General features: G+C 45.2%; 1 pseudogene; it reads left to right on the top strand.

Annotated features, from left to right (window-relative positions):
* Positions 1–5184: 5184 nt before the first annotated feature.
* LOC133763362 (large ribosomal subunit protein eL6-like) lies at positions 5185–29245 on the top strand (annotated as a pseudogene).
* Positions 29246–65857: the final 36612 nt, after the last annotated feature.

The following is a 65857-nucleotide window of genomic DNA, read 5'->3' as shown; positions in this document are numbered from 1 at the left end:
ACTGGGCACCGTCGTTAAGTTGCTGTTTGCAATGTCTGCATCCCGCATTGTAGAATCTGGTTCAGAGTCCTGGCTTCTATTCTTCTGAATCATCTCCCTGCAAAAGCACATCCTGGAGGCTCAAGCGTTTGGCTCCTTACCACGCACACGGGAGACCTAGATAGAGTTGCGGGCTCCTGGCTTCAGTCTGGCCCCAGCCCTTGGCAGTTGCTGGTATTTCAGGAGTGATTAAGTTGACAGATCTCAATCTCTCTGCCTTTCAAACAAAATGAAAAAAAAAAAAAATTGAGGATTCTACTTTAAGAAGGAGGGACTGATCATCTTACAGTTGAGGGCTGTGCCTGTCTGCTCCCCTCCGCTAGTCCCTTACAGATCAGAGACAGATAAGAAGCGCAGCTTCAAGGAGCGAAAACCCTGAAGCAAACCAAACAAGGAAGAAAAGGTGGTCCAACGGGTGACTTGGAGACCAAATTAGAATTTATATTTACAAAACAAAAGCATGCTAAATGGCAATTCCGAGTCACAGTCCTCCAAATAGTAGGTCTTGAACACTTTAAATTACTTCTATTCCCATACTGTTTTCCAGTCGAATTGTTCCCTAAAGAAAACCACTCCTTGATCTTGGCTCTCTCTGTCAGAACTGTATACACGCCGGAATAGTTTTGGTCACGGTAGTCCAGTTTCCCTAATAACTTTACGTGCTGTGAAAGATTGAACATTTGAACATGTAGTGTGTAAAATATTAAATTGCGAATTAATAGCATTTCAATATTTGAGGAGGCTGCTGTTTGATATCCTCTTAAGAAAAAAATTCTCTCCAAATTTTAAGCTAGAAAATCACAGAAATGACTGTTTAGAAAACAATCCCGGGGCTGTCGTGGTGGTGCTGCAAGTTAAGCTGCCACTTTCGATGACGGCATCCCATACCCGGCATCCCATACCCGGCATCCCATACCCGAGGGCCTCCGATTCAGCTCCCCACTAACAAAACTGGGAAAGCGGCCAGGAGATGGCCGAAGTGCTTGGGTCCCGATAGCGAGCCCTGACGGAGTTCCTGGCTCCTGGTTTCAGCCTGCCCCAGACAAGGAAAGAAGGAAGAAGGGAGGGAGGTGGAGAGGAGGGTAGAGGAAGGGACGGGGAAAAAGGAGAAAGGAAAAAAAAAAAAAAAGAAAAAACAGTCACAGGTGTGGGAGTTGCAGCACCGGAGTAGGGGGTTAAACCACTACTTGGGACACCTGCAATCTATATCAGAATGCTGGTTCAAGTCTGATTGTGATCCAGCTCCCTGCTAATTCATTTCAGGATGCAACGTAAGATGGCTCAAGTGGTGGGGTCCTGGCCACCAACGTGGCAGATCTGGATTTAGTTCTGGGCTCTTGGCTTCTACTTGGTCCAGCCCTTGGAATATGGGGAATGAACCAGCAGATGGAATATATTCTCTCTCAGATGTTCAGAACAGTGTGTTAAGAATTGTGGGCCGGCGCTGCGGCTCACTAGGCTAATCCTCTGCCTTGCGGCGCCGGCACACCGGGTTCTAGTCCCGGTCGGGGTGCCGGATTCTGTCCCGGTTGCCCTTCTTCCAGGCCAGCTCTCTGCTGTGGCCAGGGAGTGCAGTGGAGGATGGCCCAAGTGCTTGGGCCCTGCACCCCATGGGAGACCAGGATAAGCACCTGGCTCCTGGCTTCGGATCAGCGTGGTGCGCCGGCCGCAGCGCGCGGCCGCGGCGGCCATTGGAGGGTGAACCAATGGCAAAGGAAGACCTTTCTCTCTGTCTCTCTCTCACTGTCCACTCTGCCTGTCAAAAAAATAAAATAAAATAATTGTGGACATGAGGCCAGCACTGTGGTGTAGTGGGTAAAGCCGCAGCATGCAGTGCCGGCATCTCATATAGGCGCCAGTTCGAGTCCCGGCTGCTTCTCTTCCGATCCAGCTCTGCTATGGCCTGGGAAAGCAGTAGAAGATGGCCCAAATCCTTGGGCCCCTGAACCTACATGGGAGACCCAGAGGAGGCTCCTGGCTCCTGGCTTTGGATCAGCCCAGCCCCAGCTGTTGCAGTCTCTCTCTCTCTCTTTCTCTCTCTCTCTCTTATTTCCTCTGTCTCTGCCTCTCTGTAACTCTGCTTTTCAAATAAATCTTTTTTTATATATTTTTATTTTTTTGACAGGCAGCACAGTGAGAGAGAGAGAGAGACAGAGAGAAAGGTCTTCCTTTTGCCATTGGTTCACCCTCCAATGGCCGCCGCGGCCACGCGCTGCGGCTGGCGCATCTCGCTGATCCGAAGGCAGGAGCCAGGTGCTTCTCCTGGTCTCCCATGGGGTGCAGGGCCCAAGCACTTGGCCCATCCTCCACTGCACTCCCTGGCCACAGCAGAGAGCTGGCCTGGAAGAGGGGCAACCGGGACAGAATCCGGCACCCCGACCGGGACTAGAACCTGGTGTGCCGGCGCCACAGGCGGAGGATTAGCCTAGTGAGCCGCGGCGCCGGCCCTCAAATAAGTAAATCTTTAAAAAAGAAAAAAGGAATTGTGGGCAGGGGTAGGTATTGGGCTTAGTAGTTAAGACACCAGTTGTGTGCAGCCTGTATCTCAGTGCCTGCATCCAAATCCTGGCCTCTGCTTGATTCCAGCTGAGAGGCAGCAGGTGAAGAGTCCCTGCAACCCTAGGAGGGTGGCGGTGCGCAACCTGGGTTGCCTATCGGCTCCTGGCTTTGCTCCTTCTTCCCTCCTCACTGCGGACACCTGGAAGTAAACCAACAGGTGAGAGCACTCTCTTTCTCTCTGTGTATCAAATAAATAAATAAAACATCTGCTAAAAATTGTGGACAAATGGAAGTGTGTTTATTGATCCTTAGCACAACCAATAAAATCTCAGCCATCAAAGAAGACAACAGGCACTGGTGAGAACATGGAGAGGTTGGATTCGGGTACTCCTAGTGAACATGCACAGTGGTGCAGCCTTTGTGGGAAACAGTTTGAAAGCACCTCAAAAAGAGAAAAGAAAAAGAAAAGCAAGAAAGCAAGCACAAAACTGCCTGCTCTTACTCCTATTAAGGACCTGAAGTATTCCAAATCTTAGAAACAGCAGACAATGGGTTTACCAAAGGCTATAAGAAGCGCGAGAAACCGTTACTGTTTACTAGTTATACAAAGACACTTCAAAAATTGTGTGGACAAAAGGAAGTCAAAGATGCCTTTAGTTTGGTGCCGATATTTCTGAAATCATACATGTTCCGAGAGCTTCATATCTGAAGGATAAAAATGTTTAATGGATAAGTTGTACAGCAATGCGAATGATTACACTTCGCATTATTTAAAATGGTTACGTTTTTTACAGAAAAAATTCTGGAAAAAAAAAAAGGTGGGGAGCAATCCTAGATTTGTACCGCTTCTTTACGTTATTTTATTCAGAACCACCATAAGGCTCCCGACCGCAAGTCTGCTCTCTGGTTGCTCAAGGCACTGGGCACTTCCCTGCTGTGGCCCTGTGTGGCGCTGTGCCTCCGGTGTCTAATCCAAAAAAGCTTCCTTCTTGGCGGTCACGCTCGTGTCTGCATCTTACTGCACTTGCTCAAAACAAGTCTGGGGTACGTTGTTAGAACAACCGGCACAGTTTAGATACCCACCGACAGACAACGACCCCAGCCGAAGAGCGCTCCGCCCTGTGGGCGCGCTTGCTGCTCAATCGCTACCGTCCGCGTGCGTTGTTTCTTTGTCGAGGATTGCCATAACTTCCCAGCCTAAAACCAGGGAGCTGGAAGAGCTGAGTCCTTGGTGAGTGGCAGTGCTTTCCGCAGAGCTCGCGGCATGGTGCTGGAATACATGTGGTGCACAGGTCTCAGTAGGAGCAGCAGAGCTGGTGGCACCGCACAGGACAGGGTGGTGGCCATTCGGGGCGCAAGCAATCCTGGGAGGTTCCAAGATGAGCCGCCTGGAGCCCACAGTACCCTAAAGTTTCAAGGTAAGAAAACTGGGCATTTTGGCACTCCAAAGAGTCCCAAAATGAGTTTACTTGGGCAGAGGGAACCACAAAAATTCCAAGAGGAGCAGACTGGTGCATTTGGTACTGCAAATGGTTCCCGCACGAGAACTCTGCGGCCCAGGCTGCCCCAAGGTACATCCTACTGCAAACAGTTCTAAGATGAGAGACTGGGACATAGGATACCGCAAAAATTCTAAAACAAAAAGACGGGCGGGTACAGCACCGGTGTTGAAGTGAGTAAAGCCGCACCTGTGACTTGGACATCGTATCTGAGTGCAGATTGTGGTCCCAGTTGCTCCACTTCCGACCCCGCTCCCAGTTAATGGCTTGTGAAAGCAGAAGCGTTTGGGTCCCTGCCATCCCGTGTCCTGGAAAACCCAGATGAAGCTCCTGGCTCCTGGCTTTGGCTTGACCCAGCTCTGGCCATTACAGGTAGATGCAAGCGCGCGCGCTCTCTCTCTCCCCCTCTCTCTCTCTGTGTGTCTGTAACTTTGATTTTCAACTAAAACAAAGGCAGGTCCAGCCTTTTGTTTGTCTGTCTCCCAAAGTCCTAAAGTGTCCTTGCCTGTCTTTTATCGAAAGGAATTCACTGAACTGAGGGAATGACACAGCTGGCCCAACAAGATTCTAATCATCAAACAAAAAAAATCATTTGTTTCTCCAATAGATAAAACCTTGACAGCCAATGCTGTCCAGAGGGATTTGTTTAGGGGAACTCCAGGTCTGAGTTTAGAAGGTAACTACCACTTTCATTTGATCCCAATCATCCAGACCAACTGAAGCCCACCTATCATAAATTCCCTGTACAGCAAGGGCGCAGACCAAGGAAAAGAAGGTCCCGGGCACTGGGAAGCTGAACATGAGCTGATCACACACCTCTCAGCCCCAAATAAATCTGTAAGAACCTTCACTCCTAACCTCTTGGCGAGCTCCAGAAATTGGGCAATAGCTACAGGGCTGCTTGCTCCATCCAGGGCTTTGCGATTAAATACCTGCTTTCTCTCACCCGGGTTATCAGTGGTGGCCTTTCTGCACATAGGGTGGGTGGACCCGGGTTTGGGAATTCTATAGTAACATCTCCAACTAGTTTGGGGTGTTGTTCTGCTACAGCATGAAGATGCTGGGGAAGAGAACCAAGCCCTGTAGGTGGCCCAAGGAGTGCTTCCTAGACTGTGCCTGAGAGGGCGTACAGAGTATGACACCGAGTATGGATCAAACCACAGCCCTCTTCGTGCACTGCGAAGTCCACAACCGCATATGCACCAAACCTCGCGGTGCCTTCTTGTACCGCTGCTTCTGGGACTACGCGTGGGACCCAAGCCGGCGGGAACACATTGACTGCTCTTGGGGGGCGCGGCGCACCCAAGCAGCACGCAGTGCCGCCTGCGTTACAGCGTCAAGTGGCTCGCGCAATCCAGCACCCAGTCCCAAGAGGAAGACGAGATTGCGCGGTACCTCCAAGGGCTCCAAGACAGAGCGCGTGGTACGTAGAGTCCAAGCCGCCTCTAGTTCAGTCTTCTACAGGTCTGCAACAGAGTGCCAAATAAGGGATTACAAGGTTCCAAGATGTGTAGAGCGCCCTCTACCAAATCGCATGCAGACCCACAGCGCGCCTACAGACCATAGAAGCCCTAGCCTGAGTGTTGTCCTTTAAGGAGTAATCTAGTAGCAGAACTGTTTTCCTGAGTTCTCCGAATGTGAGGGGCGGGTGTGGGAACCTCTGCTTTATACACAGTAGGTCAGAAGTACAGGTCACCTGGGGCTGCGATTGCCTCTGAAGTTGGGGCACTAAGGGAGGGTCTAGTCCAGCTGCTCACCAGTGGGGTTCTGTGCAGTTTCCAGTAGACAGGGTTGGATGCAGAAGTCCATACAGATTGTACAATTCCTGAAGTGAGGAAAAAACTTCCCAATATGGAGGCAGAATTAAGTATCAGAGAAAGGAAACCATTTGCTTTCTCCCATCATCCACTTGGTGTCTGACACATCCATTATACGTTACATTTTCTTCCCTATCTCCAGGCTTCTATATTCTGTTTTCCTTCTATGTGGGTACTTCCAAAATTTCATGGAAAATGGAAATGAAAGAAAACTTTGGAGAGGATATGGTGGCTACTATGACCTTTAATTTTAGGATGTAGGGTGTAGTATGAAATAATACACAAAAATCAAATAATTCACGACTAACATATGACTTCATTAAAAAGCAGAAAACCCTTGGGCTTCCAGATAATTTAAGGATGAATCAGAGAGCTTATTTGATAACATTATTTGTACTTAGTTTTGCTAACATTTTACATCAATATTTAAGCGCAAGGGAAAACATCAGCTGAAAGGTACCACTTTGAGCAAAAAGAAAATGGCTTCCTGCAGTTACAGCAAAGCTAAATGACACTCATCCTTTCCCTGTCCAAGCAGGACTCTCTGATATTGTGACAATGTTCTGCTAAAGGAGTTTATTTGTTTTTGCATCTAACGGTTCCATAGATGAGTTCATTTCTGGTGATGATTATCAGGACAACACAGCCAAGCTTCTTGCTAAGATCTCAATGACTAACGTGCTCAAGTCCAACTAGTGAGGGAACGGATCAATTGTCTGCCTCCGCAAGGGAGAAATTCTGTGCGGGCACTCTCTTATATTTGATGAATACATTACTTACTGATGATTGCGGGAGGAAAATGTAAAAAGGAAGAAATGATCACACTGTGGGAAATCACTGAAGAGCACCCAATCAATTTGAGTAGATTTCATATGCAATAGCTAGAACAGTCTTTTTTTTAATATCAACCTTTTATTTACTTAAGGCTGAAACAAATGAGAGTGAATGCACTAATAAAAAGATTAAATGGCTAGATAACCTCTAAAATCATGCTTTTCCTCCTCATGCTTGAAATACAATAAATAAATATAATAATACATTTCAGAGGAAATCTGAAAATAAGATTTTACACAGTATTGCAGAGATTGTAAGTCTGTCTACCAGATAAGCACTTTTAAATGTGTGCTGAAATTCACCCTTCCCCAGTCAGCCTCCACAAAATAAAAGGCAGACCACAGAGAAATGCCTTATTTATACATGAAATATGGTTTGACAGCAAAGCAGTCCTCCCAGGCAAGGAACAAAGAACTTATCTAGGGTCACGCTAGCATCTTATAAATTTTTCCTAACTTCTGGGCAGTGCTTATAAATAACTGTATGTGTGTGTATGTGTGTGTGTTATTAAGGATAAAATAAATCTGGAGGTGAAGGAGTTTATTTTGATAGTCAATGAAATGAAAGTCTTGGTAAGCATTGTGGTGCAGCAGGTTAAGCCACTACTTGTTATGCCAACATCGTGTATCAGAGTGCTAGTTCCAATCCCAACTACTGTTACCAATTCAGCTCCCTGCTAATGTTTCTGAGAAGTAGCAGATAATGGCTCAAGTATTTGAGTCCCTGCACCATTTGGGAGATCCGGATGGAATTCCTGGCTCCTGACTTCAACCTCAACTTTGGAGAGTGAACCAGTGATGGAAGACCTCAATCTCTCTCTCTCAAATACATAAATAAATAATTTTTTTAAAAAAGTATTTGTGAGACAACATGAATAATGTCGTGTTTAATGTTATGTGTACAATTCAGTGATAGAATAATTCATATCAACTTAGATTTTTTGTAACGTAATCAAACAATTGATTTGACTAAACTTGGATTTCCTGAGCTGTGGGCGGTTTGGGAGCAGTCAGAAAATTACCAGCTCCTCTGCAGGGTGAAAGGTGTTTTCAGCGGTACCTCCCTAAGAGACTCTTCCCTGACCCCCACAAACCTGTGCTCCAGTCTGTATCGGGGTCCCTGCTCTCTGCTCTTGACTCAGAGAACTCTTAGGCGTAACCGAGCATCTGCGTGCTTATCTGAGGAGTCTCTGCCCCCACCAGGCTGTTGCTGTATGGACCTTCACATCCCCAGAGCCTAGCACAGCACCTGGCAGAGGGCGGAGCTCAGGAAGATCCGCTGACTCAGTGGGTTTTGACAAAAGGCATTCCCGCCCATGGCCTTCTTGACAGTAGCAAGCATTAGTTTTTGTCTGAGAAGGCAAAGATGAATCTGAGAAGGGAACTGGAGTCCTTAGTTAGCAGCAAACCCATTAGCCCCTGTTTTCAGTTCTTCTTCCTTACCAGATCTGTTAGAAGAACGTTGAGTACCCAGGAAAGCTGGCCCCAGGCCTGGGGGATCTGGCTAAGGTGCTCAGCCATTTCATGAGATTGGGACCCTTAACTGACACCAAGTCCCAACTCCAGGGTAAAAAGATGAGATTTTCCTCCAAACTTATCAAGAGCAAACACGGTCACCATAAACTGTTAGGGTTGACCAGTCATGGGTTGCTTATCATGAAAACATTGCAAAGGAAGCAAATACCAGCCACATCTGCCACAGAGCATATGCACACACGGTGATGCCTACCGTGTCCCGAGTGCTTGCTAAAGGCAGGCAGTGCTCAGCCACGTCACAGGCATTTTCACGTCTGACTCCCCCAACACGCCAGCGACGTGCTGCTTGATGGCTTCTGCAAGACTGAGAGAAGTTGGGCAATTCGCATAGGTGGTAAAGCCCAGACTAGGCTCCTGGTCCATCTGCCTTCAGGGCCTTCCATCTTAACCCTGCACACACCGTCTCTGTAGTAATGACCTGTAAGGTCTTCTTCCCCACCAAACTGTCAGTGAGACCTCACAGACAGGACTAGTTTTACTCATCCCTGTACCTCCAGCTGGGGAAGATGCTGACACTAATAGGTGAAGTTCAATAAATGTTTAGTGAAGGAAGTAGGAAATGCTTTCTCAATCATCAAAATAATGTTTAGTACGGTTTTAATGTGCTAAACTACACAATGTGTAGAAATAAGGTACACAAATAGAAGAGAAATTTATGTAAGAAAATAACTGCATATATAAATAAATCTAATTTTTAAGATTAAGGTATTAATATTTTTTATGTTGATATATCAGAAATTGCAATTTTCTTAAGTTAGAAACATCAAAGTCTATTAACAGTACTTTGATATGATTCAAACTAATAAGTAAAAAGCTGTCAACTGTTAAATAATTAAGCAGAAGTCTCCAGTACCAGAGTTTTACTTCTCCAACAGAGGTTCACCACTCTAAATTGATTAACAGGAAGTTTTATGAAAAATGAGACATAGGAGTAGGTATTTAGCCTATTGATTAAAATGCCTGCACATCCAACATCAGAACGCCTGGGTTCAATATTCAGCTCGAGCTCTTGACTTGCAGCTTCCTACCCATGCAGACCCAGGGAGGCAGCGTGACGGCCCAAGGAATTTCATTCCTGCCAGATTGAGTTCCTGGCTCCTGGCCTCAGCTCCCCAGCTGTCGTGGGCATTTTGGGAGTCGAACAGTGGATGGGCGCGCTCTTTCCTTGTCTGTCTTTCTGCCGATCAAATGATAGCAACTTTTAAAATGAAAGATGTCTTATTTAAAAATATTTTCTTCTAGGGTCAATGATTAACTGATTTAATTTTGAATTTTATTATTTTGCATGCCATTAGAGACTATTGGGTCCTAATGAAAATTCAACCAGGCACAAGTATATTAGACTTGGCTTGGAGTCTACCTTCCAAGCTGTCAGACTGTATAGCTCCTTTGAAAGTCCTTCTCCATGAAGTCCTGCCTGTTTAGTATTAATTCTGTGTTAATCCTAAAGCCTGACCCATCCCCAAGTGTTCCTCAAGCACTTTTGTAATGATTATATTATATGTGTTTAAAGTGAACACTTTTGTTGGACAATTGTCTCTACTGTACTCGATTATGGAAAGCATTTGGAATGGAGGAATTATACACAGCCCATTCAGTTATTATACTAGGTGACTGGTTGAGTAGTTAAAAACTTTTCTGTCTGTGTATAAAAGGAATGCAAAATTAGCACTTCAGATAGTAACCTTGGATGCCATTTTAAACATGTGCGAGAATCCCCTTGGTTCTGCATGATGCCTGAGAGAAGACTATCACTTCTCCTTCTTGAATTATTTTTGTACTAAACTTTATGAAATACATGGCTTTGTTTTGCTTTGTTTGGAACTTTGTCATCTAGGGATTGCCTTTAAAAAATTTTTTCTAAGATTTATTTATTTGAAAGGCAGAGTAACAGGAATAGAGGGAGGGAGGGAAGGAGAGAGAGGCAGAAAGAGATCTTCCATCTGCTCATTCACTCCCTGAAAGGATTCAAAAGCCAGGTCTCAGCCAGGCTGAAACAAAGAGGCAAGAACTCCATCTGAGTCTCCCACATGAGTGGTAGGGGTTCAGCCACTTGGACCATCAATCTGTTGCCTTTCCAGATACATTAGCAGGAAACTGGATACGAAGTAGTGCAGCTGAGACTTGAACCAGAATTCTGATATGAGATGCCAGTATTGAAAATAGCAATTTAACCCACTGCAGCACAATGGCAGCTAAGAGTTGCCTTTTTGCCAGTGATACCAACAAGGCCCCCAGTTCTGGATGTTCCAAGGATATCTACACAGCCCACTGTGGGTTGAATGGAATGTTAAAACTCCAAAAAAAGAAAATCCACTTGGGAATTTCCTCATCCTGGTTGGGTGGGCCTGGCTTTGATCACTGCTGTATTATCTGGCTTGTTAAATTTCAAAATGCGGCACTGTGTAGATCAGTAACCCTGGGATTATATAGATTTTGAAAATGTAAGCAAAAGCCTCTATCGCAGATCTGAGTTAGAAGTGGATTCCCAGGAGCAGAGTAATCAGCAGTGTTGCTGAGAAAAGCACAGTGAAAAATGTAAGGTCTTTTGTTGCAATCTGAAAATGTCTCGATAGTGGGTACAAATGGGGTAGTATTTAGAATTTTAACTCAGATTCGTTGGGGTGGCCCCATTGACTGGTTTATTGCCCACTGTGTTTGTTCAATGAAAGTATTACACCTTATTTATAAACCGAGACCAGAGGTGCCTTCTGTGATTCTGAAACAGCCGTCTACAAATATGCTATTGACTACTCCAAGGTTCATTCACTGGAAACATTTCATTCAATAGCTATGGTCAAATTACTATTTTTGAAAATCAAAAGTACACTGAAGTCATCTTCGTCATCTTTATTTCCATCCTGCACTGTTCTGCCTTGTTTCAGGCAGAAATTATTCTAAAATAGGCCCAACATATTTTTGTTGGCCTGCTGACTTTGTGAACTCATGTTCCCAACAATTTGCCAGGTGTATTGTGTAAGAAGGATGACAAGGAAATGATTATGAGATGATTGGCCATGTCCCCAACTGGAAAGTCATCTATTTCCTGCCTGTGGCTGGGGGTACTTACACTATCTCCAGAGTCCTGCCTTTTAAGATAAGTTAGGAAAAGGTCATTCAGTTAACATCACATCAGCAGTTTATGTGAGTTCATTTTCCCAGCACCACCTAAAATTGTTGAATTGCATTTGGGTAGTGGATTAATTTTTAAAAGAGAAAAAAAGTTACAGGATTTGTAACTTTCTTTAGAGAAATAAGTGCTTGCTGTCGGTTTCTGCTATGTAACATAAAATGTGAAAATTTTTTTGTTTAAGATTTGGGTAATTTTTAACATAAAAAATTTTAAATAATGTTTGAACAATATTTAATTTATATATTCATATACATATATAATTAGAAAAAGAGAAAGAGAGAGAGGTCTTCCTTCTGCTGGGTCACCCTCCAAATGGCTGCAAAGGTGGGAGCTGGGCTGATCTGAAGCCAGGAGCCAGGAGCTTCCTCCAGGTCTCCCATGTGGGCACAGGGCCCAAGCACAATGGGCCATCCTCCACTGCTTTCCCAAGTGCATTAGCAGAGAGCTGGATTGGAAGTAGAGCAGCTGTGGCTTTAACTCACTGCACCACAGCCTGGCCCAAAATGTTTAATTTCTTAAGAAACTTAAAAAGTTACTTGTACAGCAAGCCTAAAACATTATTTCCACTAAAAAGCTTATCAGTGTTCTCAGGATAGAATCCCATTCTCAGGATATTTGTCTACTGTTTTAAAAAGATAGGACAGAAAGATAGGAAAGAAGAAGAAAAAGACACAGAAAAAGACAACATGGAAGGAAGAATGATAGAAATATAATGAAATAGGCCGGCACCGCGGCTCAATAGGCTAATCCTCCGCTTAGCGGCGCCAGCACACCGGGTTCTAGTCCCGGTCGGGGAGCCGGATTCTATCCCGGTTGCCCCTCTTCCAGGCCAGCTCTCTTCTGTGGCCAGGGAGTGCAGTGGAGGATGGCCCAAGTCCTTGGGCCCTGCACCCGCATGGGAGACCAGGAGAAGCACCTGGCTCCTGGCTTCAGATCAGCGCAGTGTGCCGGCCGCAGCGCGCCAGCCACGGGGGCCATTGGAGGGTGAACCAACGGCAAAAGGAAGACCTTTCTCTCTGTCTCTCTCTCTCACTGTCCACTCTGCCTGTCCAAAAAAAAAAGAAATATAATGAAATAATCCCCAGACTTAATAAGTCACAAGAGATTAACAAAAGAAACAAAAGCAAACCTAGTATTTGTGGGACAATTTTCGTATATTATTTAGTAATCCTCACCACAAATCATGAAGGGGCAGTTGTTAGTACTATTTTAATTGAAGTAAATTGAGTCAGTTGGAGCTTAGGAAGTTAAGGAAGTTGCCCAGGGTCACAGAGAAGAAAGAGAATGAGTAGCAGTCCAGCGCCACACATAAATGACTCCAAGACTGCCTTTCTTGGTGCACCTCTTCCATTAGAGATGAGTGGCTTCAAACTCAGAGCTAGGGGTAGCTACCAAATGTGAAACTGGATGCTTTACTTACAGACTAGAACCCTCCATTTTAGCCTCCTCTGTTTCTGCTCAGATTCCTCCATGTCTATGCACGTCTGGAAAACCATGCAGCGATTCTTTCAAGAAGTCTGTTTGTTTAGTTAAGTTCAACAAGCAGCCTCCTGGGAGAAAACTGATCCTAAGGGAAAAAGGAGTAGGGATAAGATTAGTCCAATTACAGTCTTGAGTTTTCTGAGTTAAAGGAACCAGAGGCAGTTGGTTCCAAGCAGTAGAGTGTAAGGCTTTCTAGAAATGCTGTCAGATTTGGCACTTGCCCATCGTACCTCTAACAGGCATGTGAGAGACAGCCTATCATTACCCACCCCCAAACACCACCAAGTCACCACAGACCAGAGCGCTTCTCTGACCTTATGAGGAGCTGTTTGTGGCTTGCTGGAAGGTTCTGGCCCTGGTGGAGAACAGCAGCGGTGCTGGAGCACAGCCTATGTATGTCTCAGAACATGAAGAAAGACGAGGAAGTCATTGCTGGAGGGAGGTCAGAGGTGCACAGAAGATAGCCCAGAGCGGGAGAAGGAGAAAATGGCTCAGGTCACACTTGAGTCTATTCGGTGACTGAGTGTAAGCATCCCTGGTGACACGATGAAATGGATCTGGGCTTTGGCTCCACTGGGAACAGGGGCCAGGAAGACACACAGGAAATACATATGTTGTCTCATTTAAAACTTGCCGCTACAACCTAATGAGGTCTCAATAGCCCACCTCAGCTTTACACATTTATTTTTTAAAAAGGAAGGAGGCTGGAAAAGAATTAAGAACTTGTTTAAAAAGACCTGTTCCTGAACACGTGGCTCTCTCTTTTTCTCTCCATCTCCTGAATGCTCTGTCCCTGTCTCTCTCTTACGCTCTCCTTCTCTGTCTTTTCTTCTTCGCCCCTTCCCTCCAGTCTGTCGGGTTCCCCCCAATAAACTCTTTAACTTAAAAAAAAAAGAATTAAGGACTTGGGGCTGGTGCTGTGGTGTAGTAGGTTAAGACATTGGCATCCCTTATGGGCACTGGTTTGAGTTCCTGCCGATCCATTTCTGATCCAGCTCCCTGCCGTTGACCTGGGAAAGCAGCAAAAGATGGCCCAAGTGCTTAGGCCCCTCCACTCACATGAGACACCTGAAGGAAGCTCCTGGCTCTTGGCTTTGGATTGACCCAGCTCCAGCCTGCTTGCAGTCACTTGGGGAGTGAACCAGAAGATGGAAGATCTCTCTCTTTGTCTCTTTCCTCTTTCTGTCTGTAACTCTGCCTCGCAAATAAATAAATAAATCTTTTTAAAAAAAGAATTAAGAACTTCCCATACTCATAACAAAACTGTGTAACTGAGAGCATAAGTCAGCAACAAGGCAGGCCAGAACCCCTTTTCTCTCCCTCCCATCCCCAACACACCGATGTGGCAAAATTCATGGATAAATTCAATGAGTTAGAAAGTAATTAAAGGGCTCCTGTATCCCACCCTGAGACTCACCAAAGCCAGTGGAGAAGACTGGGGCATCTCTCACCAGAGAACATGTTCCTTCCCACCACCACACAACCAGGAAGAGGCCCCCTCTCTCCCAGCTTCTCCCAGAATAGGAAAACCACTGGTTCACATGTCCAGCACCCCAGCTTTAATGATGGTGCCCTCCAGAGGACTAGCTTCTGTCTTAGCCATCCTGGAGCTCTGACTGTTGGGCACAGTTTAGCTACCGCCACCCAAGGGAGAAGGGGTTGATAGATGAGATCAATTCTTTCTCCTCTGCAGCACAGAGCTAGTGGATGAAAAATCCAAGTTCCAGGACACTCCTAGGGGAGAGAAAGTTGATTTATGTGCCCAATCACCTTACTTCTCCAGGGCTGTCCAGAAAAGTGTCACCTGTCTCGCTCATCTTTAAGTTCTCACAGATGCACCATAGTTTAGCCACTTCAGAGGATGGAGACCATCCTTGGGCTGATAAACATGTTGGTCCTCACCCCAATGCAGTAGAAAGAGTGGATGAAAAATCAAATAAAAATCAAATAATCTGGTGGGCTTTAGGCCTTGTAAGTTAAGAGGCCCAGACCTATCTATCTCCTCACATGGGGTATATCCTAAGGGAGGTGTGAACCTCCTAGGGGAAGGCACTCTGTTGACTTTCATTACTTGGCTGGCCTGGGAGGAGAGCTGGCCAGGTAAAGGCAGGTGGCATCTCTAACAAGAAATTTACAGTTCTGCCTGCAATGTTGCTGACCCTACTTGGCCATCCCCTCAGCTGCAGTGGTCACTTTGAATGTATTTTTAAAGTCAGAGTTACAGAGAGAAATGGAGAGACAGAGAAAGAGATCTTCCATCCACTGGCTAACTCCCCAAATGGCCACAACAGCTGGGGATGGGCCAGGCCAAAGCCAGGAGCCTAGACTCCATCAGGGACTCCCGTGTGGGTGGCAGGAGGACTTGGACAACCTTCTGCTGCTTTCTCAAGCACAGTAGCAGAGAGCTGGAGCAGAAGTGGAAGAGTCAAGACTCAAACCAGCACTCTTACGGGATGCAGGCATCACAGGAAGCAGCTTAGCCCACTGCACCACAATGCTGAATTTTTTTTTTAAAGGCAAGTCTGTCTGGAAGGGTGTGATGCAAGGCCTCCAGAACCAAAGGGCACACAAGGCTCTTCCTAAACTGAAGGTGTTTATTCCCGAGATGAAACTGAATTCTCATTGGGCAAGAGATATCCTCACATCCACAAAGCAAAGAACAACACAGTGACTCCTGAAGGCAACCCAACAAAACCAGAATAACCTGGGGATAGATTCTCATACTCCTGGCAACAGTGGCATGGTTCATGCCAAATTCCAAGGCAACCTTCTTGTGAAAAGCACTGGACATGGACTCCATGTAACGGTGTCCCCTTCATGGATTTGAATGATTGAAAAGTAAATAAATACAAGTGGACTCATTCTCTTGTAAAATACATAAATAAGTAACAAGGTAGGTCAAATGGACCTAAAGACATAAGCAGGACACTTCACTCACGATATTCATGGAATAATTTCCAGAACAGTTTACATCCTAGGTCACAAATTGTATTAACACATTTAAGAGTTAAGTATCTTTCAGGAATATACCAATATGTATGAGATACAGCAAAAGCAGCATGAGAGGAGAGTTTATAGCGATAAAGATCTGCACTAAAAAAAAAAAAAAGATCCTAAATAAATTATCTTTATATCTCAAGGAACTATAGGAAGCCCCAAGTTAGCAAAAAGAAGAAAATAATAAAGATCAAAGCAAAAATAAATGAGGGGCTGGCACTGTAGCACTGGCATCCCATATGGGTGCTGGTTCAAGTCCCAGCTACTCCTCTTCTGATCCAGCTCTCTGCTATGGCCTGGGAAAGTAGTAGAAGATGGCCCCAGCACTTGTGCCCCTGTACTCGAGTGAGAGACCTGGAAGAGGCTCCTTGCTCCTGGCTTCGGATGATCAGCCCAACTTCAGCTGTTGTGGCCATTTAGGGAGTGAATAACCAGATGGAAGACCTCTCTCTCTGCCTTTCCCTCTCACTGTTTGTAACTCTCTCTCTCAAATAAATAAATAAAATATTTTTTAAAAAAATAAAGAAAGAAATAAAAGAGAACAGGAAAAAAGTTGACAAAATTATTTTTTAAAGATAAAAAAAATTGACAAACCCTGAATTTGACTAAGAAAAAAGAGAGAATTCAAGTAAATTAAATAAACAACAAAAGAACACATACTACATCTGATGCACAGGAATAAAGGATTGTAAGGGACTACTGTGAACAATTATACACTAATAAATTGGACAGCCTAGGGGAAATTGTTAAATTCCTGGAAACACACACCTACCACAGCTGAATCACGAAGAAGCAGAAACACTGAACATACCAGTAACAAGTAGGTAGATTAATTCAGATACCAGAAGAGCTCCTGAAAAACAAACACCCAGGACAGATTACTTCAAAACTGGTTTTTACCACTTATTTAAAAATTTAACACCAAACCTTCACAAACCATTCCCAACCACCCACCACCCACCCCCCCTTAAAAAAAAAAAAAAAGGAACAGAAACGAACAGTGTGAACTTGTTATATGAGGCCAGCATCATCTTGCTACCAAAGTCAGGGAAAGACACTGCAGGGCCGGCACTGTGGCATAGCTGGTAAAGCTGCCTCCTGCAGTACAGGCATCCCATATAGGTGTCGGTTCAAGTTCTGGCTGCTCCACTCCCAATCCAGCTCTCTGGTATGGCCTGGTAAAGCAGTATAAGATGGCCTAAGTCCTTGGGCCCCTGCACCCGTGTGGGAGACATGGAAGAAGCTCCTGGCTGCTGCCTTCAGATCAGTGAAGCTCCAACCGCTGCAGCCACTTGGGGAGTGAACCACAGATGGAAGACCGCCCTCCCCCTTTCCTCTGCTTCTGCCTCTCTGTAACCCTGCCTTTCAAATAAAATAAATAAATCTTAAAAATAAAGATGCTGTGGTGCTGGCACTGTGACACAGTGGGTTAAGGCCCCAACCTGCAGCGCTGGCATCCCATATGGGTGTCAGTTTGAGTCCCAGCTGCTCCACTTCAGATCCAGCTCTTTGTTGTGGCCTGGGAAGGCAGTGGAAGATGGCCCAACTCCTTGGACCCCTGCACCCATGTGGGAGACTTGGAAGAAGCTCCTGGTTCCTGGCTTTGGATCAGCTCAGCTCTGGCTGTTGTGGTCATTTGGAGAGTGAACCAGTGGAATGGAAGATCTCTCTCTCTCTGGCTCTAACTCTCTCTGTAACTCTGTCTTTCAAATAAATAAAATAATTCTAAATAAATAAATAAAGACACTGCAAGAAAAGAAAACTGCAGGTCAATATCCCTGATGAACACAGATGTACAAATCCTCAACAAAACACCAGCACACACATTTCAATAACACACTGAAAGGATCATGACCAGGTGGGAAGCCAGGATGGTTCAATATCCCAAATCAGTGATTGTGACACACCACATTAACAAAATGAAGGCAAAAAAAAAAAAAGCACCCACATGAGTGTCTCAATAGATGCAGAAAAAGCATCTGAGGGGCTGGCATTGTGGAACAGCAGAATAAGCTTCCTCTTGCCATGCCAGTTTGAGTCGTGCTGCTCCAATCCAACTTTGTGCTAATGTGCCTGGGAAGGCAGTAGATGGTGACCCAAGTGCTTAGGCCCCTGCACCCACATGAGAGACCTGGATGGACCCTGGCCCCAGCCCTGGCTATTGCAGCCATTTGGGGAACTGCAGGGAAAAATCTCTCTTTCTCTCTCTTTCACTCTGCCTTTCAAATAAATTAATTAATTAAAAAAGAAAAAGTATTCAACAGAATTCAACACCATTTCATGATTAAAAAAAAAAAACTCAACAAACTAGGCACATATGTAATTCATTTCAATGTAATAAGGGCCATATCTGACAAGCCAACAGCTAAAACCATCCTCAGTGGAGAAAGATGGGATGCTTTTCCTTTGAGATCAGTAACAGAGTAAGGATGCCCATGTCACTACTTCTATTCAACATAGTACTGCTAGAGTCCCAGATGAAACAACTGGGGGAAAAAAAGGATTAAAAAGCATAAAAAAGTATACAGATTAGAAAAGAAGTAGGGGGCTGGCACTGTGGCTTAGCGGGTTAAGCTGCCGCCTGCAACACCAGCTTCTCAAATGGGTGCTGGTTCAAGTCCAGGATGTTCCATTTCAAATCCAGCTCCCTGTTAATGCTGCTGGGAAAACAGTAGAAGATGGCCCAAGTCCTTGGGTCCCTATACCCACATGAGAGACCCAGAAGAAGCTCCTGGCTCCTGGCTTTGGATCTGTCCAGCCTTGGCTATTCCAGCCATCTGGGAAGTGAACTAGCAGATGGAAACTCTCTTTCTCTCCCTCTCTCTCTAAATCTGCCTTTCAAATAAATAAAAATAAATCTTTTAAAAAAAGAAGTAATAAAAAAGAAAAATAAATAAAAAAGAAGTAATATTATACAGTAAGGAACGGCAACTGTAACAGAAAACAAGTATTCTCATGTATTATTGGTGTCAGGGGAATCAGAAAAAGCTGTCTTTGAGGGGAAACAGACAGTGTGAAACTGCAGTTTGAATGTACTTTTTGAGCAAGGAATGATACTTCCTGTGTGTGCAAAAAATTTCACACACAGGCACTGAGAAATATATGATAGTCATTTTTTCTAAAACATTGTGATTTTTGCTAAAGAAAAAAAGTAAAGAATCTAAATGAGTACAGGAACAAAAATGGCAAAATAAAGTGGTGATACATCTACACCATGGAACACTACCCAGACACTGGAAAGAATGAGGTTAGCTCTGAGGTCAGCAATCTATGGCCCACAGACCCATTCTGAAAGGCCTACAATTAAGAGTACTGTTACATTTTAAAATAGTTGTACAAAATAAAATAGCAAAACATAATATGTCACAGAGACTACATGTGGCCTGGAGATCCTAAAATATTTACTATGGGACCGCTTACAGAAAGTTTCCTGATTCCTGTTAGATCTTCATGTCCCGACCTAGGACTATTTCCAAGGAAAGCAACTGATGACATTGTCACATTTTTAAGCATTAGGTATGTGTGTGTATGTATACATTCATATACATGCGCAGACAAAAGATTAGACAAATATGCAATAAATCGCTCTTGGTGATTTTCTCTGGAGAGCACTGTGGGCTCTGATGGTATAGGGAAGATGTATACTCTATTCTACAGCTTTGTTTGTTCTTCTACAAAGAGAACATATTAGTTTTATAATTTAAAATAATAAAAATAATACATAGCTTTAAAAAAGATTTATGTATCTGTTTGAAAGGCAGCATAAAGAGAGAGACAGAGAGATATCTTCCATCTGCTGGTTCACTCCCCAAATGCCCACAATAACCAGGGATAGGCTAGGCTGCAGCCAGGGGATAGGAACCTCATCCAGACCCTCCAAGTAGATGCAGGAACACAAGCATTTGGGCCATCCCTTGCTGCATCCAAGGAGCATCAGCAAGAAAGCTGGATCAAAAGTGTGGAGTAGTCAGGCCTCAAACCAGGCAGCAAATATGGGTCATGGGTGCCTAATGTGGCAGCTTAATCCACTGAAGCACAATTGCCTCCCCAGTAATAATTTTTGACAAAAGGCTAGCAGTGCAAATGGAAGTATAATACTCAATACCCAACCGAATCTCTTCCAAGTACATGCTTTTATAATGGAGAGGACGGAAGATTCATAAGGGATGCGTATTTGGCCTACTGGTTAAGAAGAAGTATTGGACACCCTCATCCCATATCCAAGTGCCTCAGTTTGAGTCTTGGCTCTGCTCCTGATTTCAGCTTCCTGCTAATTTGCCCCCCGGGAGAAAGTAGATAATGGCTCAAGTACTTGGGTCTCTGCCATCCTCCTGGGAGACCTGGATTGTATTTCCCACTCCCAGCAACATTTGGCTTCGCTCCAGTCACTACAGGCATTGGGGGAGGGGGGGGCAAATTAGTGGATGGGAAAAAAATCTGTCCCTCTGCTTCTCAAATAAATGAAATTAATTAATTAATAAGAAAGGCTAAAGTTAAGAGAAAAAAACCCCTACATTTTCCAGACTCCCTTGCAGCTAGGGCTCTGGATGTGATTTAGGTTCCTCAAATCAGATTATGAGGTAGGAGCCCTGCTTTTTTTTTGTTTCTACGTGTCTGCTTTAAAAAATGGTCACTGAAGAATATGGTTTCTCTGCAGGAGCATTAGCAGTGCTCAGGCACCAGCTCTGCTGTTAGGAGGCAAGGCAAATGACAGCAGGTGTTCAGACTGGTAGTTGTGGAGACAGTTCTCTCCTCACCATAGCTTCCCCAGTGATCAGTGGAGGAATGACTTCATGGCCAACAACTGTTGTGGCAGCTTCCCAATTCAGCAAATGGTTTCCTGATAATAGAATATGCAGCTGCTTCTTCGGTGTCCTGATTCTGAAGTGTGGCTTTGAGATTCATTTCTGAACACTCAGCCTTGAATATGCTTCCTCAGCCCTCCAAATTATGACTACAACGTGAGTAGATTCTGTTCTCTGTAAATGACGCCCAGTCAACACAGTAATCTATTTAAGTCCTGACGCAAAGGGAATGGAAGCAAAGAGGGAACTCCAGGGAGATCACATATATTCTTCTAATCCTCACAGCAACATAGGAGTCAGAGAAGAGAAAATAGGCTACACAAGATGAAGTTCGTGGGTCAATATCATATAATTATTAAATAACAGAACTTGTACTTGAAATCATACCCACCTGAGTACAAAAACCCATGTTTTCCATACATACAACTATATTCACATAAGCTTGGCAATCATGATGCACAGGCTAATTATAGAGATGGTGATGATTTTTGTTATCATCACTATTTTATTTACTTAGTTTGAAAGGCAGAGAAACAGACAGAGAATTCTTATCTGCTGGCTGACTCCCCAACTGCCTGCTATACCTGGGGCTGGGTCAGGCCAAATCCAGGAGCCAGGAACTCAATATGGGTTTCCCACTTGGGTGACAGGGACCCAACCACTTGAATCATCACATGCTGTTTCCCAGGGTGCACATAGGCAGGAAGCTGAAATTGCAAGCAGATCCAGAACTCAAACCCTGACACTCTGATATGGGACATGGCTCCTAAGCTGTACCTCACTCACTATGCCAAATTCCTGGCATGCCAAATAACCCACACCACATTACTGTTTTAAAAATATAAATCTACACATGAATAGTAATAGGAGAGAGGTCACACATCCACAGCTTTGTGACCTAGGATATTTCTCTTAAAAGTAAATCATGGGTTTTCCCTTTTTTTTGGCGGGGGGGAGCGGAAGTTACAAACCCCATGGAGAATCTGATGAACTGCCAAATCTTTTCTCTACAAAAGGTTCCCACGTGGTTTTAGGGAGTTTATCCATCCAAGTTGAAAATACATTCAACAGGGGTCGCTGTTGTGGCACAATGGCTTAAGCCACAGCTTGCAACCCCAATATCCCATATGGGAGCACTGGTTAGAGTCCCAGCTATTCTGCTTCTGATCCAGCTCCCCGTGAAAGCAGAAGATAGCCCAGACATTTAGGCTCCTGCCAACCATGTCCGAGACCATGATGGAGTTCCAGTTTACTGCAGCCATTTGTGAAGTGATCCAGCCAATGGAAGATCTCTCTCTTTCTGTGTCTCCCCCTTCCTCCCTGTCATTCTTTCAAATAAATAAAATAAATCTTAAAAAGCAAGCACACATTCAATAAATGAGATTCCTTTGAGCTTCACTGAATCCTAGGATTATAAGTGTTTCTATGATTTGAAAATTGCTCTCTACCAATTTCATTCTTCCAAAGAATTGAGTCACACAATCTCTGTAGTACACTTGTCTTCACTGATTCATATGTCTTATTATTCGCAATTCTAGATTTTCATCAAGGCATTAAGCCCTTACACCTCTGTGTCATTCTCACAGTTAAATTGGACAGAACCTCCAGTCTCACATAGCATCTGCCATCACACTTTGGTTTTATGGGAAGACGTTCCTTTGTGACTGGTTTGTCTACACACATTTTAGTGCACATCCACCCAGCTGAATTAGCAACTCACAGACTGGGCAGAAATCACACACACCTGAATGGAAGGCATTCTCCAGGCCACCCAAGCCTGGAGGTTAACAATGCTCAGACAACTACGGGGTTAGCTTCATTCGCATCTTCACTATAGCAAAACCTAACCCTCCCTCAAACTCTTCCTGGTGCTGCCTGTCTCCAGTGGGGACCTCCGACCTTCCATTTATCTCACAAGCAGTGATATTTGGAGGCACACAATGTTGCCAGGCCAGAGAGTCGTCCTACTCCTACTCCATGAGCCACTGCATCCACAGCTTGCTCCAACAGCACCCAATGGAGAAAACATCTGTTAGATGGAAGAAAAGGCACTGGAAAGCATCTGGAGCAGTGGCTGAGCCACTTGCAGTACCCAGGTTCCAGTCAAAGCTCTGTTTCCAATTCCAGCTTCCTGCTGGGAGGCAGCACATAAGGGCCCACGTACCTGGGTCCCTGCCAGCCACGTAGGAGACCAAGAGTGAATTCCAAGCTCCAGGATTCGGCTAGCCCAGCCCTAGCTATTGTGAGCATTTAGGAAAGCAGCAGACAGAAGGTCTGTCTTCTCCTTCTGTCTCTGTCTCTCTGCCTTTCAAATAAATAAAAAATAAATATAATAGAATTTTTAAAAATAGTAAAAGCAAGGCTGGCGCCGTGGCATAGCAGCATCCCATATGGACACCAGTTCATATCCCGGCCACTTGTCTTCCTATCAAGCTGCCTGTTAATGTGCCTTGGAAAGCAGTGGAGGATGACCCAAGTACTTGCGCCCTTGCACCCATGTGGGAGACCCAGAAGAAGCTCCTGGCTCCTGGTCTCAGCTTGGCCCAGCCATAGCTATTGTGGCCATGTGGGGAGTAAACCAATGAAGATCTTCCTCACTTTGTCTCCCTCTTTCTGTCTCTGTAACTGACTTTCAAAGAAATAAATTTTAAAAAATGGTAAAGCAACCTTACTTCAGTTACATCTGCCTTCCAAGGGGCCATATTAGATTCACAATTCCTATCAAGGGGCAAAGAAATCGCTCCACTGCTTCCAGACACTGATGACGAACATAGGAGACGTTCCAAGTTCCAAGACAGTGAACCCGAGTGACGTGGAGTCGATGGTTTATCGTTTTCACAGATAGCGGTGAGATTTCAGCTACAGGAGGAAAGCCTCGAAGAAGTAAGAGAGGGTAGAGAATTAAAAGTGCTGTCCACCCAAGAAATACAGGGGCTAGATGGCTTGGTTCAGCTTTCCCTAAAAAAGCAGTCCTTGTGAGGGACTTAGGCCAAGGCGGTTTGTTTGGGAGGTGTTGCCAGGAAACAGAAGTGGGGGGGTGGTGGGTAAAATGCAAGAAAGGGAAAAGACAAAAGCCCCATAGGTTATGTTAATGAAGGGATTAGTGCTGTGGGCCGCTAAGGCTCAGTCCTGCTGGGGACCCTCCCTGGAGTTGCACTGAAAGAAAGCGCACCGAAACCGCGCCGTCGTGGGACTGGGAGGCTAGGGAATTATCTACCTCTCTGTGACCCTCCTGTGCTGAGGGTCTGCACTGGGACACCGACCTCTCTGTCCTGGGCCGGTATCCGAGAAAGCCCTTAGGAAGTGAAGCACCTGGGGTCGTGTATAAGGAATGATCGCTGGAGTGGCAGGTAACCTCGGAGTGGGCAGGTTGGTCTGTGGAGAGGCAGAAAGACTCTTCAGGGGACGCTGAGCAACACTGATAATGAAATATAATTTGTATGTTCTAAACATTCAGCCAAATTGGCCACACGTACAAACACCTTAGGCGAGGGCGTTTTTGAAAGAAGGCAGCAAAATAGTCTTGAAAAAGTGCCAGAGTCCTAAATCTGAGTCACTGAAGGAGAAAGGACTCCAAGAGGGCTGAGGAGGTGGTGGAGAGGGCGGAGGGAACAAAAGTTAGAGGCGACCAGGAGCGGCACGTGGGACACTGAAAGATCGAAGTGTGGGGCAGGCATGTGGAGCAGTGGTTAAGATGGCGCTGAGACTCCTGCATCCCTTATGGGAGTGCCTGCTTTGAGTCCAGCTTTGCTTTTGACTGAGCTTCCTGCTAACATACACCCTGGAAAGCAGCAGGTAATGGCTCAAGGACTGGAGTCCTGTCAGCCACAGAGGAGACGAAGAGTGAGTTCCAGGCTCCTGGCTTCATCCTGGCCCAGTCTTGGCTGTTGCCGGCATTTGAGGAGTGAACGAGTAGATGGAAGCTCTCTAAGTATTTCTTTATCTCTCTATCCCTTTGCCTTTCAAATAAAATAAAATAAGTTGTTTTTTTTTTAAATAAAAAAGTGTTCTCACTAGATTTAAAAAAAAAAAAATCAGGGTGTTCCCAGATGAAATTTCAAAGTGCTGTCTTATAGCCCATGTCTCTCTCTCTCTCTCTCTCTCTCTCTCTCTCTCTATTTAAAAGATTTATTTATTTGAAAAGCAGAGTTACAGAGAGAGACAGAAAGAGAGATCTTCCATCTGCTGGTTCACTCCCCAAATAGCCACAACAGGTAGAGCTGGGCCAGTCTGAAACCAGAAGCCAGGAACTTGTTCTGGGTCTCACACATGGATGCAGGGCCCAAGGACTTGGGCCATATTCTGACACTTTCCTAGGTGCCCTAGCAGGGAGCTGGACTGGAGTGAAGTGAAGCAGCCATGACTTGAACCGGCCCCCATATGGGGTGCTGGGGCTGCAGGCGGCGGTTTTAGCCTCTACATCACAGTGCTGCCCGCCGCCCCCCGCCACCCCCCGCCCGACTGTTATCTTACAGAGGTTAAGGGTGAAACAAGCCTTGCCATTTTCATTGATATTTCTTGCAGCTCCTTCTCCTCCTTCTCCCAGGACTCAGGAATGCATCCCTGAGCAGCCTGCCTAGCAGACCTTGACCACACTGTCTTCAGTTTTGCCCTCTTGCTGCCCTCGAACCAAACCTGTGACCTTTTAACTCTGTGTACTTTAGGACGATTTCATTTCTATGAGGCTCCCAATGCAGAAATCCCTTTACCCCTGCCACACACACACACACACACACACACCAGTCTTCCAGATCATGCCCAAGCAAGTCTGAATCCTGGGTTGAACCAGTCTCGGTCCTCGAAGCCCGGATCCCCATTCTCACCCTGCTGGAAGGGTGGCTGGATCAGCCCCCGGGGCAGGTGGCTAATTGCTGCCTCTCTGAAGTACATCAACGTGTCAGCAGTGCCATCAGCACTCCTGGAGACCAACCCTGCCATGAGCCAGAAAAAGCTGCTTTTCTGCCTGCTGGAAGATCTTTCTGAGGCAAAGTCTGGTCCTCTTGAAGCGCTAGCTAGGATTTTAGGCCATGGGAAAATTAATCATACTCCTGCACTGTGGGGCTCCGCGAAGGGAAAGGAGGAGAGCCGCTAAGTGGGTAACTGCAGGGTCTGAATGAACCACCAATTCCAGATCCCGCCTGAAGATGGGGAAGGAGTTCTTAATATTCCACCACTCGCTTCTCAGAGATGCCGGCCCGGACTCGGTCAAAGTTTCCAACCATCTTAATTTCTTAATGACGTCTCTTGAGTGCTTACCAAGAGACTTCCTAGAATTTGGAGTATCTCATCCTGAAACGGCCACAGCCCCAGTCCTTCCTGCTCTGATTCCAGTGCTCACATACGGGGTCACCTACTACCACTAAAATCCATTGTGACCAGGAATGCAGGGGCAGGTAAAACACAATACAGTGGTCCAACCACAGAGAACAGATGCAGCTGCCCACTGATGGCTTTAACTTGTCCCTGGACCACACTGGTAAAGTGTTATCCCTAAGGTCTTATGACAGAAAGCTACTATCAGGATCTATGAACATCTTGTACACTTCATTACATTGAAAAGTATCCCTAAATCAGATGGGCTAACTTATGCTGCAACCACAAACAATCCCAACATGGGAGCTGCTTAAAACAACCAAGACTTATTCTCACTCTCATTCCGCGTCCATCAGACCTTGGCTGGATACTCTCACTCCAGGACCCAGGGGAAAAGGAGCAGTCACTCTTTGGAATATTGCCTGTCTCCGGGGCAGAGGAAAAGACAGAACATGTGTCAGACACTGAATTTTGAAAATTCAGAAAAAGGAAAAAGCATCTTCCTTCTTTGCCTACAGAATACCTTTCCATTTCAAAAAAAAAAAAAAAATTAAAAAGTCAGCAAACCAACCTTTCTCCACATGCTACTACTACTAGTATCTTTCTATCAGCACCCGGTAGAAGTAAGTTAGCACTGTGCTTCTCACTGCCCTCCAATTAATGCTCAAATCATTCGATCTGGCTGCCCTTATTAAGGACACCAGTGACTTCCTTTCCCATTCTACCCCCTACTGGTCATCTCTGAAACACATCGCTGTAATGGCTCTACTCCCCTTTGAATCTTTCGGGTTAGCATTTGGACACTGGAATATTTTAAACCCAGATATCATATGATTGACTCTGTTATACTTCAGCATCACTGCTACCTAACAAGAACTTTTTTGGAAAACGAGACTATCTTCCCATGACCACATCAGACAACAGCAACAGAATCCTTTATTTATCTAACAGCCGGTACTTACTGAAATCTCCCCAACTGCCTCAAAGGCAGTCAGGAGTCAAACAAGATCTACACATTTTAATCTGGTTATGACCTGTTAAATCTCTGCTCCCTTATATTTCTTTTATTTTATAATAGTCGCTCCTCTCCCCTCTCATCCTTGTATCATTGATTTGTTGGAGAACCAACAAATCTCCACAATGTTCCACATTTTGAACGTGGCTCATTGCTGTCTCCTAATGTCATTTAACTTCTCCTCTACCTCTGCATTTCCTGTAAATTGGTAGTTACATCTGGAGACTTGATTAGATTTGGTTCATTTTATTTTCTGCAGGAATATGCCACAGGTGATGCTGTGCCCTTTCTATTGTATCACATTAAGGGGCACAGAATGTCTGTTCATCCCACTTACAGTGAGGCTAAGATTGATCCATGGGTTCAGGCAATAAGACGATTTTCTCAATTGTAAACTTCCCCCACCAACCTTTAATCTAATTGCTTTAGCACCCACTGAAGATTATTGCCTAGCTCCATTATGTCTTCAGGGGTCACAAAATAGTGATTTTCTAATGCTATCATTTTTTCTACAATTATTAGCTGGACTTTTAGTGTTAAGAACAACACTTCTTTATTAACTCTTTGAGAATCTTGTAAGGCAGTGTATGCAGAAAATACAGGAAAAAATGCTTAATTCCTTATTTTTGGAGTAATGAGACTAAATAAATAATGATGCCCTAGTAGTGTCCAACTGGTGACCAATGTGTTTTTTCCCTTGAGTTCCTTATAAACTCATAGATTTTTAATCTATTTGATGGGTTGCAGTCATTATTTATCTTGACTCCTGCCAAAAATTCCTCTTTTCATACCAGAGAGAGGCCCTTTAAGATGGCTTTAAAAAAAAAGGTTTATTTTATTTATTTGAAAGGCAGAGTTGCAGAGAAAGGAAGAAGCAAAGAAAGAGAGAGAGAGAGAGAAAGAGAGACCTTCTATCCTCTGGTTTATTCCCCAAATGGCTGTAACAGCCACGGATGGGCCAGGCTGAAGTCAGGAGCCAGGAGCTTCTTCCAGGTCTCCTATGTGGGTGCAGGGGCCCAAGCCCTTGGATGATTGGTGCTTTCCCAGGCACATTAGCACATTAGCACAGACCTGGACCAGAAGTGGAACAGCCAAGACTCAAACCAGGACATATATGGGATGCCAACGTAGCAGGCAGCAGCTGTACCCACTATGCCACAATGCAGGCCCCAAGATGGGGCCTTATACTTTTGACTTGACCCATAACTTCTTTTTTTTAAGATTTATCTTTATTTATTTGAAAGACAGAGTTACAGAGATAAGCAGAGACAGAGAGAGAAGTCTTCCATCCGCTGGTTCACTCTCCAAATGGCTACAACGGCTGGAGCTGTGACGACTTAAAGCCAGGAGCCAGGAGCTTCCTCCAGGTCTCCCACATGGGTGCAGGGGTCCAAGGACTTGGGCCATCTTCCACTGCTTTGCCAGGCAATAGCAGAGAGCTGGATCAGAAGTGGAGCAGCCGGGACTAGAACGGCGCTCATATGGGATGCCAGCACTTCAGGCCGGGGCTTTAACCCGCTGCGCCACAGTGCTGGCCCATTGACCCATAACTTCTTTGTTTCCCAATCCAAGAAGGGGAAGCCTCACTGTAGCCGAAACCCTATGGGAGGAAGCAGCAGATATTCCCCATCTGATGTGCATTCCAGGAAGACCATGTACAAGGGGAAGCCCTCAGCTCCTCAATCCACAGTTAAAAAGAAGGAAGAGTAAGTTCTTGGTACTGTCGCAAAACCAGCTGGTGATGGCAAAATGCCTCGCTAGTACCCCACTGAAGATGCTCCTTAAAAGCTGCTGAGGCTCGGCAAAACACCCTTCCATGAACACGTGAGGAACCTGCAGGCCAGCACACCCCCAGGACCGTTCTGAACATCCTCCCCGGGCACCACAGAGGCAAGAGGGGGGTCTTCCTGCAGCAGCTGAGCAGCAGCTTGCTACTTGTGACGGACCTCTTTCCCTCAATGGGGTTCCTCCACGTAGAACACTCCAGAAATTTGTCATCACCACCTCCATGAAAATTGTCATCAGTAGTGTGAAATTCCCAAAACACCTCACTGATTCTTATTTCAGGACACAGCTGCAGAAGCCCAGACACCAGGAAGGTGAGATCTTTGACACAGAAAAAGAGAAAAATGAGATGACAGAGCAGCACAAGGTTGATCAGAAAACTGTGGACTCGTAAATTGGACAAAAATCCAAGCTGTCCCTCAGCTCCAGGGATACCTGCAATCTGTTTTTGCTCTAACAAGTGGAATTTATCCTCACAGATTGGTGTTCTAAATTTCTTAGGAAGAATCTAATTAAGTAAGTAGTAACAAAAGCAAAAAAAAAAGGTTATGAAGGAGTGAGTGTTCGGTAAAGAAGTTAAGATGTCCCTTGGGAGCCTGCAGACCATATAAGAGTGCCTGGGTTTAAGACTTGGTTCCATTTCCGGTTCTAGATTCCTACAAATGTGCACCCTGGGAGGCAGGAGATGCCTCAAGTAGTTTGATCCCTGCCACGCAGGTGAAAGGGCTGCACTGTGTTCCTAGATCCCAGATACTTGGAAGCACTCTCTATCTCTATCTGTATCTGCATCTCTATCTAAAATAAATTTTAAAAATTGGGTGGGGGGGCCGGTGTTGTGGTGTAGCTACTAAAGCCACCACCTGCAATGCCAGTATCCCCTTTGGATGGTTCGTGTCGTGACCGCTCCACTTCCAATCCAGCTCTCTGCTATGGCCTGGGAGAGCAGCAGAAGACGGTGCAAGTACTTGGGCCCCTGCACCCACATGGGAAACCCAGACAAAGCTCCTGGCTCCTGGCTTTGAATTGGCCCAGCTCTGGTCGTTGTAGCCATTTGGAGAGTGAACCAGTGGATAAAAGACCTTTCTCTCTCTGCTTCTGCCTCTGCCTCTCTGTAACTCTTCCTTTCAAATAAATAAATCTTTTTTTAAAGATTTATTTTAAGTTTTTTTTTAAAGATTTATTTATTTATTTGAAAGTCAGAGTTACACAGAGAGAGAAGGAGAGGCAGAGAGAGAGAGAGAGAGAGAGGTGTCTTCCATCCACTCGTTCACTCCCCATTGGGCCGCAATGGCCGGAGCTGAGCCAATCTGAAGCCAGGAGCTTCTTCCTGGTCTCCTAAGTGGGTGCCAGGGCAGAAGGACTTGGGCCATTTTCTACTGCTTTCCCAGGCCATAGCAGAGAGCTGGATCGGAAGTGGAGCAGCCAGGACTCGAACCAGCGCCCATATGGGATGCTGGCAGTACAGGCAGCAGCTGTACCTGCTATGCCACAGTGCCAATCCCTCAAATAAATAAATCTTTAAAAAAAATTGGGGTGGGAGGCCAGCGTTGTGCTGCAGCAAGCTAGGCCACTGCTTGCAACATTGGCACCCTGTATTAGAGAACTGGTTGAGTCCTGACTGCTCTGCTTCCAATTCAGATCCATAGTAACGTTCTTGGAAAGGCTACAGAAAGGTACTTGGGCCCTTGCCACACACGTGGGAGACCAGGATGGAGTTCTGGGCTCCTGGCTTCAGCCTGGCCAAGACCTAGCTGTTGCAGCCATTTGGGGAGTAAACTAGCAGATGAGGATCTCTCTCTCTTTCTCACTGTTTCTCCCTTTCTCTGACATTCTGCCTTTTGAATAAACAATTTTTTTAAATATGGATGGATGTTTGATGCAGCAGTTAAAATGCTGCTTGAGATACCCACACCAGGAAATGGATTGCCTGGGTTCTAGTCCCAGTGCCACTCCCGATTCCAGTTTCCTGCTAATGAACATCCCGGTAGACAGCAGGTGATGGGCCGAGTACTTGGATCCCTGTCACCTATGAGGGAGACCTGGATTGAATTCTGGGCTCCTAGCTTCTCCAGCTGTTGCAGGCATTTGGAGATTGAATTAGATGATGCTGGATCTTTCTCTTATCTCTGTCTCTCAATCCCTATGTCACTTTGTCTTTCAAGTAAAATGAAAATAAATAATAAATAAAAATAACACACATTAAAGTATTTTTTAAATTTAAAAAGGGTGTGCATTGTGGCATATTAGCTTAAGCAACCACTTAGGGTGCCTGCATCCAATATCCACTTCTGATCCAGCTTCCTGCTAATGCTTACCTGGGAGGCAGCAGATAATGATTTGGCCCTTTGGCCCTTGGGTCCCTACCACCTACACGGGAGACCCAGGCGGAATTCCTGGTTCCTTACTTGGGCCTAACCCAACCCAGGAAATTGTGGGTATTTGGGAAGTGGATCAGCAGACAGAAAATCATCTCTCTGTATCTCTCTTTCAAATAAATATAAATAAACTTTTAAAATAATTTGAAAAGTCAAAGCTTCACACAGAATCACTGAGTTCATTCCGACTCCATGATACAGGGGTTGTATCACCTGCAGGTAGACACAGAGAATCAGGAAATGCCATGTCAGGTCTCAGCACCAGGTACAGCTCCAGAATTGGCATTCTACTCAAACATCAAAAAAGGACAGGACTGGGTCAGAAGTTGGGTTCAGGGCCCAGTGATTTTCTCTTATTCCAGAAACACAACATCAAGCGATTAAAAATTGTTATCGACAGCCCAGGAGAAGGCTGCTCCTCTCGAGCTGCCAGCTCCATGACACTCAGTGACTTTCCTTTGGGCCTTCCTCTCAATCCCTCTGCAGTGGAAATCCTCCTGGAAAATGAATGTATTAAACAAGGAATTTAGAAAGGTAACAACACAGAATGCCAGCTGATGAACTAGAAACCTGATTTCCCTGGCTTTCTAGTCCAAGGACAAATGGGATGTTCTCCGGAGTGGCAGCCCTGTAATGCCAGGCACTTTGAACCCAGTAATCACTGTGCACCAGGGATGGATAAAGCAAATGCACTTAGTGCATTTTTTCATTCCATCCTTCTAACACTCTGGAAGGTGGAGATTTTCAGTAAGTTTGTATTTATTTGTTTAAAAAAAAAAACCAAACTCACCAAGTTGTCACACAATGAGACTTTAATGATACCTAGCATGATCAACTTGTCATCATTTTTAAAGGAACTGAACATGGTATGGTATACAGGAACTGCCGTTTGGTTTGTCAACATGGAATAACAAGTTCAAAGTAATTAATGAGTGATAATGACCTAAACACATAAAGGCTTCTATCTCTCAAGCAACAGGAAGCCAAGAGCATGGAATTTGGTGCAGTGAGTGGTTGAGATACCACCAACCTGTATCAGAGGGCCTAGATTCAAGTCTCAGCTCTGCTTCCAATTCCAGCTTCCTGCTAATGCACACCTTGCAGGCAGGAGGTCCCTGCCACACATGTGGGACATCTGGATTGAGTTCTAGGCTCCTGGCTTTGGCATGGCCCAGTTCTGGCTGCTGCAAATATTTGGGGGGTGGGAGGGTTAGACCAGTGGATAGAGGATATCTCTGTCTCTCTCTGTCTTTCAAATAAATAAAAAATAAATTAATTTAAAGCAAAAAACAAGATATAAGGTGGACGATATCTGGCATTACTTCCATACCTCAAAAATCTCCAGGTTAAGATCTCTAGAATTCTAGACTTCCTGTCTTTCCTTGTAGTTCCAAAAGGACTGCTGAAACAAAAGCCACTTTGCTGACAAAGCTGAGGCAGCCTTTCTTGAAGCTCAACCAATGTTTTCTACTTAAATTTTAGTGGTCATTCTCAGCTTCAGTAGAAGCTAGGAAATTTATTTTTTTTTTCTGGGTACATTGCTGTCCAAACTAAAACTGGTTCTGACAGTAAAAAAGAAAGGAACTGATTTTGAGCAGGCAGCTGCAGTTCTGCCACAAGGTGAAGAGCTGATAATCACACTTTATCAATGGAAAACATAACCAAAGGGAGCAGTATTTGGTGCAGCTAGTCACCAGTTGGTACACATATCAGAGCAGCCATGTTCAAGTCCTGGCTCCACTCTGATCCAAGCTTCCTGCCAATGCATACTCTGGGAGGCAGCAGATGATGGTCAAGGAGCTGGGTCCCTGCTAGCCGCAGAGGAGACTCAGATTGGGGCCTGGGCTCCAAACTTCGGCCTGGCCAAACCCCAGCTGTTGTGGAGATCTAGGCAGTAAATCAGCAGGTGGAGATCTCTTTTCAAATAAAATGAAAACAGATATTTTAACAGGAAAAAAAGTATATAACCAGAAAGCACTTTGAGCAATTCATGACATCATAATAATAACCCCACGAACATTTCCTGAGACTGTACTCTTTACATGCCTTACTCTACACTGTCTCATTGAAACCTCACAACACTATGATGCAGGTACTATCACTATCCCCCCTCTCCAGGGGATAAAACAATTACCCTGCGAATCTCCGAAACATGTTCAAGGCCACTCAACCAGCCAGTGCCAGAGCAACTGAGATTAAACCCAGGTCCTTCCAGAGCCCAAGATTTTGCTGTCAGTAGGCAACACTTTCCCCTTTCCCTCTGAAACAAGGGAGTGATCACAACATTGCCAACTGTGAGAGCTCCTGGGAAAATGTGTGTTCGGCGCCTTTCTCAGGATGGTGTCCTTGATCCCAAAGTGCTCTGCTCTTGCTGCTAGGGAGTGATTTCCTCAGTGCCATTTCCATTTTCTGTTTGGCCAGGAGTGCCCTGCTCTTTGCATTTGTCATTCTAATATGCATTGGGAGTGCAACAATTTGGGGACCTTTTCCAGGTAAACGTCTAAAGGTGACATTTATTACAAGTTTTTGATAGCTGAAATGACAGGAAAGGAAATAAGATCTCAAGTATGCTCTTTGTTATTATGTTTCAGAGTGCCATCAATTTGTGTCCATCACAGGGCTGGTGGACTATAACTGAAGCCATAAACTTGCAACAATGTTGCTAAATGTCTCCAGAGGATGCAAAAAAGGTTTCATTTTTACATTTCAATATGCTTTATAGTTCAACAAAAATTTCCCTCCACTTTGCTTCCTGGATCCCACACAAGTTAAATAGAAAGTATTAAGCAGCTTAAGAGCAGGGCAACACCAAGTAGCATGTTCGGCATGACAACATTTTTAAAATATAGAGCTCATTATATTAAACATGTCTCATTATGGTAATTATGCTGTTACAACTGCAGTGAATAACACATCACATCATTATTTAATTTTATGGAAAAAGCCTTTTAAAATTGTTTGTTGACAGATAGTATCAGATTTCGTTTCTATTTTGCCTGAATTACAGCCTGTGCTAGGGTTCTGTACTTCACTTTAATATTTCTTAAAACGTGCTTATGCATTAGGCTCCAACTTGATAATACTTTATTTCAGCATGAGATGGACCAGTAATTGCTTGGAAGGCAGGTTTGATAGTACAGCAACTTTTGTGTTCTAGTGCAGCAATGAAGATGCCAGTTTCTAAACTGCCTTGAAGAATATCTGTGGAGTGTGATATTACAGAGTCTTTCAAAGTGTATTTTTGAGTAATATGTAATGGCCTGGGAAACTGGGTATTAAGTAAAATGGGTAGGTTACACAGCTTCACAAACAGCCTAATCTCAACTAGATGTTTTTAAGCATAGATTTGCTAGAGCAGTTAAGACACTGGTTGGGATGGCTGTTATCTCTAATTAGAGTGCCTGGATTTCAATTCTGGCCCTACTTCTGATTCCAGCTTCCTTCTAATGCACACCCTGGGAGACAGCAAATGATGGCTCCAGTACCTTGGCCCCTGTCATGTACATGGGAGATAGGAATTGAGGTCCAGGTTCCTGGCTCTGTCCTGGCTCAGCCTTAGTTGTTGTGGGCATTTGCAGAATAAACCAGCAGATGGGAAATCTGTCTCTATCTACCTGTCTCTCTACCTCTCAAATAAATTTTTTTTAAAAAGATTTATTTATTTATTTGAAAGGAAGAATTACAGAGAGGGAGAGGCAGAGGCAGAAAAAGAGAAGTCTTCCACCCGCTGGTTCACCCCCGAAATGGCTGAAATGGCCAGAGCTAAACTGATCTGAAACCAAGAGCCAGGAGCCTCCTCTAGCTCTCCCACTCCCGTGCAGGGGCCCAAGCACTTGGGCCATCCTGTACTGCCTTCCCAGACCATAGCAGAGGGCTGGATGGGAAGTGGAGCAGCCGGGACCCAAACTGGTGCCCTTAAGGGATGCCGGCACCACAGGTGGCGGCTTTAGCTGCTATACCACAGTGCTGGCCCCTCAAATAAAATTTTTAAAAATTATTATTAAAATATATAAAAATACCAAAACGGCAAGATTATCTCTCTAACTAGTACAGTTAAAGATTATTTTAATCACTGTTTTGTGTTCTTTTTGTATTTTTAAACGAAATATCTTATTTTTTGAGATAGCATATTTTTAGTTTACATTATAGTCAAAGGCTTAATGGCTCTTCTAAAAAGAGTTCAACAAATAAGAAGTAACAAGACCATAGACCAGCAGAGAAATAGGCAGGGATATAAATAACAAGCAAATCTCTTGTATCTTCTAAACATTGTAAAGATGCAATTTCTTTTTTTTTTCCCCCCAGAGTGCACAGAATTAGATTTATTGAGCACACAACAGGGGAGCAGCATGGCAGGCAGGACAGCTGGAAGCAACTACTGCTGCCATATGCTGCAAGGGAGCAGCGGGCAGGACAGCCAGAGGCTGTCAGCTGCCAGTATGCAATTTCTCTAATTGAAAGGAGTTATTATTTTAAAAGTTAATTTGAAAGGGTAGTGGGTGATGCTACAGATGACACTGATTGCACAGCAATAAAACATTAACCAGCAGCTAACATCTCATTCCACGGACAGCTTTAGTCTAAGTTTACCAAGCATCTTCAAGGGCTGTGGTTAAAACAAACAAGGGCTGCCACTGTGGCATAGCAGGTTAAACTGCTGTCTGCAGTGTCAGCATCCCATATGGGTGCCGGTTCAAAACCCAGCTGCACTGCTTCCAATCCAGTTCTCTGCTAATGTGCCTGGAAAAGCAGCAGATGGCCCAAGTACTTTGGCCCCTGCACCCATGTGGGAGACCCGGATGGGGTTACAGGCTCCTAGCTCCTGGCTTTGGCCTGGCACAGCCCTAGGCATTGTGGCTATGTGGAGAGTGAAACAGCAGATGGAAGATCTCTCTCTGTCTCCCCCCTGTCTATGTATCTCTGCCTTTCAAATAAATAAATGAATGAATAAATTTAAAAAAATAAAAATAATAAAACCAACACCCAGGCCCCCTTTCTAGCTTCCATCTTTCAGGAACTCCACATGGCTCTCTCACTCCATGCAGAACAGGCTGCCCCCATCAGGTGCTGCTTGGCCTGTCCTTTCTATTTGCCTTGTCACTTAAGGATGTCTTCCTCAAGTCTCTCTTTGACCTTATTCAGGCTTCTGGCCAGCCTTGGGTCCTTCCTTTGCCTAACCTATCAGTTGAAATCTTTTAAAAATTCAAGGGAGTTACTGTTTGATGACTATAGAGTTTCACATTTGCAAGTTGAAAATGTTCTGCAGATCTGTTTCATGACAATATGAATATTGAATTCCTGAACTGTGCACTTACGAATGGTTAAGATGGGGAAGACAACTGGTACAGCAGCTAAGACACTACTTTAGACACCCACATCCCATATCTGAGTGCCTGGTTTGAGTACCAGCTCCTCTACCTTCAATCCACCTTCCTGCTAATGCACGCCCTGGGAGGCAGCAGGTGATAGCTCAAGTCTTTGGTCCCTGATACCCATATGGGTAACCCAGATTGAATTCTAGGCTCTCAGTTTCTACCTGGTCCAGCCCCAGCAGTTACAGCCATTCGGGAAGTGAACTGGTAGGTGGAAAAAATCTCCACATGTCTATTAAATAATATTTAAAAACTATAATAATACTTTAAATAATTAAATAATCATTTAAATTATTATTAATATGTAAACAAGCAAAAAATGTTAAGATGAGGATGAGTATTTGGTTTAGGTGTTAAGATGCTATTGAGCCGAATTTGGGAAGGTGAAGTTATCAAATTACGATGCCTTTTGCCCTTGCCCCCTTATCTCTATGCCTCTGTAGTAACCGGTGTCATGGTAACCAACAGGTTCTCCTGCTTAACTAGCTGCCCAAAAGTCTATTATGTAATGGTTTGGCTCTGTGCCACTGTTGTCTGTAAGCCCACATGAGCAGCTGGGGGGCATGGCTAACTGCAGCTGCTTGTGGATGTATGTGGCCATGCATGTGTGGCTACTGGTGGATGTGTGGCTGTATGTGGCTAAGTGTGGATGCATGTAAAATGGCTCTATATGTGTGTTCAAACGCCACCAGACACAAACGCAGGGATCTCCTGCAGCTCCACCTCCCTTGGGGACAAGTGACTGTTTCTGTCCATTTCTCACTGGCACTCTGAGTAAAGGGGATATAAACCCACAAATGGCTCCAGGTTGTTCTCTGATCTGTCAGAATCTAAATCTGCTTGTCCTGAGCCCTAAGCCCCAGGCATACAGACACCCTGAGTTGGAGAGTGCCTGAGTTGGAAGATATGCCTTTCCCTCCTGACTCCAGCTTCCTGCTAAATGCAGGACCTGAGAGGCAGCAGTGATGGCTCAAATAATTGGGCTCCAGCACCCACAAGGGAGACTGGATTGAATTCCTGGCTCCTGACTTCAGCTTGGACCTTGGCCCAGGTCTGCCAGTTGCAAGCATTTGGGGAATGAACTAGTGGACAGGAACTTTTTATCTCTCTGTAAAAAATAAATAAATGTTTTGGGGAGAAAAAGGTAGAAATGAAGATTTTAAAATTTTAAAAGATTTTTCATTTATTTTTATTTGAAAAGCAGAGTAACAGAGAAAAAGACAGAGAGAAAGAACCTGTATCCACTGGTTCACTCCCCAGATGCCCACAACAGCTATGGATGGACCAGGTCGATGTTAATAATGCAGAACTCTGGGGGCTGGCGCTGTGGCGCAGCGGGTAAAGCTGCCATCTGCAGGGCCAGCATCACATATGGACTCCGGTTCAAGTCCCAGCTGCTCCACTTCCTATCCAGCTCTCCTCTATGGCCTGGGAAAGCAGAAAATGGCCCAAGTCCTTGGGCTCCTGCACTCACATGGGAGACCTGGAAGAAGCTCCTGGCTCCTGGCTTTAGACTGACCCAGCTCCAGCCATTGCGGCAAACTGGGGAATGAACCACCAGATGGAAGAACTCTCTCTTCTCTCTCTTTCTCTTTCTCTCTCTCTCTCTCTCTCTCTCTCTCTCTCCTTCTTTCTCTGTGGTAACTCTTTCATATAAATAACTAAATCTTAAAAAAAAAAAAAAAAAGAATGCAGAACTCCATCCAGGTCTCCATGTAGGTGGCAGGGACCCAAGTACAAGAGCCACCATTGCTGATTCCAGGGTGTACATTAGCAGGAAGCTGGAATGGGGAGAAGAGCTGGGACTGAAACCCAGGCACTCCAATATGGCACATGGGCATCCCAAGCAACATCTCAACTACTGCACCAAACACCTGCCCTGTTAAAGCAGTTTTAAACACTGATTTTCTTTCTTTAAAAAAAAAAAAAGTATTTATTTATTTGAAAGGCAGAGTTACAGAGAGGCAGAGGCAGAGAGAGAAAGAGAGAGAGAGAGAGGTCTTGCATCCACTGGTTCACTCCCCAGATGGCTGCAACAGCCAGAGCTGCGCTGACCTGAAGCAAAGAGCCAGGTCTCCCACACGGGTGCAGCGGCCCAGGGACTTGGGCCATCTTCTACTGCTTTCTCATGCCATAGCAGAGAGCTGGATGGGAAGCGGAGCAGCCAGGACTCCAACTGACACGGATATGGGATGCCGGCACTGCAGACGGTAGCTTTACCTACTACGCCACAGCGCTGGCCCAAACACTGATTTTCAAAATGAAAAATATAATCCAATTTCAGAAAAAAAGGTTAATCTATAGACTAAAATTTACAGTTGCCAAACAAGCAAAAAATATTCCACTGTTTCACTGTGTTCAATTTGCAAACAACTAAAAACCCCAGGTGGTGGAATGGAATAAAGAAGCTGAAATGACATAAGTTCTGCGTCTTCATCTTTACCACGACTGTGCCGTCAGGCTGGACAAATCTGTTTTTCAAATCTGCTGTCTAAATGCAGGCGTATGCGGCATCACAAGGGGAAAACAAAAATTGCACCAAAGATTTGGAACCACGATCCCTTAATCTCCAAAGGAAGCACAGCTGAGTCAAGCATGGCACGGGGGCGATTCTGTCATTGGAATTTTGTCAACTATCTTTGGTGTAAACAATACTGTCTAGTAAAGATTAAGTAATGACATGAAAATAAGAATAATTAAATTTTATGTAAAATATGTCGATTAAAAATAAATGTTATGTGAGCAGGTGTCTGGCTTAGCAGTTAAGCTGCCACTGGGGATACCCATAGCCCGTATCAGAGTGTCTGCCTGGGTTCACTTCTGATTCCAACTTCTTGCTAATAAGCACCGTGGGAGACGGCAGGTGATGGCTCACGTAGTTGGGTCCCTACAATCCATGTGGGAGACCCCGATTGAGTTACTGGCTCCTGGCTTTCACCTGATCCAGCCCTGGCTGTTGAGGGCATTCGGGGATTGAATCAGCATATGGGATATCTCAGCCTCTCTGTGTCTGCTTCTCTGCCTTTCAAGTAAATACAATAAATAAATATATTTTAAATAAACTTTACAAATATAAAATGTTGGCCAGCACCGTGGCTCACTTGGTTAATCCTCCGCCTGCGGCGCTGGCATCCCATATGGACGCTGGGTTCTAGTCCCGGTTGCTCCTCTTCCAGTCCAGCTCTCTGCTGTGGCCCGGGAAGGCAGTGGAGGATGGCCCAAGTGCTTGGGCCCCTGCACCCGCATGGGAGACCAGGAGGAAGCACCTGGCTCCTGGCTTCAGATCGGCGCAGCGCACCAGCGGTGGCAACCATTTGGGGATTGAACCAGCAGAAGGAAGACCTTTCTCTGTCTCTCTCACTGTCTATAACTCTACCTGTCAAATAAAAAAATTAAATTAAAAAACAAATATAAAATGCTTTACATATAAAGTATATATTTCTATTATGTAATTTTATAAAATTAAAACTCAGAGTAACCACAGCAATTACTTAGAACTTAAACCAAGGAAACATGTCTTGAGGGGAGTCGTCTTTCATCACTGACCTTGTTTAGAATTGCTGGCACATGGTGGTAACAAAAAGCAGAAGGGCTCCAATTGGTTTTATCATTGCTTTTAAATCCCCAGCGCACTCCTTGTTGCCCACACTTGGGTGGATGATCCTTATTACAACCCCTCCGGCACACCGCTACTAGATGGTTTAAACTCCTTTAAATTGTGTTTCTTAATTTCACCATTCGCTGTAAGACATTCAGGTTTTACTGTGGAAACACTGGCGAGTCACCTTTTCCAATAAACCTAAAATTCCTTATATGATAAAAACGATCGCTTAATGACTTATCTTTCTGTGTACCCGCTTTCTTAAATTGAAACTCAGCAGAAAAGGGAGTAGAAAGGGACACGAGGGTGGGAAGTGTGAACTGCTGGAGAATCCACAGGGCTGGTGCCCTTGGGCGAGGAGGGCAGGGGAGGCAGGTAGACAGCTGGGCAGCAATGCTCTGTCCAAAGTGGGCAGAAGGTAGAGGGAGCAGCCACCATGTAACCAGCTCCAGCTAGGCTCTTGCCTGCACCCGGGCCCAGTGTACCCGGATCTGCTCATTTTTTCATGAGAAGTCAATAATCTAGATAGCTGTTTCAGATTTCCTTATTTTTACATGTTGGATGTTGATTCGAACGCTAGAAAGCACGGCTGTGCCTACAAAACACATCCACAGCTGCAGCGCACCTCCAGGCTACCGATTTCCAAATGAAAAATACAAGACTAGCAGCTGAACCAGCTTAAAGAGGTTGAAAAAATATGCTTTAATCTCTGATCCTTTTCCTTTCCTCAAATGTGATGTTTGGGGGAAATCCGGACACATTTACATCATAGTCATAATTATGTGCAGTTTAACAAGAGAAGTAGCATAATTAGAGAAGGTATTTGAGAGTGGCCTGAACTCCCAACACAGACTTTTCTCAGGAAACAGGGCCAAGCATGGTGTCACCCAGATGCCTGCTGACTAACTGATGTAGAACAGATTTATTTAACCACTGGCAAACCACATTTCCTTTTCCAGGGCAATAAGTTAAAAGATTATTTACCTCCCTTGGTTACAAAGAGAGGAAATACTTGTTCCTAGACTCAGGGCAGCTGTGAGCTGATCTCCTGGAGCAATCATTAAACCTGGAGGAGTCGGAGCACCCGGCCTCCCAGCAGACTTGGGCCGCGCCTGCCAAGCTGCAGGCAGGAGCACCTTCGGAGGAGGGGAGGTGAGTACTTGCTTCACCCCCAAGGCTGCATCCTCGCACCCCACCTTGCTTCTGAGTCTCTACAGGGTTCCCAGGAAAGCCCACCCGAATCCTAGCTCTACACCTCATTTGAATTGGCATTTGGCATATTAAAAGTGAAGATTTATTCAAGTCAAAGATAAAACAGGAACTGTTCCCCACATTTCTGTGGGTACTTAGAGCTCCTTGTGTCTTGATGAAAAAGGTGTAGAGGGAAGCTGAAGGCTGGACTCCTGCATGGGGCAATACAGAGTTAAAAGCAAGCCTCTGGAGAAGGCTTTGTTCTCGGCAGCCTTAAGGAGTTCTCTGTTTTAAGCTTCTTGAAAACGCCCCTGTCTGCCTGGGTTGCCATGGCTCCATGCTGTGACTTCCCCCCTCCCTCTACTTGCACACCCAGGGCACTGAGTCTGCAACTCTGAATCCATTTCAATCCTTGGGAAAAGCTTTGCCGGGTTCCAGCCCACTGTTCCACCGGCTATAAAGTCTGTTCTCCACACTGCCTACCTTGAAGAATCAGGCCTGAGAAGGGCACTGGGGCAGATGTTTGGCAAAACAGTTAAGATGCCACTTGTGATGCCTGCATCCCACATCAGCGTGCCTGGGTTCAAGTCCCAGCTCTGCTTCAGAGTCCAGCTGCCTGCTAGCATGCACCCTGAAGGCAGCAGGTGATGGCTCAGGGTCATCTAGGTGGGACTGGATTGGGTTCTGGGCTCCTAGCTTAGGCCTCATCCAGGCCTGGCTGCTGGGGGCATTTGGGAAGTGAACCAGCGAATAGAAGATCTCTATCTGTCTCTGTCTCTTGTCTTCCAAATAAATTTTAAAAATATTTTTAAAAATTAAGGGCACTTACACAAGGAGAGGTCATCAATCTGTATGACAAAGAAGAAACATCCCTTGTCTTTACATTTTTCACAAATCTACTTTTTTATAATACAATGTCTGGTGGTCTATCCCTTTTTCAGTTCTTATGTTATGGACTGAATTTTTTCCCTCTCTCTCTCCCCCCCCCCCTCTCTTTTTTACAGACAACAAAGATTAGACATGACAATTAAAAATTTTATATGCTCAATTGTAATGCCTTAAACATGTTTCTGAATCTCTATCATCAGAATATTTAGGTGTCTGGACAAGTATGCTATTTTAACATCAAACAAAAAAAGGGAAGGAGTAATGATAACCTTGACCATATTTTTAAAAATGGGAAGCCAAGTTGTTGATCTGGATTTTTTCAGGTGGGATCGACGCAGGTGGGAAGGAATGACCCACTTATAATTGCCCAACCCACGGGCTGGTGCTGTGGCATAGGTTAAGCTACCACCTGCAGTGCCCCCATCCCAATGGGTGCTGGTTCTTTGTCCCAGCTGCTCCATTTCCAGCTAATGTGCCTGGAATCCAGCTCCCAGCTAATGTGCCTGGAAAGGCAGTGGAAGATGGCCCACCCCTGCCACCCACGTGGGAGACCCGGAGGAAGCTCCTGGATCTTGGTTCCCGGCTTCAGCCTGGCCCAGTACCAGCCAATGCAGCCATTTGGAGAGTGAACCAGTGGATGGAAGATACCTCTCTCCCTCTCTCTCTTTCTCTTCCTCTTCCTCTCTCTCTCTCTCTCCCTCTCCCCTCCACATTTCAAATATAAAATAAAATTGCCAAACCCCACTCTATTAGAGTTCTATTAAGATTAATATGAATCTCTTTACAATGTAATTACCTCCAAAAGAACAACTCTCTAACAGTAAAACTTCAGTGGAAAAAAGCTAATTTTATGGAATAAGGAATCCTATTTCACAAAATAATGATAGAGACACTGTGCATCTTCCCCTCTGAGCACAGCTGGCCCTCAGATCTTGTCTTAAGAAACTTCTGAAATACCAACCATCACAGGCTCCTGAAAATTTTCAAATGACTTAGAAAGTGGTGAAACTGCTAAAGTCCTTCTATCCAGTAGAATTTATTGCCATCCCTTCTTTCCATTCACTGAATTCCGTAAACATCTCTTCCAACAAGGAGATGATGGCCCAATGCATAAGTCTCTTAATAAAATGAGTGGTCTCAGAGTCAGGATGTCTGGGACCAAACCCCAACTCTGCCGTGTACAGATCTCCTATTAACTGATGCAACAGCTTAACCAATGCACCAAATGGCATGGCGAGTGTCAATACGCCTTAAAGCTCAAGTATGGCAACTAGGTTATCTTTTAGCACATCTGAACACTTCAGCTCAGGCTCCTGTTGCATAACTGATCAGCTCCAAGTCGTGCTTTCAGAGAATGTCAATGAGGAGTTCTTCCAAAGTACACCAAAGGGCAGCGCTTACTAGCAGAGAGATTTTATTGACTGCCCCTTGTATTTACTATTTTTTGGATTAATTTCAAAGCTAAACAAGCATGTTTCAACTCTGGTATTTTAAATGGTGGTTAAAACACTAAAAAATGCATACGCTTAGCTGCGTTTCATTGCATACTGTGCTTAAACTATGCTTCACAAGCAGTACAATCTTTTTTTTAAAGATTTATTTGATAGTCTTCAAACAGTACTTTACATCTTGTGGGTCTGTGTGGGGGCAAACTGTTGAAATCTTTACTTGGTATATACTAAGTTGATCTTCTGTATATAAAGATAATTAAAAATGAATCTTAATGAAGAATGGGATGGTAGAGGTAGTAGGAGATGGGATGGTTTGCAGGTGAGAGGGTGGTTATGGAGAAGAACCGCCATAATCCAAAAGTTGTACTTTCAAAATTTATATTTATTAAATAAAAGTTTTCTAAATAAAATAAAATTTATTGTATTTATTTGAAATAAAGAGATACAGAGAGAAGTAGAGCCAGAGAGAGAGAGAGAGAGAGAGAGGTCTTCCATTTTCCTGGTTCACTCCCTAAATTACTGCAACAGTTAGAGCTTAGCTGATCCGAAGCCAGGAGCTTCTTCTGGGTCTCCCACGTGGGTGCAGGGGCCCAAAGAGTTGGGCCTTCTTCCACTGCTTTCCCAGGCCATAGCAGAGAGCTGGATTGGAAGTGGAGCAGCCGAGACTCAAACTAACGCCCATATGGGATGCCAGTGCTGCAGGCTGGGGCCTTAACCCGCTGTGCCACAGCGTCAGTCTCAACCAGTACAATCCTTAATGTTTCTTTTGGTGTGCTCTTTGCAAGTTTCAAAAAGTTTTCAAGTTTTCAAAAAGTTCATGGAAAAATAGAATTACAGGATGTTTCTTTTGATGCAAAAATTTTGAAATCCATGCAGATACAGGATCTTCAAAAGTTCATGGAAAGTGTAGATGAAAAAACTATACCTAGACTTCAAATTTTTTTGTGCCAAAATAAACTTAGCTTTTTGGGCCGGCGCTGTGGCTTAACAGGCTAATCCTCCGCCTTGCAGCGCTGGCACACCGGGTTCTAGTCCCGGTCGGGGCGCCGGATTCTGTCCTGGTTGCCCCTCTTCCAGGCCAGCTCTCTGCTGTGGCCCGAGAAGGCAGTGGAGGATGGCCCAAGTGCTTGGGCCCTGCACCTGCAGCGGCCATTAGAGGGTAAACCAATGGCAAAGGAAGACCTTTCTCTCTGTCTCTCTCTCTCACTATCCACTCCACCTGTCAAAAAATAAATAAATAAATAAAAATAAACTTAGCTTTTTAATTTCATTTCTCCCCGAGATGTTTTAAGTACCCAGGTATGCTTTTCTATCAGTGCTTCCCACTGAAAAGGAATCTATTAATAGTGCTTATGTTGGGGCCGGCGCCATGGCTCACTTGGTTAATCTTCCGCCTGCGGCGCCAGCATCCCATATGGGCACTGGGTTCTGGTCCCAGTTGCTCCTCTTCTAGTCCAACTCTCTGCTGTGGCCTAGGAGGGAAGTGGAGGATGGCCCAAGTGCTTGGACCCCTGCACCAGCATGGGAGACCCAGGAAGAAGAACCTGGCTCCTGGCTTTGAATCGGTGCAGCGCCTGCTGTGGCGGCCATTTGGGGAGTGAACCTTCGGAAGGAAGACCTCTCTCTCTCTCTCTCTCTCTCTACCTGTCAAATAAAATATATATATATATATATATATATATATATATATAGTGCTTATGTCTGTGGAATCAAGGAATTCCACAAAGGCAAACCAACCCCCCCCCCCCATGAAATTATTGCTTTAGAAGTTTCTACAATTGGCCTTATAACAGTGGACAAATACAAATGTAAAACTGACTGTTCTCTCTGGCACCTGATGTTTTATGGAATAATAATGTTCAGTTTCAAATACCACATGGTTAGGGTAATACCAGACATTACAAAAATCAAGATGGGGGTGGTCATTTGGTGCAGTGGTGATGATGCCACTTGGGACGCCTGGTCCCAATCCCAACTCCTCCATTCCTTCCAGTCCAGGTTCCTGCAAATGTACACCCTGGGAGGCATCAGGTTATTGCTTATAGAGTGGAGGCTCTGCTACCCATATGAGAGACCCAGATTGAGTTCCAGGTTTCTGGTTTCATCCTGGCCCAGTGTTGGCTGTTGTAAGCATTTGGGGAATGAACCAGCAGATGGAAGTTCTCCTATCTCTCTTTACCTTACATACAAAATGAAAATAAAGAAAAACTTACTTTTAAAAAATATTTATTTAGGGGTCAGCATTGTGGTATAGCAGGTAAAGCTGCCACCTGAGATGCCAGCATCATATTGGGCACCAGTTCCAGTCCCGGCTGCTCCACATCCAATCTAGTTCCCTGCACCTGAGAAAGCAGAAGCAGAAACCCCAAGTGCTTGGGTCCCTGCACCCACATGGGAGACCAGATGAAGGTCCTGGCTCCTGGCTTCAGCCTGGCCCAGCTCTGGCCATTGTAGATATTTAGAGAGTGAACCAACAGATTGATCAATCTCTCTCTCTGTGTCTCTGCCTCTCTATCACTCTTTCAAATAAATAAAATAAATCTTAAAAAAAATTATTTTAAAGACAGAGTGACAAAGAGAATTTTTTATTCATTGGTTTGCCCCTCAAATGCCTGCAACAACTGGGGCTGGTCCAGCCCAAAGCTCAGAGCCCAGAACCCCATCAGGGTCTCCCACGTGGATGGCAGGAATCCAAGTACTTGGGCCATCACTGCCTGCCTCCCAGGCTCCTTAGCAGGAAGCTGGACCGTTGGACCATTAGCAGACGTGAACTAGACAGGACTTGAACTGACACCCTGATATGGGACGTAAGCATCCCAAGCAGCAGGTTAACCCACTGTGGGACAATGCTCATCCCAATTAAAAAAATATTTTTTTCCTTTTAAATCAAGATAGTCTGCAGAAGGAAATTGACCACAGTAGGCTCCCTTATCTTCCATTACTTTTAAGCTCCACACTTCTTATTCCTCGAATTTCTTAGATATACAGATGACCCTGCCAAGGCCACAGATGGTGATAGGGGAGAAAAATCAAAACCTGAATTTCCTAGAAACCAGAAAAGTTCTCTCTCAACCTACCTATGTAAAGAAATTAAAAATTGGGGTCAGTGTTGTGGAGCAGCAATTTAAGCTGCCAACTGCTGTTGGTGATACCACCGTGCCAGTCCTGGCTGCTGCACTTCTGATCCAGCTCCCTGATAATGCAGGTGCGAAAGCAGTAGAGGATGGCCCAAGTACCTGGGGCCCTGCCACATACATGGGAGATCTGGATAGAGTTCCAGGGTCCTGGCTTTGGTCTGGCCCAATCCCGGCTATTGTGGCCATCTGTGGGCTAAGTCAGGGTATGGAGAAATCTCTGTCTCTCCCTCTCTCTCTGTAACTCAGCCTTTCAAATAAACAAATCTTAAAAAAAATGAAGAGGCAGGTGTGTGGTCAGCAGGTTAAGCTACCACTTGGGACACCTGTATCCCTTACCAGGAAGCACTGGTTTAGCTCCCAGCTTGTCTGCTTCCAATCCAGCTTTCTGCCAATGCACCTGGGAAGGCAGCAGATGATGGTCCCAGTGCTTGGGTTCCCACCACCCACAAAGGAGATGCAGACAGAGTTCCAGGCTCCTGGCTTCGGCCTAGCCTCGCCTTGGCTGCTGCAGATTCGGGAGTGACCCAGAGAATGAAAGACCTCTTTGTCAAACTGCCTTTCAAATAAAAATAAATAAATCTTCTAAATAACGAAGAGATTAAAACTTAAGACACCCATGTAATATGTGATTCCATTTCTTCACCATCAGAACACACTAAAACTCAATAAACGAAATCTCTCTCCTAAGAAGCCCTGTAGTTCCTGTGCCTTGAAGAGCTCCCCCTTTGACATTCTAAGGCTTCTTTTCATTCCATCACTGCTAATTTAACTTGACTTTTCACTAGCAAAAGCCTACCCAGACAAAGGAAGGATCAGGGCCCCTCCAATCACTGCTTTTCAGCTTGCCGTAGGGCAGCTAAGAGCGATGATTTCCACTCCAAAAAAAAAAAACTGCTACACAAACACACTGAGCGAAAGAACTAATTTGTACAGCATGTTCACTTCTTTCTTTTCTCCTGGAATACATGATGAATTTTTATGCAGGGTGGGGGAGGAAGGGAAGAACCACATTCAAACCCCAACATCATTCTTCTCTACAGTGTCATTTCAAAAGCCAGATAAAAGCGGAGTGAGGAGGAGGCTGGGAAAAGAGCGCACACCATAGCGATTCTGAAAACCACCCTCGGTCTCATTCTGGCATTGGGAGGTCACACCCAGGCATCACCAGAGCTTCTCTCTACACAGCCGCAGAACACTGACGCGGTAAGTGCTTTCCTGTTTGTTTTTCCTCAAACTGACACATTTGCAGCTGACCTGCTGAGGATTCTCCCAGAAGATTTATTTACAAAACAGCATTCTGACTAACTACCAGCTGGCAAAAAAAGAAAGGGACTCCTGTTAGTTTACAGAGCCTTGTATCTGCAGATACACATCTTCTGGTCTGGTCACAAGTGTTGAGGGACATCCTACAGGATTTGCTCCAGCTGCTGACAAATCCCAAAACACTGGGAGAGAAAGTAAGGCTGTGTGGCGGTGGGAGGAGGGGAATCAATGAAGACGTTTCAGTCATTTTTTCAGCTTTTGCCTAGATACATACAACTCACAAAAGTGGGATTTTAAGTCTTGTGGACTAGAAAGAGTGAAACTTCATGTGTGGAAAGCTCACTGTAGAGAAAGTGGTAAGGAAAATAGTTCTCTGTGATGAACGCCGATACTGCCTTGTGGAGATTCCACGGTGGGAAAAAGCTCTGAACTAAGGAATAATGTGGCTTTCCCACTTTGTCTCCTGCCCACTCCCCGGCATCTGAAAGATAAACAGTTGTTTGTCGTATTCTCATACTTCTTATCACTACTGCACTCTTGATATCTCATTATCAACTGCTTATTGGAATCACTGGCACCTGGACTCTTTAAAGCAATTTGCTTGTCTCCAAAAAAATTAGGAGTACCATATACCCCAGTCCTCTGCTCTTAGAACTCTTTTGGGGTATGCTGTACCCCACTCCTCTCATCTTAGAACTCATTGAGGTGCTATACACTCCCTATCCTTCTCACTTTGGAACTCTTTGGGGCACCCCATGCCCCCTCCTCTCATGTTGGAATGCACTGAGGTGCTATACTTCCTTGGAATTCTCTGGGGCACCCCACACCCCACTCCTGTTGTCTCATAACTCTTTGGTACTGTACACCCGGGTCCTGTCAGTAAGGCACTGTTGGCAGTGCACCCTCTCACCTGCTGCACAGCGGGCAGCACTCTGTGTTGTGGCCTGGGGACCACTCAGCTCTCCCAGCAGAACATGGATAGACTTTTTTTTCCTTATTGCTCCCTAAATAATACAGTATAACAACTATTTCCATGGTGTTTCCACAGGACAAATTAAGTATCCCTTATCTAGGGGCGGGGAATGTCTGGCCCTAAGGCCATATAAGGCCATGGAAATCATTTGGTCTGGTCCTGCCAAGGCAACCACAGGCAGGACTGGAAATTCAATAAATCTATAGTGGGCTAATTTTTAAGTTGATAATTTCATATGGCCCACAAGTGATGTTATAAATTTCCAAATGGCCCTTGGCAGAAAAAGGTTCCCCACCCCTGCACTGAAATGTTTGAGACCAGAAGCAATTTGGATTTGGCATTTTGTTGAATTTTGTAATTATCTGCATTTATAATGAGATATTTGGGATGGGACCTAAGTCTAAACAAAAAATTTGTTCCATATACACCTTATATTCATAGCCTAGAGGTACTTTTATATAGTATTCTAAATTTTGAGCATGAAGCGAAGTTTCATGGTGTGGAATTTTCCACTTGTGGCTTCACAACAGTCTTCAAAAAGTTTGATTTTGGGGCATTTTGGATTTTGGATTTTTGGATTGCAGCTGTTCAGCCTACGCAATATGGGGATGATTTAAAGGGTACAGGAGTATGATATAACAGATTTTTGGTTTTCATCCTTGGTTCCTGGCATATTACTCCCTCTCCAAGGCAGGCCATAAAAAAATTGAGAATTTCTCTTCCTCAAGGCAGGTCATAGAAATGCTAATCTCTGCCCCCATTCCCACCCCATCCCACTTTGGGAGCTGCCCATAAAGAAATTCTCTGATCTGAGGCTGGCACAGTGGGTTAGGCCAGTTTGAGTCCCTGCTACTCCACTTCCAATCCAGCTCCCTACTAATGCATCTGGGAAGGCAGTGGAAAATGGCCCAAATACTTGAACCCTGTAACCTACATGGGAGACCCAGATGGAGACCCAGGCTCCTGGGTCAGCCTGGCCCAGCCCTGGCCATTGCAGCCATTTGAAGAGTGAAACAGCAGACAGATCTTTTCCTATGTCTTTCAGTCTCTCTCTGCTTTTGAATAAATAAGTTAATTTAAAAAATAAAAAGAAATTCTCTGACTTAACCTGGTCTGATGGTGGATGATGAGGCCTTGCTTCCCAGGTGGTCCTGCCCCATACCATCCAGGAAAAAATGCTAAAGAATCTAAACAGGCCTTGCTGGATATCCCCACCCAGTCTACAAGCATTAGATTAGACACTTTTTGTCCATTTACATTGCAGCATGATTGTCCATGCATCCATCTTGCCTATGCAATGAAGTCTCCATAAAAACTAGGGTAGGTGTTGTGGCACAGCAGGTTAAGCCACCACTTGGGAGGCCAGCATCCCATATCAGAATACCTGGTTCATTCAAGTCCCAGCTACTCTGTGCTTCTGATCCAGATTCCTACTAATGCACCTGGGCAGCAAAAGATGGTGGCACAACTATTTGGATTCTTGCTACTCACATGGAAGACCTAGATGGAGTTATCGGCTCCTCACTGCAACCTGCTCCACCATTGCTGCTGCAAGCATTTAGCAAGTGAACCAATGAATAGATCTGTCTCTCTCCTTGTCACTCCTTCTCTCTGTCACTCTGCCTTTAGCAAAATAAATCTTCAAAAAAAAAAAAAAACTATAATGACAGGACACAAAGAGCTCCCATAGAGTGACAATTCCAGAGAGGGCAGGACTCTGCACTATTTTACCCATCCCTCACCCTGTGCATCTCTTACCCCATATCCCTGATAATATCCTTTGACTTTTAAAGTTTTTTTATTACTACTATTTGGAAGGTAGAATTACAAGAGAAAGAGATTTTTCCAAATGCTGGCTCACGCTCCAAATGACCAAAATAGCCAGGGCTGGGGCAGGCCAGGCCAGAGCCCAGAACTCCTATCTGAGTTTCCTACATAGGTGGCAGGGGCCCAAACACTTGGGTCATCTTCTGCTTTCCTAGGTATATTAGCAGGGAGCTGGATCAGAAGTGGAGCAGGGACCAGCACTGTGTGCCTGCAGTGTCCACATCCCATGTGGGTGCTGGTTCGAGTCCTGGCTGCTCCATTTCCAATCCAGCTCTGTACTATGGCCAGGGAAAGCAGTAGAAGATGGCCCAAGCCCTTGGGCCCCTGCACCCATGTGGGAGACCTTGGCTCCTGGCTTCAGATCAGATCAGCTCAAGCTGTTGTGTCCAGTTGGAGAGTGAACCAGTGGATGGAAGACCTCTCTCTCTCTCTCTCTGCCTGTCCTTGTCTCTCTGTGCAATTCCGACTTTCAAATAAATCAATAAATCTCAAAAAAAAAAAAAAAAAAAAAGGAATGCTTCAGATTGGCTCATCTCTAGCCATTGTGGCCATCTGGGGGGTGGTGAACCAGCAGATGGAAGACCTCTCTCTCTCTTTCCCTGCCTCTGCCTCTCTGTAACTGTGCCTTTCAAATAAAATAAATAAATAAATATTTAAAAAACAAAAATAACAATAACGACCAAAACCCAAGAAGTGGAACAGCCTGGACTGGGATGCTGCCAGGGCAAACACTGGCTTAACCCACTACACCAGAACACTAGCCCCAGTGACACCCTTTATAATTAACCAATGAACATGCCCTGAATTCTATGAACTGCTCAAGCATTAATTGAACCCTATAGGGGGTAATGGGAACCCCAATTTATAACCTATCAGAAGCACAGGTTAAAAAAAAAACCTGGAGGCCGGCGCCGTGACTTAACAGGCTAATCCTCCACCTTACGGCGCCGGCACACCGGGTTCTAGTCCCGGTCAGGGTGCCGGATTCTATCCCGGTCACCCCTCTTCCAGGCCAGCTCTCTGCTATGGCCCGGGAAGGCAGTGGAGGATGGCCCAAGTCCTTGGGCCCTGCACCCGCATGGGAGACCAGGAGAAGCACCTGGCTCCTGGCTTCGGATCAGCGAGATGCGCCAGCCGCAGCGGCCATTGGAGGGTGAACCAACGGCAAAAAGGAAGACCTTTCTCTCTGTCTCTCTCTCTCTCACTATCCACTCTGCCTGTCAAAAAAAAAAAAAAAAAAAAAAAAAAAAAAAAAAAAAAAAAAAAAAACCTGGAGACTGGGAGCTGGTACTTAAGGGTTCAGGGGAGAGGGGCTACTCTCAAGGATTGAACCCTCAACCTGAAGTCCTGAAGTCATCTCTCCGGTTTTTTCAAATTTAATCAGAAGACACCCAGCTGGTGTCCACCACAGCATTGATTGCTTGCTTGCAGGTGGGGAGAAATTCCTATAGCTTGTGCAGTCACAGAAGTCTTCCGTGTTGATTACTGTCATATGAGGGAAGAGGAAAACCAATTTGTTTCCTTCACAATTGCTGTCAGTGAAGGGGCTTGCTAGCATAGGCCTGACTCATTGCAACATGTGGCTTGAGGGAAAAAAAGGACAGAAGGGTGATGGGTGAAGAAGGATGAAGAGCTTTTGATTCCTTGGCGGCCATGTGGTCACCCGTGATAGGGAGTGGCAGCTGTGCTGCCCTGTTACTAAAGGTGAAAGTTACCACAGTAATTTAGAGAGAGATTCAACTCCCAGGGAGTTAGTTCACTGAATGTTCAAGGAAACACAAGCTCCTAAGAAAAAAAGGGAAATCTTGGATCCCTTGGTTATTGTTGCCTGTAATGGTGCCCAGAGAGCCGGGGTAGGGCTTGATGTGTCACTAAACTCAGATTTCAGTGAGTCCAAGTTTAGCGCACAACCTTCAGAGCCACTCACCAAGGTACAAATTATGCAGGGACCACAGAGAGTACCTGAGACCTGTGCTTACCAAGAAGGTTGTCAGGGTGGGGGTGGGGGTGGGGGTAAGGGCTAAACAGAGGAACTACTGCAGCCAGAGGTTAGAGGGTGAAGGGCATCGTCCATTTCGTGGGAGGTGAGTGAATGAGGGTTTCAAATGCTGCAGAGGGGAAGAGCATGCCTGGGCTGATACGGGACCCATGGCTCACTGCAGAACAAAGTGTGATCCAGACACATGGGAGATTATTCCCAAGGGAACAGCTACCATGGTCAACTGGAGGAAAGCCAGTGGAAAACGAGCTGACCCTGAGAACTGCCCCCACTACCCCTATAAATGCCAAGAGCAGCAACCCATTCAACGCAGCTGATACGCCCGCCATGTGCGGCTGACTTTATGAGGAGAGGCATATTCATAAGCTCAATATGCCCATTACTCAGGTTATGGTGAATGCTGTGATTATGCGAATCCCTTCCACGTGGGTGCTCCATGACCTTATTTGTGAAAATCTCAACTGTAGCCTCAGAAACCTGATCAAATTTGCAGTCTCAGCTTCTCCTCTTGAGTCTTACAGATGCTAATGAAAACTTCAGAATTAACAAGAGAACAGGGAAAGGCCAAACTGGAGAGTCAAAAGACCAGTTCCAAGACAACAGAAATTTTTATTAAGAAATAAGGTAAGGGCTTGGCACTGTGGCATAGTGGGTGGAGCCACCACCTACAGTGCCAGCATCCCATATGGGTTACCAGTTCAAGTCTCAGCTGCTCCACTTCTGATCCAGCTCTCTGCTATGGCCTGGGAAAGCAGTAGAAGATGGCCCAAGTCCTTGAGCCCCTGCCACCCATGTGGAAGTCCAGGATGAAGTTCCTGGTTCCTGGCTTCAGCCTGGCCCAGCCCTGGCCATTGCATCCATTTGGGAAGTGAACTAGCAGATGGAAGATCTGTCTCTCCCTCTCTCTGTAACTCCTTTCAAATTAATAAATCTTTTAAAAAATAATTTTCAAAAACTTTTAATGAAGTGAAGTGAGTAAACAAAATGTCATTGGAGGCTGGCATTGTGATGAGCTGGTGAGGCTGAGTCTCAGCTCCTCCACGTCCCATCTGCTCCCTGCTACTGCACCTGGACAGCAGTGCCTGAGCCCCTGCTACTAAGTGGGTGACCTGAGTTCCAGGCTTTGGCCTGGCCAAGCTCCAGCGGTTGGGGCCATTTGGGGAGTGAACCAATGAATGGAAGATCTCTCTCTCCTCTCTCTCTCCCTCCCTTCCCCCCCCCCTTCTTGCTCCCTCCCTCTCTCCTCCCCTCAACCTCCCTTCTCCTTTGCCACTCTGCCTGTCAAATAAACCTTAAAAAACAAAACAAAACAAAAAGATGTTAACGGGGAGGGCATTATGGCAGGTTAAGCTGCTGCTTGGAATGCCTGCATCACTTATCAGCGTCCCAATTGAGTGTTGAGTCTGATTCTGATATAGCTTTCTGTTAATGTACCCCAGGAGGCAGCAGATGATAACTCAAACGGTTGGGCCCCTGCCCAACTGAATGGGAGACTAGGATGGAGTTCCAGGATACTGGCTTTGGCTGGCCCAGACTCCCTGGCTGTTTTAAGCATTTGGCAAGCAAACCAGCAAATGGAAAATCTCTCTCTCTCTCTTTCTGCCTTTCAAATAGATGAAAATAAGAAAATAAATGAACACTTAAAAAAAGGGGGGGGGCAGCCTCGTGGCTTAGTGTGTAAAGCTACCGTCTGCGGCACTGGCACCCCAATCCAGTCTCAACTGCTCTACTTATGATCTAGCTTCCTACTAACGTGCCTGAGAAATCAAGTCCTTGGGCCCCTGCCCCCATGTGGGAGACCCAGAAGAAGCTACTGGCCCCTGGCTTCAGCTTAGCCCGGCTCCAGCTGTCATGGTCATTTAGGGAGTGAACCAGTGAACGGAAGGTCTTTCTTATTCCCTCTTTCTGTAACTCTGCCTTTCAAATAAATCAACACATCTTTTTTAAAAATGTTGATAAGGACATAACCAACTGGTCCAAGGAGGGTCAAAATGTTTTGATGGTCTTTTTAAAAGAAAAAAAAAAAAAGACTATTTATTTGAAAGGCAGTTATAGAAGAGAGACAGAGACCAGAGAGAAAATCTTCCATCTACTGGTTCACTCCCCAAATGGCTACAACAACCAGGTCTGTTTCAGGCTGAAGTCAGGAAACTGGAACTCCATCCAAGTTTACACTGTGGGTGCAGACACTCAAGAACTTGAACAATCTGTGGTGCTTTCCTAGGCATACCAGCAGTGAGCTGGATGTGAAGTGGAGCAGCCAGACTGGAGCCACCACTCATGTGGGATGCACACAATAGGTGGCTTAACCTGCTCTGCCACAATGCCCGGACCTACATGGTTATTAAGAAATGGGATGAGGCCACTTGGGGAATGAACCAGCCAATGGATGGTCTCTGTCTCCCTCTGTCATTCTACCTTTCAAATAATTTTTTTAAAAGGGGGAAAGAAATGAATAAAATGGAAATGGATTGGGTTAAAACAAAAAAAAAGTGGCTTTTTCGTTTCATGTTATATGAAAGACAGACAGAGAGATCTTCCATCCACTGGTTCACTGCCCAGATACCTATAACAGCCAGGACTGGGCCAGGCCAAAGCCAGGAGCCTGGAACTCCATCCCAGCCTCCCACGTGGGGTTAGAAGGTCAATTTTAAGCCATCATCTGCTTCCTCTCAGGTTGTACATTAGCAGGAAGTTCGATTGGGTTTTTTTGACAGGCAGAGTTAGACAGTGAGAGAGAGAGACAGAGGGTCTTCCTTCCACTGTTGGTTCACCCCCAAAATGGCCGCTACCGCCGGCGCTGCAACAGCAGAGAGCTGGCCTGGAAAAGGGGCAACCGGGACAGAATCCGGCGCCCCGACCGGGACTAGAACCCAGAGTGCCGGCGCCGCAGGCGGAGGATTAGCCTAGTGAGCCGCAACCCCGGCCCAAAAAGAGTTCTAATAGGGCACTGCCAAAGGCTGAGTGAACCAAAGAGGAAACCTTACTGGTCCCATAATTAAAGGGCTCCAAACAAGCTTGCTGTATTTGCCCCCAAATCAGACAAATTTTTAAAGTCAGAAGGTAGAGATTACAATAGAAAATACGATCAGTGGTATGAGCTTCCCCAACCCATGGCAGCAACATCCACACCGTCAGGGGCAGCATCTATGCTCTCACAGCCGCTGATGTGCAACCGGTCACTGGATGGCAAGGCTGGGAGGCAGAAGATGGCTCAAGTGACCCCAAGTTTGGATTCCTGCCTGGGGAGTGGAGGTAGCTTACATTTAACTGGCGACTCTTTCAGCAATATCAGACATCATATTGTGGAAAATAACCGATAGTACCAAGTACAAAAACTGTGAGGCTCACCACGACACCAGCGTCCCCTACCTCTCTTAGGCCCCGTGCTGCCGCTGCCGTCCCACGAGGGACTCGCCTCCTTACCCGCAACTGGCTTATAAGCCATCCGCCAGCCCATACTCACATCTAGGAGACGCCTATGCCGCTTTCAACACTGCACCAGCCGCGCCCGCCGCACACCCGCTCCCCCACCCCCCGGGGCTGGACCTGGGTGGTGCGAGGGCCCGCCAACTGCGCTCGGACCTGCGCAGCTCTTGCACCACCAGACTATGGGTTCGCACAGGTTCCATTTCAATGACCAAGAAGCCTTTGAGCCTCCCCTGTCCGAAAGAGCCGGTGGGAACTGTGATGAATCCCAGGGGGAGCTTTTGCTCCTCAGCTTTATGTATAAATATAAAATGACGGTGGCTTAAGTCTGGAGGCGACTGTCGCCACTTGGTTGCCTAAATACCTCATGGCTGGAAGGTGTTCTCAGAAAAGCCGAATCAAAAATGGTGGCCGGTCCTTGCCGGAGAAGCGGCACAGGATGATTTGAACCTTCCAGTCTGCAGCCGGAAAGCCGACCACGTGATTCTCCCGACGTGCTTGGGAGAAAGGGAGGCTGTTCTTTTGGTTTGGGACTTTGCACACATCCGGGAGGCCGAATTTCCTCGTAATCTGGTGGTGGAGTATCTAACCAGATCTCATTGGGGCTTCTGATCCAACTCCCTGATAAGCATTTGAGAAAGCAGCAGAAAATGGCTTAAGCACTTGGGTCTCTGCCACCCACAGGAGAGACCATGATGGAGCTCCCTACTCCTGGCTTCTATTTATGCCCCAACATTAACACCCTTTTGAGGAGTGAACCAGCAGATGGAAGACCGATCTCTCTCTCTTTCTCTCTGTACCTGCCTTTCATGTAGAATGTTTTTTAAAAAATTAGAAAGCCAACTCTTTAATAATTGGGAGACTTTTTGAAATGATATATTCCTTAAGTTAGAAAAGCTTTATTTGCATATTTATTTCAGGTAATTTTTGAGTAAACTTGAAAAGGGTACACATGAAGCATTTATTAGCTGCCTACAAGTCCCTGTGGAGGCTCTGTATTTTGAGAAATAGTGTGTTGCGTGTACAGATTTTATTTATGCATAATTTAATGGGGTCTGTAAATACTGATACACTTCTTGGGACTTTCTTAGAAAGGGATTTGATTTTACTATTAACTTTTAACAGTGATGGGGACATCTATAACACATCTGTAGATTTTATTCACATGTACACAGGGTATTAAGAATGAAGTTCTGGGCTTGGAAGATTCTATTCAATTGAAGCTGTCCAGAAAACAATGACTTTGGGTTATTCCTATTGGACTGAATGTCAAAGTGAGTGTGCGGTAGAGTATGTGTGGGTGAAATGCAGATTTGGAATTGAACTCCATATCTGTAAGTGTTCCTGAAATGTTGTTTGTGTGATACCTGTATAATAAATGTATTCTCAGTAGAAAAAAATTTTTTAAAGAAATACAATCCGAGCTCACTAGGCACCCCAGGTTCTAGTCCCGGTTGGGGCGCCAGATTCTGTCCCGGTTGCTCCTCTTCCAGTCCAGCTCTCTGCTGTGGCCTGGGAAGGCAGTGGAGGATGGCCCAAGTGGGCCCTGCACCTGCATGGGAGACCAGGAGGAAGCACCTGGCTCCAGGCTTCAGATCGGCACAGCGCACAGGCCGTAACAACCATTTGGGGATTTGGGGGGTGAACCAACGGAAGGAAGACCTTTCTCTCTCTCTCTCTCTCACTGTCTGACTCTGCCTGTCAAAAAAAAAAAAAGGAAGGAAGGAAGGAGGGAGGGAGGGAGGGAGGGAGGAAGGAAGGAAGGAAGGAAGGAAGGAAGGAAGGAAGGAAGGAAGAAAGATGATCTGAAATTGGGGCAACAGTTACACAAATTTATCAAAAAAAAAAAAAAAAGACTGACAAAAGGCCCCAGTCTCTGGGCCCAGCTCCCTGCTGTGGACCCAAAGCCTTCTACACAATAGAAAGTAAATTCTCTCAGGGGCAAAGAGAATTAGTTCCTGAGCCCAGAACATAAAAATCTAAAGGTTGGGAGGCCAGTGTTGTGGCACAGCAGGTTAAGCTGCTGTCTGCCACGCTGACATCTCATATGAATGCCAGCTCCAATCCAACTCCCTGCTAATGCACCTGGGTGAGCAGTGGAAGATGGCCCAAGTGCTTGAGCCCCTGCTACCCATGTGGGAGATGTGGATGGAGTTCCTGACTCCTGACTTCAGCCTAGCCCAGCCCCGACTGTCACGACCGTTTTGGAAGTAAACCAGCAGGTGAAAGATCTCTCTCTCTCAGTAAAATTAATTAATTAATTAAAACTTGCTAGGATTATGAGAGTTGGAATGTTTCTACAGGCTTTATGTAAAGACCATTTGCCTCCTTTATCTAAATGTTCTATGGGGATGAATAGCATGTCCAGCTGGGAACATAACATCATATATGGAATATATGCACTATGGAATATTACTCAGCAGTTAAAAAAAATGAAATCCTGTAATTTGCAACAAAATAGATGCAACTGGAAACCATTATACTTAGTGAAAGAAATCAGTCCCAAAAAGAAAGATACTGGCCAGCACTGTAGCTCACTAGGCTAATCCTCTGCCTGCGGTGCAGGCATCCCGGCTTCTAGTACTGGTCGGGGCGCCGGATTCTGTCCCGGTTGCTCTTCTTCCAATCCAGCTCTCTGCTGTGGCCCAGGTCCTTGGGCCCTGCACCCCCATGGGAGACCAGGAGGAAGCACCTGGTTCCTGGCTTCGGATCGACGCAGTGCACCAGTGGCAACACGCAGGCCGTAGAGGCCACTTGGGAGGATGAACCAACAGAAAAAGGAAGACCTTTCTCTCTGTCTCTCTCTCTCTCTCCCACTGTCTAACTCTGCCTGTCAAAAAAATAAATAAATAAAAATTAAAAAAAAAAGATACCAAATGTTTTCCTTGATCTGTGATAACTATAGGGTATGTAAAATACAATGTATAGGAATGAAATTTAACGTTTGATCATTGTTTACAGCCTACAGTTGTGGAACAATTTTTTTTTTTTTCCTTCATACTACTTGTTGAACTCTTTACTTAGTGTAGGGCTAATCTTATAAAGTAAACTGAAAATAGATCTTTGTAAAAATTAAGACTGGGAATAGGAAAGAGATGAAGAGTAAAGTTGAGAGTATAGGCAGGAGGGAAGGTTGGGTGGAAAGAATCACTGTGTTCCTAAATCTGTATATATGAAGTGCATGACATTTGTATACTTCAAATAAAATTAATTTTAAATTTTAAAAAATAAAAAATGCACTCTCCTCTCATCTAAAAAAATATTAAGCCTGATAGGATTATGAGAGTTGAATTATTTCAACAGGCTTTATGTAAAGACCATATGTTTCCTTTACCTAAATTTTTCTGGGAATGGGTAGTGTGTCTAGCTGGGAACATAATATCCCTTTCCTAGTATTATAAAGCCAAAACCTCTTGCTGAAGTCCTATGGGGCTATAGTTAAGAAAGTATGGTTGGTGGAATTAAGATGAAAGTTTACATGAGAGTTGTATTTGGAAATGCCTCAAGCAAAGTGATTGCAACTCTTTGACCTGAGTATGTTGTGGGAATGAATATCTTATCAAAGCGGAGAATGTTTTCCCTATCTAGTGTTGTAAACAGAAGGCATGTAAATCCATCCTTCAAGCAGTAGTAACTGAATATGCTAAATAGCAACCCATAACACTACCCAAATCCACATAGATTAGAGTAGAAGCTGGACTGTTGGCATAAGAACAACTTCTCCATCTCATAGCCCTACATGTAGCCTTGACTGGGGCTTATGGCAAAACTCTGCATGCCTCCCAGCGATGGCTACTGCCATGTGGTCCAGAGAATTTAAAAGGCTTAGACAAGATCATGCCACCTGAGGAATAAAAAGTGATATTCATAACCAGAGAACCTCTTTTTCCCCTCAAAGTGGCTCTGGAACCATGTGAAGAGCAGCAAAATTCTATCTTCTTTTTTTTTTTTTTTGACAGGCAGAGTGGACAGTGAGAGAGAGAGAGACAGAGAGAAAGGTCTTCCTTTTGCCGTTGGTTCACCCTCCAACAGCCGGCGTGCCGGCGCCGCAAGGCGAAGGATTAGCCTATTGAGCCACAGCGCCAGCTCTATCTTCTATAAACAGCTCTCAACTGACCACCCAAAAGATGCTGGGTTTGCAGATGGCTGCTCCAAAGTAAACAGAAGCATGCCACTTCAGTTGCAGAAAGTAAAATAAAATCAGCTCAGTGGGCTGAACAGCTTGGCTACAAGACTGGAAAGTGTAAAAGCCTCTCTGTATGGGTTTTTAGTGATTCGTGGGCAGCCGCTGCCGACACGGTCAGGTGGAAAGGCAGAACTCCGGCCTATTAAAAGGGTGCCCACATGAGGCATGAATTTACAGAAATTTGAGGGGTTTTTTTTGTTTGTTTTTGTTTGTTTTTTTTTTTTTTAAGATGTATTTATTTATTTGAAGACAGAGTTACAGAGAGGCAGAGAGAGAGAGGTCTTCTATCCACTCATTCACTCCCCAATTGGCTGCAATGGCCAGAGCTGTGCTGATCTGAAGCCAAGAGCCAGGAGCTTCCTCCAGGTCATCCCACATGGGTGCAGGGGCCCAAGGACTTGGGCCATCTTCCACTGCTTTCCCAGGCCATAGCAGAGAGCTGGATCAGAAGTGGAGCAGCCGGGACTCGAACTGGCATCCATATGGGATGCAGGTACAGCAGGCCTGGCTTTACCCACTATGCCACAGTGCTGGCTCCATAAGGGATATGTTAAAGCATGACATGTCACTGCTCATCAGAACTTCCTTCTGCCTTTGAAAAGTAATTGGAATGGACAAGCAGATATCCCCCTGTGCTCACTTAAGGTGGCAATTGGGGTACATGAAATATGTAGATATGCAAACATGGGCTGAATCTGGACATGTTCTTTTTATACCCTCTCAGGCATATAATGCCAATAAAAATGTCCTGACTGCCAGCAGAAGACACAGAGACCACAGAGACTACTGGTATAGCCCTTGCGAGAAAGCACTGAACATAGCTGGCAAGTGAGACTCCCATTGGTAGTCCTGGGGATGACAAATGCATCTTGGCAGGAATAGATACCCATTCTGGACCAAGACTTGCCTACCTGTTGGAAAATGCAAATACTCAGAGGGCTATAAGAGAACCAGAACAGATGCTGGTGCAGGGATGTGGATGCTCAAATATCATTTCTTCACACTAAGGAACATAGTTGCACAGCCCATAATGTCCAACAAAGAACAGAAAGATAGCCTCCTCCAAGCAGTTGTTTGACAGAGAAGAGGAAGGGGCAACCAAAAGACCGGTTGTCTACAATGGAGTGAAACAAGGGCACACAGGGCTAGCATATGCACCTTAGCAAGCGGGTGTGCCCACTCAGCCAGGTGGAACCAAAGGGGCATCTCCACCTAATTGTGCTAGTTTTCTAATACATTTGGGGAAGAAGGCATGGAGAAAGATGCTGTTGTCACACTGTAAGTCTTGCCAAGGGAGAATGACTTTTTTTAAATACCTCCTCCTATTTGCTCAGTTTTCCCCCCAGGAGTCATAGGACTGGGGCTGTTAACTACAAGCGCTGAGAGTAAGGATGAAATGTAATAAGGAGGACATCAGAAAGTTCATAGTAAATGCAATTAAAAGATAAGGTTTGGGGGTCAGAGCTGTGGCCCAGCGGGTTGACGCCCTGGTCTGAAGCGCCAGCATCCCATATGGGTGCTGGTTCGAGGGCTGGCGGCTCCACTTCCGATCCAGCTCTCTGCTATGGCCTGGGAAAGCAGTGAAAGATGGCCCAAGCCTTGGGACCCTGCACCCACTTGTGAGACCTGGAAGAAGCTCCTGGCTCCTGGCTTCAGATTGACGCAGCTCCGGCCTTTGACACCATATGGGGAGTGAACCATCGGATGGAAGGCTCTCTCTCTCTCTGCCTCTCCTCTCTCTGTGTTAACTCTGACTTTCAAATAAATAAATGAATCTTTTAAAAAATAGCTAAGGTTTGGAGGCAGGCACTGTGGTGCCATGGATTGAGCCACTGCTTGGGACACTTATATCACATATCAAAATATTCAACAAAAACTGATCACAATAAACACAGGTAATATAATCATAACCAAAGTGCTTGAGAGGGCTGGCACTGTGGTGCATCAGGTTAAGCCATCATCTGCAATGCTGGCATCCCATAGGAGCACCAATTCCCAGCTGCTCTATTTTCCATGCAAACCCCTGTATTGTATCTAGAAAACCAATGGAAGATGGCCCAAGTTATTAGGCCCCTGTACCCACATGGGAGAAAAGGATGGAATTCTGGGCTCCTGGCTTTGGCCTGGCTCAGCCCTGGCCACTGTGGCCATTTGGAGAATGAACCAGCAGATGGAAGATGTCTCTCTGTCTCTCCCCCCACCCCCCCACCCCCGCCTCCTGCTTGCTCTGTAACTCTGCCTTTCAAATAAGTAAATAACTTACAAAAAAAAAAAGAGCTTGAGGAACATTAAGAGGTGGGTCAGGATTTAGGATTAAGGCAATTTGTACTAAAAATGGAGGATTTCATGGAGGACTTTGAAAGGACCTATGCAACTTGGCAGCTTGGAAAAGACAGAGATGCCAGGCCAAGGCTAATACACATGTGCCTGGTTGAATTTTCATTAGGACCCAATAGTCCATAATGGCAAGAAAAGTAATAGAATAAAATTAGACCAGAGTTAATCATTGAACCTAGAAGAAAATGCTTATGGATATGAAATACTTAATTTTGCATAAACTTTCTCTTTAGCAGTTTGTAGTAATGAGCCTCTCTTTGAAAGGGCAAAAAAAATCTGGTAACAGAATTCTGCTTAATTTTAATAACTACAAGTTGACATAGTGCAAATGCTTAGGCCATCTTTTGCTGCTTTCCCAGGCCATTGCAAAGAGCTGGATCGGAAGTTGAGCTGCCATATGGGATGCTGGCACTGCAGGCAGTGGCTTCACCCGCTACACCACAGCACCGACCCCTAAATGTTTCTTCCGTGTACTTTTTTTCTACTCACTGTGTAGGTCAGCAGATTAACACTATACTAAACATAGTTCTGATAATTGAGAAAGCAATTCCTGCTTCATTCACTAAACATTTACTGAACACCTTTTTGTTAAGTTTTAAGATTTTAGGGTTCAAAGGAGGTGAGGAGGCAGCCAGTTAAAGTAGAAAGGCTGTTTCAATGGGGATACAATGGGGATAGAGTGAGTGGGGGTTCAGCCTGCCCAGACAGAGGGCAGGGAGTTTGAAGCCAGGCGTCATTTCCTTTGGGCAGTAGTTATAGTCCCTTTTTAAGCTGCTTGTTGGGGGAGGTGCAGACAGCAATTAAGTGGGTGGAGGACGTACAGAAAGGCTCCTTGGTAACATTTACAAAGCATTCTCTTAGCAGTCTGGAATGTCCCAGGTTGAGGGGCCTTCCTGAGCAATGAGCATTCCACTAGCCTTTACATTATCTACCTGCACACAGTTTCATCAGGTTTGGGGGTTTAGGCTCAGCGGCCTAGCAGGTTCTATCACCTATTAGTTTTAGCATTTTCACCAGCTGGAAGTACAAGAACGAGTAAAACTAGTCCTGTCTGTGAGGTCTCACTGACAGTTTGGTGGGGAAGAAGACCTTACAGATCATTACTACAGAGACGGTGTGTGCAGGGTTAAGATGGAAGGCCCTGAAGGCAGATGGACCAGGAGCCTAGTCTGGGCTTTACCACTTATGCAAATTGCCCAACTTCTCTCAGTCTTGCAGAAGCCATCAAGCAGCACGTCGCTGGCGTGTTGGGGGAGCCAGACGTGAAAATGCCTGTGACGTGGCTGAGCACTGCCTGCCTTTAGCAAGCACTCAGGACACGGTAGGCATCACCGTGTGTGTGCAAATGCTCTGTGACAGGTGTGGCTGGTATTTGCTTCCTTTGCAATGTTTTCATGATAAGCAACCCATGACTGGTCAACCCTAACAGTTTATGGTGACCGTGTTTGCTCTTGATAAGTTTGGAGGAAAATCTCATCTTTTTACCCTGGAGTTGGGACTTGGTGTCAGTTAAGGGTCCCAATCTCATGAAATGGCTGAGCACCTTAGCCAGATCCCCCAGGCCTGGGGCCAGCTTTCCTGGGTACTCAACGTTCTTCTAACAGATCTGGTAAGGAAGAAGAACTGAAAACAGGGGCTAATGGGTTTGCTGCTAACTAAGGACTCCAGTTCCCTTCTCAGATTCATCTTTGCCTTCTCAGACAAAAACTAATGCTTGCTACTGTCAAGAAGGCCACGGGCGGGAATGCCTTTTGTCAAAACCCACTGAGTCAGTGGATCTTCCTGAGCTCCGCCCTCTGCCAGGTGCTGTGCTAGGCTCTGGGGGTATGGAGGTCCGTACAGCAACAGCCTGGTGGGGGCAGAGACTCCTCAGATAAGCACGCAGACGCTCGGTTACGCCTAAGAGTTCTCTGAGTCAAGAGCAGAGAGCAGGGACCCCGATACAGACTGGAGCACAGGTTTGTGGGGGTCAGGGAAGAGTCTCTTAGGGAGGTACCGCTGAAAACACCTTTCACCCTGCAGAGGAGCTGGTAATTTTCTGACTGCTCCCAAACCGCCCACAGCTCAGGAAATCCAAGTTTAGTCAAATCAATTGTTTGATTACTTTATGACAAATGCTAAATTGATTTATTCAATCACTCCATTTACTGATAATATTAGCTATGACATTTCTGTTTGTAATGCTGTCCCATAAGGACTTTCATTTCGTTAACTGTATTCAAAATAAGATCCTTCACCTCTGGAATGATTTTATCCTTATTAACACACACACACACACACACACATTCTCTATATGCACAGATCAAGTGTTGGGCAAAATTTGTAAGATGGTAGCGTATCCTAGATAAGTTTTTTGTTCCTTGTCTGGGAGAAATGTTTTGCTGTCAAAGGCTATTTCATGTGTAAACAAGGCTTTTCTCCCAGTCTGCCTTTGATTTTGGGGAGATTGCAGAAAGGCTTAGAACATAACCAATACTACATGAAAAGCATCTCAGATTGTCTCAGAAATGTAGTATATCTCCCAAAGAAGGAAGAAAATGATTGTGAAGAGTAGCTAACCATTTCGCCTTTGGATTAGAACATTTATAAGAGTACCCACATTCATTTGTTTTAGCCTCAATAAAAGCTTGATTAAAAAAAAAGACTTGTCTAGCTATTACAAGTAGAATCTGTTCAAATTGATTGGGCGCTCTTCAGTAATGTCTACACTGTGATCATTTCTTCCTTTTTACATTTTTCTCCAGCAATCAGCGAATAACGTATTCATCAGACATAAGAGAGGGCCCGAACAGAACTGAATTTCTCTCTTGCTGGGGCTGACAACTGAGGACTTCTTTAGCCAGCTGGATTAGAACACGGCAGTGAGATCAGGGCAAGAAGCTCAGCCATGTTGTCCTGATATTCATCACTAGAAATGAACTCATCTATGGAACCATTTGATGCAAAATAAGTAAGCTCTTTTAGAACATCATCATAGGATCAGAATGTCCTACTTTGGCAAGGAAGGAATAAGCACAGTGTAGCTTTACTGTAACAGCAGGAAACCATTATTTTTTTTGTTCACAGTGGTACTTC

This window comes from Lepus europaeus, chromosome 1 (genome assembly GCF_033115175.1).
Source record: "Lepus europaeus isolate LE1 chromosome 1, mLepTim1.pri, whole genome shotgun sequence".
Taxonomy (NCBI): domain Eukaryota; kingdom Metazoa; phylum Chordata; class Mammalia; order Lagomorpha; family Leporidae; genus Lepus; species Lepus europaeus.
Note: the sequence above shows the minus strand (reverse complement) of the source record. Positions and strands in the feature narration are given on the sequence as shown.